The sequence below is a fragment of the Protobothrops mucrosquamatus genome, unplaced genomic scaffold (assembly GCF_001527695.2).
Source record: "Protobothrops mucrosquamatus isolate PMUCROS unplaced genomic scaffold, P.Mucros_1.0 scaffold623, whole genome shotgun sequence".
In the NCBI taxonomy this organism is placed as follows: domain Eukaryota; kingdom Metazoa; phylum Chordata; class Lepidosauria; order Squamata; family Viperidae; genus Protobothrops; species Protobothrops mucrosquamatus.
This window is the reverse complement of record NW_015386919.1, coordinates 378,609-450,697: the sequence shown is the minus strand read 5'-3', so window position 1 is coordinate 450,697 and position 72,089 is coordinate 378,609. Positions and strand designations below refer to the sequence as shown.

Here is a 72,089-nt window from a genome sequence, read left to right as displayed (position 1 = left end):
AAGAATCCACCAAGGCTGAACATATTCCACTTGGGAAACAACACCACTTGCTGTGCTTTCTCAGTCATGAAATACGTTCAGATGTGCTCAGTGTCATTCTCTTTTGGAGGCTGGCTTTTCCCTTTCAGCACTGAGTTTAAATATCTACCATGTAAAGTATTTTTGAAAAAAAAAATACAATGAGTGGCTGTTATAGACAATAAAAATGAAGTAGAAATTGTTTACAAATTGCTCTACATATCATGTTATAGACATTGAGAATGTAATCAAAATTACAGTCAGAGGAGTGTTCATTTTATACCTGTGAAATGCATGGTTTGTAGCTATGGTCATCCAAACCGTGAGCATATGTTTTTCTCTGATTTCTGTTGTGGAAATCCTGGCTTGCATCAAGCCAGATTTTTCCATTACACGTGAACAGAGGAATTCTAATTTAACAATGATTAAAAAAGTAAAAGTAAAATGTTCCAGTCTCTTAAACAAGATTAAGCCACAATTCCATAATTCCGTAGTAGAAAATTGTGATTAATTTAAAGTGGTTCTTGATCCTTGAACATAGCAACAAGAGAAGAGGGCCAAGAAAAAACATGCTTGCATGCAAATCTTCATTAAACAAGATTTATGGAATTATGTACAAAGTACAGAATTTAGGATATGTTTTTAGCCGTTGTGGAGAAACCTTGAAAGTATCAAGTCATTTAAAAAAAAGAAAAGAAAAAGTATATTTGCTTCAGTACAAATGTGTGGTTTTTTTTTCCAAAAGTAAACCCACCCAGGAGTTTGCCACCTTTCTCCACAGAACCAGTCCCTGGTGCCCAAATGTTTGGGGACCTCTGGTTTACAATATGCCTTCCCAATAAAGAACGGGTAAACCATGTTCCCACCAATTTCCATTCCATCCAGAGCTGCAGGAAAGGCAGCTGTGCCTCCATCTGGTAACCAGATGCAGTTGGTGAGTTTCTACCTGCTCTGCAGCTTCTGTCACCCCAGAGTTTCTGTCAAGAAAATCAGAAGCAAATGACATCTTTCTCCTTTGTATGGAGAGCCTTTGAAAAACTCCAGCACATCACTGAAGGAAGCAACTAATACGTGCCTTCCTACAGCAGGTTTTTTCACTGACTTTAAGTTATAAGAGAAAGCCTGAATCTTGCTGGGGACAGGAGCCAGTGGAGCAATACAGCAACCTCAGCTGGGATTTCAATGCAGTTCTGAAACATGCCACTCTACTAGCTGCCAACAACAGAGTTTCATTCTTCAGCATCACAGAATTGTAGAGTTGGAAGAGAGCAAAAGGAACATCTAGTCCAACTCTGAAATGTGCAGAAAAAGCAGTTAAATCATCCTTGTAGTGGCAGCTATCCATCCTCTTCTTAAAAATATCCAGAAATGGAGAATCCACAACCTTTGTGGGTTAGACTGTTTAAGTACTGAGGAGATATTACCAGCAGTTCTTCTTTATATTTAAATAAAATTTAAGTAGCTGTAATTTGTAGTCATTATTATTGTTCCTTTGTTTCTGTGGCAATGACCATCTTCCATATGACACTTTTTATGTCCCTGCACACTGATATCTCCCTATGGTCTTCTTTTCTCCAGACAGAACATCCCTGGTTCCTCTCAACTGTCCTCAGAAGGCATCTATGTCCTCAAGTCCCTGAGTTATCTTTGTTGCTTCGTTCTGAACTTGTCAACATTCTTCTGGAAATGTGGTGCTTAGATTTGTGTATAGCTCTCCAGATCTCATGGAGGGCAGAATAAACAGAAACAGAACAGAAACTTCATACACCTTTGGCATGTTTCTGATGTTTCCCAAAACTATGTTACCCCTTCTGGCAGCAATCTCCCACTGCTGATTCATGTGCAGATTGTTGTCAATGACCACACCCAAGGTCTTCTTTAATGTAGTGCTTCTGAGCTATATTGTGTATGTGTGTATGTGTCTGAAAGGAAGTGAAGCTGGAATTGCTATCTGTATTTAGGAAAAACAGGGGCAGCCAGGCAGAAATGCTTCTCGTCCCCACTTCCCCAAGACTTAGCATAGCTCATGTTTTTTAAAGTTATGTTTACATGGCAACATCAACTTGCAAAGCCTAGAAAGATGGAGTTAATGGACCTATTGTTACTTAAACTGTGTCCCACAATAAAGCATTGTATGCAGAACTGTTATGCTGTGTGTGTCCAGTCCTTCAGGAAAAAAACAATCCTCACAATAACCTACATTTATTTTTCACCCTAAAGGTATTTTATATTTTCCGTTGAAGGACATTCCTGTCAGCATCTTAAGCTCTTCTCATTTCATTACTTTCTTATGCTTCTGCATCCTTTTTAAAATATCAAATATCTGCTGGTTTAAAACAGTTTAGAACAGGAGTAAGCAACCTTGGCTCTTTTATGACTTGTGGACTTCAACTCCCAGAATTCCTAAATCAGCATGGCTGGTTCAGGAATTCTGGATATTGAAGTCCACAAGTCATAAAAGAGCCACGGTTGCCTACCCCTGGTTTAGAACAAGGCAGTTTTTATACAGTTCCTAACAGCAGTGTCAGTTGAAACAAACACTACTTAAAAGTTTGGTGTGTATGTAGGAATAAAAGCTCTGAATAGTGCTATTATATGGAGACAAAAGGAAAAAGAATGTTCTCTAAAAGGAAAAATGTAATCAAAGCCCCAACCACACCAACTTCTGTACATTAATGATGGAATCTTCTGAGAATGAAAATGGATGGTAGTTCTCACTAACCACAACTGGAACCAGAGTTTCCACTGCTAAGCAAGATGGTTGCTAACTGAGTTTTATCCAATTTTATGACTTTTTACGCCACAGTTGTTAATTGAATCAAACAGTCATTAAGCAAATCCACTTTCCCCCATTGACTTTGCTTGTCCATGGAGATGCTGTGAGAATCATGGAAAGTCTGGTCATAAGTTACTTTTTTCAATGCCACTGGAACGTCAAACTAAATGATTTATTGTAAACCCACGACCACCAGTACACAATCCCCACTTTGTCACATTCACTGGTAAACATTGACCAAGGTACACTTAGCCATTTTCCAAGCTGCTGCAAAGTGTTTGACATGTATGTAGCAAATATAGAGCTATAAAGGTATTTGGTTGAACATTTGCATTAGTAAATAGAAAAGCTTCTTTCAAATAATGTTGCAGAGAGCTCTCTGTAAAGTTATTATCTGTGACTTTTGTGATCCTTTTAAGAAGCAAACTGCATTATGTGTAATTGTAGCTGAAGGGTGGGATGTGATGTCAATAATTCCAGCTGTCGATATATTTTTTTTGTTTTTCTTAGGCTTGTCTATATTTGTTAACCGAAGCTTAAATAAGATAGCAACCACCCTGTGGCAATGATTAAGTTCATTTAAAACAAAACAAAAACCAGAAGATACCCATGACTGATACTTTGTGAAATTTCAACCCTGGCATAGGCATTCTGCTCAGGTCTCTTGTGATTTATCACAATGAATCAATAATGTCTTCTAGCAGAAATATTATTTGATTCCCACTGCGGTTAGCTTCCAAGTTCAAAACCACTTTTCCTGTATTAAAATTCAGCCATCTTGGTCCAAACAGATCTAATGGTATTTACAGACCATGCTGCTTGCAAAATTTCAACTCTATCCTGCCAATTTCCATATCCTGACCAGATTGCCTTCTTCACTGCCCTTAGCGTCCAGATGTATCATCTGCATTTGGACCAATAATCATTACCAGATTCTTGGATGCCATGGCAATAGCTTCCCCTGCCAGATAGGAAGACGGGAAGAGGTCCATCTAAAATCCAAATTCAGATAATGTAGAAAGAGACACCAGAAGGGCAGATCATTTTTCCACCAAAGCTGTTCTAGTAGTAGGATAGACATTTACTTAAAAGATTAATATTCACATCTGCAGATGATGAAGTTGTCATTATCACAAAGGTTCCTTGCCTGGGGCATCTCGTCTGTGTGCCCCAAAGTAATTTTCCATTCCTCAGCTGTTAGGTGTTTTTCTTACCTTGCAGCCAAGCACTTTCTTTCCCAGCAGTCTGTTAATCACAACTTCATGTGAATGGAGAGCATTAAGCTAATTTCCTGCTCATCATAAAACTCTTTCCTGTTTAATAGCCTTTCATATGTTTATATGCTATCAAGCCAATTGTGCACTTTAATCCGATGGGTTATTTTATAGAGTTGTGTCTTTAAAAGCAAGAGGAGCACAGATCAACTCTCGGTCATTATGACATCACAATAAAATCTCCCTTGTAATGCTATCTTTTAAAGACATTTTGTGAAGACATTTTTTGTTTGTTTGTTTGTTTTGGTGAAGGTTGAGAACACTCTCTATATAGCTTATTTTGGCCAACCTATTTGTACTGAATCCAAATAATAGAAATGGTTGTTATAGCCTTTTACAAGAAGATTAAGTCAACCTTTTGTGACCTACAACCACTATTTACTAGTATGGTGAATTCAGTTTGTATATGTATTTGTTGTTCTGAAAAGCTACAGGGCACATAGTAATGATGCAGTGATATTAACAGGGGCAAGGACAATTATTTTAACTCTTTCTGAATGTGGAATTGTTATTAAAAAGTCTGTTAAATCTACCAGTTGTTCAACACTCTTGTTCAATTTTGATGGTAAAAGCTACAGAATAAAATGTAATCTTAGAGGATCTCTAAGAGGGGAGAGCAGGGACATCCGTGGGAAGTTAAACGAAACATGGGGCTCTAGCGACACAATTGAAATTCCATCTCCATTTTACATGCAACACAATACAGGTAGGCCTCGACCTACGACCACAATTGAGCCCAAAATTTCTGTTGCTAAGCGAGACATTTGTTATGTGAATTTTGTCCCATTTTATAATCTTTCTTGCCACAGTTGTTAAGTGAATCTGGTTTCCCCATTGACTTTGCTTGTCAGAAGGTCGCAAAAGACGATGACATGACCCCGGGACACTGCAACCGTCATAAATACGAGTCAGTTGCCAAACATCTGAATTTTGTTCGCGTGACTGTAGAGATGCTGCAACGGTTGCAAGTATGAAAAATGGTCGTAAGTCACTTTTTTCAGTGCTGTTGTAACTTTGAACGGTCACTAAATGAACTGTTGCAAGTTGAGGACTACCTGTATGTGTAAAAAGGGGTAGAGCTTTAATTGCGCAACTGCAGCTGCCCTCTTCACTTTTTTGTTGCTGCTCTGCCTGCAGAGAAGCCTGTGGAGGAATTTTGGGTGGGCCTGAGGAAATACAAACTGAATAAATTAAATGTAGGTGGCCTCACCTATTCAACCTTGACATATCATGCAACTATTAAAAATATAAAAGCTTTATCAGAAGCAGGAAGCAAAACTATGAAGTGCAAGGCTTTTAGTGTATCTAAAGACAGGTAGTCCTTGACTCATGACCACTGTTGGGGTCAGAATTTTCGTTGCTAAGCAAGGCGCTTGTTAAGTAAGTTGGACCCAATTTTACAACTCTTTTGGTTGACCAGCTGGGAAGGTTGCAAATGGTGATCCAATTACCCTGGGACACTGCAACCATCATTAAATACAGGCTGGTTGCCAAACACCCAAATTTTGGTCATGCGAAGAAGCAACCAATTGCTTGTAAGTGCAAAGGCAGATCATAAGTCACTTTTTTTCAGTTCAACTTTAAAAAGTTGCTAAATGAACGATTGTAAGTTGAAGATATCTGTATTCCAAAAAAGGGACAATAAATCCTGCCTTTTAAGTTGTCCGACCCACAGCTAAAATTTATTTCACTGAAGCATGACAGCAATGGAGCTCTAGGCCTGAATATGGTCTAACTTTCAGAAGAAGCAAAGGCCTCAGCAGCATGACCATCTTTGGGAAGGGAATAGATTGCATGTGAACAGGACAGTGGTTCTTCAGCACCACTGCTGGTTCTAAGCTCTGTAGAGATGGCTGGACAGAATTAGTCAAGCCATTTTTTGAAAGCCCTTTCAAAGCAGGGCCATTTTACAACTCATTTTACCTGCTGAGCTATTTCTTGCAAGATTCAGCTTTCAGGTGCTGGTAAACTAATAATTCTGCACTAGAAAATAGAAGAGGTAGAGAAAAGCACTGCAGAGGCCTGATCTTGTTTCTAGTGATGGAAGATTAAAACATACATACACACACACACACACACACACACACACCCCAGATTGAAATGTAAGATTATTTCTGAAGTTGTTCTCCATAAATAAGCAAAGGATCAGGACCAATATTCAATTATCCTAGTCACAGGTACCCTGAGAAGGAGAAGGAGACAGATTCTGAGTTTCCTAGACTCACAGAATTTTTAAAAAGGACACAACGATCCACTCATAGTGGCTTCTCAGTCATTAGTTCTTTCAAGTGCCAGACTGCAGACATTTCTAGGACATAACATCAATCATTTGAAACCATGTTTTTCAATTAAATTTAACAGATCCAAACAATATTTGAGGTTCCCTAAGCTGTAGACATATGAGTTCCCAAGAAGGGGAGACAAAATGTTTGAATAATATCATTTATGACATGAGCCACCAAATACTTTTACTCTCTGGGCAGATTTGCTGCAGTGCAGCTTTACGTTCCTTTTGTTCGATGAGAACAAAATTCTGATCATGAACCTTAGTCAGTGTGACTGATGTTTAGAGAGAGAGGAAGGCATAGTCCAAAATTACCTGGAGGGCTGCTTGTTTACATCTGCACTTGAAATGGTACATGTTGTCTTCAGATGTCAAAGGAAATTTGTAGGTTTAGGTTTAAGGATTTTTCTTATGCTCACCAGAATAGGTTCCCCTGTTATTTCGATGAAGATGTTCAGTCATCCAGGTAAAATTGTCTAGAGGTTGAGTCATGGCAACAGGACTTATTTTCCATTTTTTAGCAGGCTCCTGTTATTGTTTTTAAAGAATAGCTCATTTTCTTCACCCATTCGTGAAATACAGAGATAACTGCAAGTTATATGTCTATGGAGATTCTCAGTCATCCAGGTCATGGTTGTCCCAAAGGTGCTTTTTCACGAGGCAACTGGACTTTCTTGTTTTTGTTTGAAGACGTTTTGCTTCTCATCGAAGAAGCTTCTTCAGCTCTGACTGGATGGTGGGGAATGGAAGGATTTATATTCCCTGCAGACAGCTGGTCATTTGCATACTTTTAGAGAGTCACTGCGGCCATTTGGAGGTTTACCTGGGTCCTCAGGGTCACCTGAGTAGTGCAAATGTGTGTGGAGTCTTCTTGGCTGCAGGGTGTTTTCAATGACTGTCTAAAAGAATGCAAAGGACCAGCTATCTGCAAGGAATATAAATCCTTCTATTCCCCACTATCCAGTCAGAGCCGAAGAAGCTTCTTGGATGAGAAGCAAAATGTCTTCAGAGAAAAACAAGGAAGTCCAGTTGCCTCCTGAAAAAGCACCTTTGGGACATCTGCAAGTTATGTTTTTTTTAAAAAGGACAAGGTGGTAGCAAAAGAGGTGCGATGACTGTCAAACCAATGCTTTGATGGCATCCTTGACTATTCCCCCCCCCCCATAGTCTGCAGATATCCCTGACTGAGAGACATTTCTCTTACCCTTTAAGTGAATGGTAATAGCTATATTTACCTTCCTGCCTGTTTACTGTACTTACCTTATAGGAGTAACATGGCTCTAAAAGAGAAAGATTTTTTAAAGCAGAAGTGTAGAAGACTTCTGGAATAAATATGTTGCAAATACTTGCTTTTAAATGAAAATTCATTTACCTAGCCTTCACCAACTGGCGGAAACAAATAACAAGTTGACTTCTCAGGGCCATGAAACTGAACATGCCAGAGTAGCATCTATGGATCTTGCCCAACTTGGCAGTAGATAGAAGAGAGAGAAAAAGAGAGAGAGAGATGAATGATTGTTTCCTTCTATTCAACTGTGTTTGATTCTTGGAAACTGCCTGGACAAATCCTTGCAGTTTTCTTGGCAAGGTTTTTTTTTTTTTTTTTACAAAAGTGGTTTGCCGTTGCTCCCTTTCCAGAACTGAGAAAAAGTGACTGGTCCAAGGTCACCTAGTTGGCTTTGTGCCTAAGGAGGACTAGAATTCACAATCTCCCAGTTTCTAACCTGATGCCTTAACCCAGACATGTCAAACTCGCGACGTCACGTGACGTCGCGCAACGTATCAGGACGGTTTTGCCATTGCCAGCAATGGGGTGGGCGCGGCTTCTGCATGATGTGTCCAGCCCGCAGGCCGGCAGTTTGACACCCCTGCCTTAACCACTGCACCAAATTGGCTCTCAGGCTTAAATTATGAAGTCCTAATACAACCACTCCAGTCTAGTTACAATTTCCTGGGAAGAGAATTTACAATACTTAGAGGGGGCAACAGAAGCCATCTGACCCATTGAGTAGGCAATGCCTTCCCTCCTTTTGTTTTCAACTCAGGTACTGTATAAAACATTGATGCAGTCATGCTTTCAGCTCCTGTATTTATCCATTTACCAGAGTAAGCAGTCCATTAGTCCCAATTTGGAAGACAGAAGCTAGATGTATTTTTTTAAAAAGAAATGTGGCAACCTGGTTCCAACCTGCTTCTACATTTGGGAGAGAAGAGAAGGTGCAACGTGTCAAAGTATGAAAGCCCCAAAACACCTACCACCATTTTTTCCTTTAGATTATAATTTATCTTTCTTGGCTTTTGTTTGTCTCTCTTTCTCTGCTTTTTGTCCTGTATTAAAAATAAATCCAAGCCAACATTGATAGCAGTGAAATTACTGCCCATGATGGAACAGGGTATAATTCAGTAATTGAAATCCAATACAGAGCAAAAGCCAGCCATTTTAGTCTGGCATAGTATTGCAAAATATCATATTCAATAACTGTGGCCAGCCAAGAAGAATTTCTATCTCCTCTCTTATCAAGGAAAAATTACTTTCAATATAGTATAACGCTGTCCTTCTTAAAGGCAAGCTAGCCTACATCCAAGTTTTATATTCCAGCTAGAAGAAATTTACTATAAGTTAGAATATATTGAATGGATCCAAAACTTTCCCAATTTTGATTTAGCTGGTCTTTTTCTTTCCTTATAGGTGAGGAAGCTATGTGCTATTTCAATATGAGAAAACTACACATGAAGAGTCAAAGACATCCTGGTTGCATAATGTAACACTTTGTAGAATTAAGAGAGATAGCTACAGTGATTGCATCCATCTTCTTTCATAATTCCACATGTTGCCATATTATGTATAGACACCCATCATATTTTATAAAAGGACTTCTACCACCTTTGCGACATGAAATACATGCCTACACTGACCAGAAGTCTTTTAAAGAGACAACACTCCTGATTTTCAATCATTCATTTGCCAATAAAGAGGTGAAATGATTGAAAGCAGAGGTTTTCTTCCCATTGATCTGGTGGAAATTTTAGAAAACCATAATCTGGCACTAAAGACAGAACTGAATGGAAACAAGTGCTTCTTTCACAATTCACACTTTCACTATCTGGCATTTGAACTAGCAGGAGAAAACACACAGTAACAGCAACCAACATGAACATGATCATTCTAGTTCACACTAAGGCTGTTATGATAACCCACAATTAGAGAACATTCACATTTCTGCGAATACTATATATTGCAAGGTATTTTGAGAAAGCAGTTTGCAACCACTACGTTTCATATTGTTCTATTTGGCTCTAGCGACCTCTAGTGTCTGGTTGCAAATTCTTTCTCCTTAAATTACGGTACTGCAATCTTCTCCTGGCTCTCATATTATAAAGTGAGAATTGTCATTTTTATAATATAAAAATATATAAATTTATTAGAAAGGCTATTTTTGAACCATTTTTGATTGATTGCTTGATCGTCCAGTTGACTTCTAATTGTTACTTGTTGTCAAAATTAGGTTTAGATACACAACTTGTCTAAAATTAGCTACACAAAGCTGGATTCACAGAAATGGCAAAAGAATTTTAAACAACATATGGGAGGTATTTGACTTGAACCTGCACTGCCCTTTGTGAAGACCTGTACTAAATTATATTATCCTTTGAGAACATTATTTCCAAGGAATCATGAAATTTCGGTAAGAAAGGTGGAGGATAGGTTCTATTCTACACATCACTTTTTCATTGAATATATTCTGATGTTTTTAAAATATTGTTGTCCATAAGTGTGTCTTAGCCCAGTGCTTTTCAAATTATCTGTGGTGAAGGACATTTTTTTTTTTATTTTAACCATAGTTTTTTTTAAATCCTTTAAAAATTGGATTATTAAAAAAAGGATTTGGATGGTGAATTTTATTCATAAGTGTGGGAGTCTTGGCATTTGGTCGTATCTTCAATTTTTCTGAAAGAACCACCTTCAGCTTAATCAACAGTGGAAACAGGATCGCTGTGAACAGGTGGACATTCCTCTGGATATTCTTTTGGGGGTAGTTTTGTGAGCCTCTCCCCAAAGAATATTGTGTAGTATACATATTGTCAATGAAACTGCTAATACAAGAAACAGCTATATAGAGTGAGATCACCTCAACTACTTCCTGACACGTTTTTTTCCACAACTGTGTACGTAGATTACAGCGCTATGCACATCTGAGCATAAGAACCATTGTGTGTATCAGTTATGAATAAATATATAAAATGCTTAATTCACACAATTGCTCTTCATTGCTATAGACAATTTAGTATGTACTCAAAAGGGAAGTCTGCAGATCAACTTCCACAAGCAGTGAAAGCTCTCCAGAGATTGGTTTGTAAACTTTCTCAGGCTGTTTGTATCCATGTTTCTCAACCATCAATTCCCATAGCAGTGCAGTTATAGCGTGCCACTTTCCATACAACTTTAAGCAGTTTCTCCTGAACATCTCTTGCAGGCAGAATTCACTTTTTCATTGCCTTTTCTTATTCATTCCAAGCAATGGGCACCTTACCAAAGCCTTTAATATAATCCCCCCCCCCAAATGTTTCTATTGGCCACCTGAACGAACAGAAAAGGCAGAGTTTTTAATCATAGAGCTAGCTACGTTATAAGGTGCACGTGTCGTAATTGCATGTATGCAGAAAGTGATAGTATTGAAACTTTATCATGGGGGGGAAAAATACACTTCCACACATTTTCTCTCACTGAAATCCTTGACAGGATCAGAAAAAATAAAACATCAGTTTCATTTGCTCAACTTTATTCAACCAAAATTCAATGTGCTAGAAAGTACATATAATTTCCTGTTGACAGGTTAACATGTTTTATGAAGTCTTGAAGCTGAAAGAAAGGCAAGTGGGGAAAATAGAATCGCACCAGCAACCAGTTCCTCCCACAGCAGTAATCAGGTATAAAGAGTCATCAAATCAATGTCATGTGCCAATGTGATTGAAGGGGACAACCCATTAAGCTAATTACAACTGCAATCTTGTGCAGGTCTATTTTGAATTAACTCCCATTGTTTAAAATGAAACCTGCTTCTGAGTAAACATGCAGAGGATTGGGCTATAAATAGCATAGGATCACAGCTACATTGTATCTCAGTCTAGTTTATTCTGTTTTTTTTTTAAAAAAAGCTTTGCCTTTATAATCTTCTGTTAATCTTAAACTGTATCTTAAACATTATATTTATAAATTAAACCTGTTAGCATTTATTTCTACCACACAGAAAAATAATTTTGGCTATTGGGAAGAAAGAGTGTTTTGGATTCTTATCTTTATGTACTTATCACATATTAAGCACATTCAGATGTCATCCTTAACCAAACCATTATAAGCACCAGCAGCATCTTACAGGCTGGCTCCCTCCTGATTTTGCATGGCAACATCATCTATCCATAATCCAGGATTAAACTCTAATTTGGAGTGATAATTTAGGAACAAACTATGGAATCCAGTTGGAAACTGGATTGCAAAAGACAATCTCTGAATGCCTGAAATTCAACAAAAAAAGTAATCATTTCGTGTTTTCAGAAACAAATATTGTGCAAGAGCTACTGGTGACCTGCCCCTTTATATTACCCCAATCTGTTAATTTGAGTTATGTTCCAAATGTGAATTCTTTTAAAAGGGTTTTTTTTTTAAATTATTTTTCAGTGCCTTCAAGTAAGTCTTGTTTCCTACCCATAAATAGGAAACAAGCTCATTAAAGTAGTGGACACGTGCATTCATTTTATTGAAAAGGTAAATAATATAATATCCCAAGTCTTCAGTATATATATAGTGCAAAAAAATAAAAATAATTCCCTTTTCACTGCTTAATCATGCAGTGTTATTCAGGGTCTACTGAATATCTATATAACAGAATCTGGCTAAAGCTAGTTACATACAAATGCAATTCACTTAACCTGTCTGAGATTTATCTAAGCCAGGGGTGTCAAACTCGTAGCGTCACGTGACGTGTCGTGACGTATCATGACTTTTTTGACATTGCCGGCAATGGGGTGGGCGTGGTTTCGCTATGATGCATCCGGCCCGCGGGCTGGCAGTTTGACACCCCTGATCTAAGCCAATTTATACCCAAATTCAAATAAAACTAGCAGCTAATTTGTAATACTAGGCCAGAGAAACTAGCTCCGTTTACAGATGCCACATAAATACAGCACTTGCTTCTGAATTCATTTTAAATACAGTAGTACTTTGTGCTTTAACATATAGACATAAGCTGGTCCAATGAGCTCACTGCTTGCAAACCTCTAAATTGCTGAATGTTCTTAAGTTTGAAACATCAGTGGAATTGGGCTGTTCATTGATCTCTGGTTAAAAAAAAAAATCCAGGCAGCAACTAGATGGCAACAGAGACACACAGAAAACTCTGGATTTTTGCACCCCATTTATGTATCACCTAATGAAACTAGAACAGCAACCAAAATGGAAAAACTAAAGAGGAAATAGTGTGTCCATGCCAATTAAGTTGGCATATACAGATTTCCTTTAAAGTACTGGGGGAGGGAAAATATATAGCAGAAGCTTCCAAAAAGGAAAATCTGCACTGTGTTTAGGAGCATATGTTGAGCACAGACGTAAAAACAGTCTTTTGCATTTGGCTTTTAAGTTTTTCATCTATAACCCAAGTTTTATGGAAGATCATTTCACAATCAAATGAGTCAGTTTTTGGACAGGAGATCATAAAACAGCTTCAGTCGGTAATATTTGAACAAGATTAGCTCTCTCAAAGCCCTCTTGGAAAGAAACTTTACTTCTAAATTTGTCTCTAGCATTTAACTGCAGAGCACATTGTTACTAGAGAACCAAAGAGAAAAATAAAGCAATCCTGACATACAAGATGAAGCCAACAAATTATGTCCATTTAAAAAAAAAAAGCCAATAAACAAGCAGGCATAGCTATGTGCCTTGGTTCAAAATCTTATTAATACAGAGGTAACAGTCCACTGTTAATTAACATTGAGGAGGATTGTGTCCTTTCCATAAGCCATCATAAATAAATGGCTGATGAGAATTGGGCCCATGGTGTAAGGATTAGACACTAATCATAATTGCCACCAACATCAAAAGAGATCCAAGAACTCATTAAGAATTATCTTACAAAAATAATTACATTTGAATTTGCCAGCTCTAAAACTGTATTTTCAAGCCCTATAAAAAGGCAATCTTTGAAAAGCTGCGGCTCAGAATTGGCATGGTGCAAATGAAAGTTATTTCAAACGCGCTTTGAAAGGGCAATTGCAGCTGGTTGTTGTGTCACAATTATTAATATTGCATAGCTGAGAAATGAGGTCACTTGACTTGCATTAACCCTGCAAGTTTACCCACAGAAGAGTGACACATACCATTTGCTAGTGATAAGTGGCTCTTAGTTGAAACCAATGCCATTTATGAACAGCCAGCATACGTGTTTCTAATTCCTCCCCACCACCACCAGCAGCAGCTTGTCACATGCAAACATAGGGGCCACTTTATAGACAGCAAAATACATTGCCTATCAGTGGTGGAATGTAGCATGCATATAGCTTTGATAAGAAATTGGATTTTAATGCATATACATTTGTAGAAATACTTGCATCATCAAATGAGGTAAATATGGCCTCTTACTACTGCACAAATGCCTCAATTAGCATCATAGAGCAAAAACAAAGAAAAAAAATCTCATTGTTATTTCAAAGATTTGACTGGTTTACATACTGTGGTCTTCACGTGCAGATTATTGGAAGCATTTTCCACCTGTTGAGTAATTCACATGTGCTACAGGCAGGATTAACAGAATCATACCCAGATGTTTGCCCAGTGGGGACGGCCGGATTTGTACTCAGACAACATCCTAGAGATTTTTGAGCAAAAATTATGATGTCCAATAGATCTTCTAGGGAGGTTTGTGTGGGCAGTGAGGGGAAAATATGAAGTTTAAATCCTGTTCCATGTCTATTTGTTTATAAAGCATTGAATGTTATTTACTACCATCACATGCAAAGTCCTAGTTCACATTTAATTTTCAGGTAGGATATAACTTATTTGCTTTCAGTTAACCTATGTCAACTCAACTCATTATTGCTCAGCAATAAACATCCAAGCCAGGCCTGGCTAAGCCCTGTCAAAATCTCCACAATATTCCCAAATCTTCCTCAGAAAGACTAGAGATTTGCCACAGGAGATCCATATTCAGTGACTCTGGATGGAACTCCTATGTGGAGAAAAGGAAGCTGTATTTCATTAACCCTCAAACTCTGTATAGAAAATGCAATTGATGCAATGTATTTGTTCCCAACTTCGGAAAAACAATTTCTTAGTGACAGGCTACCTTAGTAAAAAGGAAGAAAACTCAAATGAAGAAAATGCTATATATTCTACCTTAAAGTATGTGTTAAACAGACAATAATCAGTTTACTGCTCAAAGAGTTTTAAACAACAGCTAGGGTTGTTCTATGTGCATTCTTACCCTTTGATACTATACCCTTTCTTCCAATATACAAAAAGTAACTCTAAGATGTAGAGAGTTTTTTAAAAGAAGAAATACCTTATAAAAAATAATCCAGTCTTGCCTTTAGAAACACCTACTGAAAATTATGTTCAATTGCATTTTCTGCTTCACTAATGTTTCAGAGTTGCTTTAAGTGACAGAAAAACTGAAAGACAAATGAGTTAAATGCTTTTCTTAAATCAAAATAAAACAGAAAATGTATTCAAGAAAAATATAGTGGAAAATAGGGAAATAGTGCTTTGGGGAATATTAGCTGACTGAAAAATTGGAAGTAAATACCTAATATATTTTTAGTAACAGAATCATTTTCCATGTGATGATAATTTTGATTTTTTTTAAAAAAAATAGCTAGAATGGGATCGGATACAGATCAAGTTGTATAGCTGGATATTTTCCCTATTCTGAAAAGTCACTTACCTTTCCTTTTTAGAATAAATTAATTCCAAATAACTTTTTTTTACACATAGAACAGTAAAAGTATGGATAACATTTAGAAGGATAGCTCTAGCTGGAAGAATTAAATGATGAAGTGGAAGACATGTAAAAGTTCTAAATATCTTGGGCAATTGATGATGTATGGTCAAATGCATGAGAAGTATATGCAGGAATCCAGTTCCTTCTAATCAAAGCTTAGCTGGGATTTCCTAGATGAATGTTCCAGTCTTCTTGATATCCCATTTGGTCTTCTGAAGATGCATTTCCACAGAAAACCTCGCCCTAAATTCCCTCTGCCCTTGTACTTGGTAGTACCTTATCATCCTGGCACATTACTGCTTCTGTTCCTGAAGTGGCTTATGGTCCCACCTGAAATCCCCAAATCATCATAAAAGTTGCAAAGTTCGCTGGAATTTGGTGGCATATTTCCATCATTCTACACTGTTGAAGATGAAGCAATATCACAGTACCAAAAACAGACTGCAGGTCCAGCTTGCTTTTTCTGATTGCTTTTTCAGTTGTTGCCAACAAATATATTACATTCCCCCATCATTCCATTAAAAAGTCAACCTTGAAGAAAAATGTCTGTTCAAAAAGCAGTAGGTCTCTCTCAACATTTCAGTGGTGTCTCTGGTGTTTGGGCATTTGAACTTCAGAGAAACATACTATTTGGCTCATCAAGCCAATTTGATGAATTTGGGTTTTTCCTCAAGAGAAAAATCATACAGCGGATACTTCCAGCACCCAAAATTATACATTTACAGTAGTTAAGTAGGATATGTACACAGATTGGACACAATACAGCAAATAAACTTCGGGCCTGCTTCCCAGAGAGTTTTTATGGGTATTTTGAAATTTCTAGTTTCTGTGGGTGTAATTAAGTACTTATAACCAAGTAAAAAATTATATCTAATGCTCAATTCACTGTCAGTAGTAAAGAATTCTTTTAAAAAAGTTTCTCCCAGTCACAAGCTGTAGAGAAACATATCCTTTTTCTTGAGAAATTCACTTCAATCTCAATCCGGGCTGTACATAAAACAGCTCACACAATGACAGAACAGAACACCCACAAAATAAGCAACACCTTATTTCTGGAATTTGTTCCCAGCAGTGGCATGTTGAACAGAAAGGGATGTTCTTAGTATATATGCTTGTCAGGCTAGAAGTGTTAGTATGGCAATTAAAAATCCCCCGTTTCTTCTAAAACACCTCAAGCTAGATGGACATCATTTCTTGCGTTGCATTCACACAAATAGGTGTCACAATGGTTTATGGATCACAGCTACACCTGCAAGAGAGATAGGAAATTTGTATTCAATGCATTCCATTCAAGCTGATTAGAGACTAATTTTCACTTCAAGATCTCGACTCTTCAACTAGTGAGTCTTTCACAAATGAAGTCTCCTTTGCTTATCATTGTTGCAGAAAGATAGATTCCAAACAGACGTATTATTCTGCCACATGTATACCACTGATGGGAGCTATAGTATTATTGACTGAAAGCATAATATTGTACTGTCCTGAAGCAATTAACAAAAATTGTCACCGTTTTTAAATTAATCACTGAGTAATTGCTAGAAATTGCTAGCTCGCTTCCTTTAAGAAATAGATTGTTTGGTTATAAAAATGATAAATGAAAAACGACGAAAACAACCATATAAGTAGTCCTAGACATTTGTTCAATGATCTGTCAAAATTACGGCAGTGCTAACAAACCAGTCCCTGAAATTATGGCTGTTGCAGTGATCAAAATTCAGGTGCTTGGAAGCCCACCCACACTAATCCTATCCCTAACACTAACCCTTCACGAATTTGTATTCTTCAACTCCCTCTATCCCCCTCTCTCCCGCCATCTATGCCCTTTTGGCTGCTTGCACACCGCAGGCCCTGTTACCTTAGCCAATCTTCACCATCTTCTTGCTCGGCCTGGCCTTTCTGGCCACAGGAGGCTTTTTTCTCCAGATCATGCATGGTGTTTTCCTTATGAAACCTGGGAAAGATGGCCTCGTGTGGCCAGAGTTGCCTTGTGAAAGACCAGGCCAGGCATGCAGCAGCAGGAATAAAAAGACTCTGAAAGTCAGCTGGGGTGGCAGACTGTAGGGCAGCAGGGGCCTCCGAGTGCAGGGTGGCAATGTAGACTGCAGCTGGGCTGTGGCAGCTGTGGCTTCCCCGGGCCGGGTGCAGTTTTGAACTGGGCAGAACCAGCCTTTTCATTGCAGCTCGGGGGCTTCTGGCAGCCCCATAGCTATGGTGCACCACGAATCCCCTTTGGGCTATGCTGCTGGGTTGGGGCAGCCAAGGTCCCTGCCAACTCTATTATACTGTTACTGCTAAGAAAAAATACACTGTGTTTTAATTAAGAATTTGCATTTTAATAAAAATAGAAAAATATGATCTTTTGGGGTCATGGAGAAGTTCTAATTCCATTGTAAAGGCTTGAAAAACATCTCCACCATATGTTAGTGACAGACCTGAATGGTAAATTATTCTAGATACACTTTTCATTGTGTCTAAAGACATTAAGCAGGTGAGATGTTTTTAAAAATTGTGGGAGATATTTTTCAAGCCTCTATAATGAATTACACCTTCTCCGTGACCCCAAAGGCATCCCAGCAATTTTAGTGGATTGCAGGGAGAGAATTTTATTCCAGCTGCCATCAAATTATTATTCATTCCAATTGCTGTCATGTAATTACTGCATGGGGTACAATTAGAGCTTTATTTAACTTCATCCCCCTTGAAAAACTACAGTCTTTTTAAAGATCTCTTTTTTATTTATTTATTTATTTATTTATTATTTTAATTTGTATACCGCCCTTCTCCCATAGGACTCAGGGCGGTTCACAGCATATTAAAAACAAATAATAAACACAAAATACAAAAAATTACAAAATACAAAAATACAGAAAATAAACCCCGATAAAAGCCGAATTAAAACCAAATATTACAAGCTGTGTTTCCAATTAANAAGTAAGGAGATCCGGAATCATCCGGATCTCGGGGGGTAGTTCATTCCAGAGGGTGGGGGCACCCACAGAGTAGGCCCTCCCCCTGGGGGTCGCCAGCCTACATTGCTTGGCCGACGGCACCCTGAGGAGGCCCGCTCTGTGGGAGCGTACCGGTCTATGGGAGGGAATCTGTGGCAGAAGGCGGTCTCGGAGGTAGCCTTTAGGCCTTTATTCTAACTTCATTCCCTATGAAAAAGGGCAGTCTTTTTCTGATGTCTTTTATTTTACTCCTAGATGTGTCACTAATACATTCTGACACAAAAACTGAACTGTTGAAAGTCAAAGCTATAGTTTGGCTTGTCATTTTATTTAGTAGACTTCAACTGGGCTCTTCTTAATTAATATTACTGGATAATTATAGGTCAGATGGTATAGGCCATGTGCTCTGATAGGGCCTCTTCCATAAGGATTGCCATTAGGACTTGAAAAGTTAACAGATCCCTTATTTATCCCAAGTTTCTTATGCATTTTCCAAAGCCTGTCTTAATGGTCTCTCCCTTCTATCTATTTTGAGAGAGAGAGAGAATCTTCAAGATTTCCCATAAGAACCAGGTGAGACTGTGAAAGAACTAATATATTGTAAATTTATTCTGACTCTTACTAAAGGCTACTTCAATCTTTATTAAAACACTTAGGCAACCCATTTCCTGTTGGGCCATTGTTTCAGAGATATTTCCTTACTTAAACAGAGAAACAGAATGACCATGGGTGGGCAAAAATGCAGCAGGAATAGGAACGAATTCCAGCTTCCTGCCAACTTCCCCATTCCCTGTGGGAAGCTGGCAGCGTACAACATAAATCTCCTTCTCTCCCTCCCTCCAATTCCTGCCAACCTCACATTTATTTTACTTGTGGGAAGCTTGCAGGAAGAAAGCCTATGAGGAGGCCAGCAGGAAGTTGCAATTCCCAAGGCCAGCAAGCAGGAAAGTGGCTATTGCTCAATGAGGGGGGAGAGAGAGTATGTGGGGCGCATTCAAGTAAGACATGGTATGTGGGGGTGCACAAGAGATGTCATGTGAGTTGGGAAAGGTGTATGGGTGTACCCAAGAGGTGCTGCATACGTCAGGGAAGGCATATAGGACAGGCATGGGGGGGAGCGTTTGTGGGGATACATAAGAGGTGCCACATGGGTCTGGGGAGGTACATGGGGTCAGGGATAGTGTGTGGGGATGGCATGGATCAGGGCTGGCACAGGTTGGGGAAGTGCACAAGAAGGTGGCATGGGCTGGGAAGTGTGTGCAGGTGTTCCTTCCTCCCTGTTTCTCTCTCCTTCCTTTTCTAGTGGATTGGTAAATGCCTGCTGCTGTTTGGGGGAGGAAAGAGGGATTGAGGGACTGGCTGGGAAACTGCCACTTAATGTTGAAAATGAAGATCACATGACTGCAGCAGCCAGTAGAACTGAAGGAGCCACTACTTTCCCATATTTCATTCCCTCAAGAATCATGAGTCCCAGATTTTAGAGGCTGTAAATTAGCCTATCTGAAATACCTTGGTTCAAAAATTGGTGCCCTATGCGGTATCATTCTGCTCAGTTAAAGTTGTGAGTGCCATTGAAAGTTTAAGCATATAAATTCTAAGGCTACCCAGAACAATTTAATATTCAATATACCTGAAGTGGAGATTACATAGTTACGTATATGCCAATGGCACAATGCTAAATTGCCAATGGGTAAATCTAATGAAAACACAAACATGTAGCAAAGATCTGGGATTCTATCCGATTCAGTCAAGAAAATGATCAGCAATCATCAACAAGAGCCATAGCAGGAAGTTAAACAACATATAATCAATTTGTCTGTCATTCTATGCCAGTCTAAACCAATGCACTGCTTACCTGCATAACTTCTTCCAGTGCTCATGTTGTTTGGTAATAGTGTCCATTTGTCAGTGACAGGATTATAATATTCTACAGAGGCCAAATTGCAAGAGCCATCATCTCCCCCAACCACATAAAGAAGTCCATTCACTGCACACACACCTACAGAGAGAACAAAAACAGTACGGCAGAAGTCCTAATTTTTATAGCTGCTGTCATGGCAAGACAGAAAGGCAAATTTAATATTGATTTTTATTATTAACACCTTTTATTCCACAATTTACTGAAATTACACACATTCTGTCAGTCATACTAGTGGTTTCTGCTTGCATCTTTCTTTCTTTTTTTTGCTTTTTTTCTAATCATTAAGAAAACATTATTTGTGAAAAGCCAACCAACCCGCAGGCATAACAAATGATGACAACTAATAGTTGTGTTTGTAATCCATAATAAAAATGAAAATGAAAAATAATAAAAATGAAAAATGGATCTAAAAATTATTGTTAGCTATGAGACCTCAATAACAATTATAATTATTCATAAGTGGAACACTGAAATAAAATAACAAACTATTAACAAAAGCCTTTATATTTTTCCCTCTTCTAACTAAACTGCCCAGAGTTAGTAAGGAATAGGTTTGAAACAGTCTTGAAATTGAATTAAATAAACACAGAATGAAGCCCCACATATTACTCATTTGTTAATCATGGCATCCATGATGGCATTCTGCAATAAGTATGAATTGAACTATATACCCCTTAAGTTTAATATTTAATTAATTAAAAATAAATAAGTACACCCTATTTAAAATGCTTGTTCTTAGGCCTAGCAAATGATGAGCTTCACAGGACAAAAAGTGTCAAATTTCAGATATCTAGAAATCCTTTAAAATAAATTTATTAATTCTTATAGTTTTATCCCTTCTCTTACCAAACTCTGTACATGTGCTTTTAAATTACATTTTACTGTAAATTCCATAGTTCTATCACTATTTAAGTTGTACTTCTTGCAGACTATCCTAAGGTTTTTAAAGTGTGATATTTACATATTTTAATATTCTCTCTGTCTTTCTATTTTAACATATTTCTTTACAAATCCAAGATATAGAAACCTGTAATTAAAAATGTATTAAATGTCCTGCAAATCAGGTCTCTTGTTGGATTCCTAACCCCTTGGTTGCCCACTAAGTTACAGATGCATAGAAGACTCCCTTATTTGACACTGCTTTTACAAATATTTTCAAATCTGCTGGACTTAATGTAGACTTAATCAAACATTAATTTAAAATAAGACATTATGACCTTTTTATTGCTAAGGTCATTAAAAATGCTATACAGCTTTAAAGGCGCACACATTTATTATTGCATATCCTTGGTATTAATATTTCCCTTAATTGCTTTGTTTATACCTGAATAGTGATCTAGAAATTTTGGAGGGAAATACCTGCATTTCTTCTACACATATTCATATCTGCTACTTGTTTCCATGTATTTGTTCCAGGATCATATACTTCCACGCTTTTCCTCACCAAAGGACCATCATGCCCTCCAGTGGCAAATAGCTGGCCGCTAAGAACACCAACCCCTAAAAAGCCAAACAGGGAGCTTAAGGTCTATTGTAAATCAACTTCCTGTCAGGGATAATAAATTGTCATGCCAACAGCATAGCCCCGACAAGAGCACTAAACAGTACAGTATCGATTGGGGTAGCTATTACATAAAATTAAGAGTTTGTAAGAGGCAGAAACAATAACCATGAGGAACAGGAGGAAGAGCCACAATCAAACAATGGTCAGATAAAAAAAAAATCTGAGTGCACGGCAAAAATGTAATCTGAGAAAGCATCTGATTTAACGCTCTCTAGTTCTCATAAAGATAAGGGAGAGGCTGTTGATTATGCTTACCTATGACTGTTTTTTTATGATGGAAAAAATAAATAAAATTTTCTAAAAAAAAAAAAAAAAGATAAGGGAGAGGGGAGCACATATAGGCTTGCAAGATTCTGTAATTGTACCCTTATAATAAAAAATAGTGTTAGCATTCATAACTTTGGTTTTCTAGTCTAATCCATATTGAAAGGATGACAAAATTGGCCTGGAATGGGGAGGAAAATTGAGGCTACCTAGCACCCTTTTCCAGCCTCCAGGAATTGACATTTCTAGGCTCTTTTTTCTTTTATTTCTTTCTTTGGGGGCCATTTTAGGCATTTGAAAGGATGAGGTAGCAGCTTTAACCCTTGCCGAAACCCTCTCAAAAGTGGGCCAAAGTTTCCAATCTGGGAGGAACTAAGAGGCAAAACAGCGTGACAACCTGTCTTTTTTTAAAACTATTTTTAACTGTTAAGAGATGTTATAGCCAGTAACTGCTGTGCTTCTCACAGTGGCCAAACAAGAGGTTTCCCCTTAGTAATCCATTTCATTATGTATACCATGGAAAGTGAAGATAACATAAAAAAAATAAACTCTCTGGAAGCAGCCTTAGCCATGAGGCAAGTACCCAGTTGCTTCTATGTTCTAATCATGTTCATGATATCTGTAAGGGCATTTGTGAAAAGGAATTGCTGTAGCTGTAAATATTCCATATCTAATGTCAATATTTCAATCTTGGCTGCTACCGGAACCTAATACTGTCTAGACCAGACATGTCAAACTCGCGACGCAATGTATTGGAGCCTTTTCTCCATTGCCGGCAATGGGGTGGGTGCGGTTTCCTGATGACGCGTCCAGCCCACAGGCCGGCAGTTTGACACCCCTGGTCTAGACTGAATTGTCAATCTGAAGTAGACTTCAGGTTAGTCATCAATAATCATTATTATTATTATTAATTTGACAGAAGTTTATAGAACTATATCCACTGAACATCCCAACTTGTTAGTCAATACTTTTCTTTAGATGGTCCATATTTATCTACTCCAGCCCATTATGAGGCTATTTGCTTTGACCTGAATGCCTATCAACCTGATCATAAGGAGGCTGACATAAAGAACTGAGAAAAAAAACGTAAAAAGAAATATTGGCATATGCTGCAGAAGTCTAATACTTTAAATAAATAAATAATGATGATTTGGGATAGAATACCTGCACCACTGCGCCGAGTACTCATATCGGAAACATAAGACCATTCATTTGTAGCTGGATTATACTGCTCCACAGTACTAAGGCACTGACGTGATGCTCCATCGTATCCACCAACAGCGTACAGTTTACCTAGAATTTCAGCATCAGTCATCAACAGGATCAATTAAAGGAAAATATATGGTGAATATTTAATAACCAGTTTTTAATCACTGCTCATCTGATTATCACATAGTGGACATAAATTTGTTGAAGATCTACAAATTTGGTGGCAGTAGGTATAACAGACTTCTATTAGGCATTTCCAATGAAACATCAAAGCAATGAGAAACTCTTACAAAGCAAGAAGTTTTTTAAAAGCTCTAGCTACAAGCAGTAATCATTTCAGATATTTTTGTTATTATAAAATGGAGAATGGAAGTGTATTAGTTACTGACACTTTAAAATTGGCCGAAACTCAAGGACCTGTTTTAAGCTTCCCTCAGTGCTATTGTAACTTTAAATAGTTGTTGAATGAATGGTTTTCAATTGAGAACTACCTACATGAAACATATTAACCAGTTCAGAAACTCTTTCCTTCTCTAATTTATTAATTTCTATCCAGAACAGGGAATAAAAAAAAATATATGCCACTCTTAATAATAAGAAAATATGGGAACATGGAAAAAGTGACCAACTAAGCTTTCAGACACAGTTGTACTTATAGAACAGGCAGAGATGTATTTACAGAAAAAAACATCTAGCATCATCTGACTCATTTAATTGGTTGAATGTAATTTTGTGATATTGATAGTCGCAATGTTGCATGGCTGTAAATAAAATATGAGTGACTTCAAAACAGAGACTCCTTACCCTCTACAACTCCAACTCCAACACTGCTTCTTCTTGTGTTCATAGGCGCCACAAAAAACCATTCATTGATCTTGTAATTATAAGCCTCCACAGATGCCAGACCTAGTTTGAAAACATGAAAAGGGGAAACATATAACACTGGGTTTTCCTATCCACAGAATTCATCTCATAATGATCATTTCCCTTCCAGGCAAACAAAAGGAAGGAAAGAAGCCAGAGCTCCTTTGCTAATCAGGAAACTTCTTTTCCAAGCATTAACACTACCCTTACCTATTGCAATCATCATGAGTTTGCAGTGAGAAGCCACCCCTGAGAACAACATCCCAGTTCTTGTTATTGATCTATGCTTAATGGGGCATTCTAAAACCACCTCCTAACAGGGAAGGGAAGTTCAATGAGGGGTTTTGTAGAATCTGATTAACTACATTATGGTGGCAATTTGAAGCAATGAATTTTCTTAAGTAAACATTTAGTTTTTCTTCCCGTGGGCATGCCAAACTTAACCATCCTTAAAAATTAGGCTTCAGCTCCATCCATTTTCCTGAGAGATCATTATTAAAATAAATGGGGGCATAACATAAGTAGCTGTAGAATGCCAAAAGTTTGTATTTATGAACGGAGGAACTTTCTCCAGAAGAAAGTCTTAGGAATAAAGAGTTGAATATTCTTCCATTGGGGCTGCCTTTTGTGCATTAGCTTACCAGTGCTTCCGTCAAATCCGCCAACAGCGTACAGGAGCTCATTGAGCACAGCAGCTCCTAAAGTGCTTCGTCTTTCTTGCATGCTAGCTATAGATGTCCACTGATCTTTCACTGCATCATACACATCGACCGTCCGAACTCGCAAAGAGCCATTGAAACCTCCCACCGCATAGACTTTGCCTGTCATGAATACCACCCCTGTTAAAAATAAATTAAAAGAGAGCAAAGCTTTAAGCAAATTGTCATTTGCCTACCACAAAACTCCTATTCCAACTTCTTTACATTCAGGAAGCCACATAAGGATCATTAAAAATAATAATAATAACATTGATGGTGTTTGTTCATCTAACTGCTTCTGATTGCATGATTCACCATGTTAACCTGTGTGTTATCAATTTCTGGCAGCTTTTAGCAATGACATGATCTATATTCAGTAGGTATAATCCACCTGTCAACAGATACCTTTGATAATAACCCACATGAGTTATTTCAAATATTATACAAATAAGAATCTAGACTGGACCCCAAGTACTCTCAACAAGCACCTGTAAATTCTGATGAATTTTCCTTGAATAATGTACAAGCGTCTGCAATTGCATATTTGTTGGTTATGCTCAGCAAGATTTTAGCGCAGTGTGTTAAATAGCTTTTAGCAGCTGCTGTAATGTATTTAGAGAACTTGTTGGTAGAACTTAATTAAATTCTAATTATTATTAATGTTCATTACAGTGGTTCCCAAAATTGGGGGGGAGGGGGAGCAGCAGGCAAGTTTGGAAAGCATATCCTCACCAAATAGGTGATAATCCAGGACTAGTCCAGAATGCAGCAGCATGTACAATCTGGGGCTTAACACGGGAGTATGTGGATATGCCCACCTAATACCACTGCTAATGAGCTGCACTGGTCCCAAGTGCAATTCAAAATGCTGGTTCTCACCTTGAATGACCTGCATGGCTCAGGGGAAGGTTACTTGCAAGATCTCTCTTTTCCCTGGTTTCGGCCTGTCCCATCAGACCTGGCAGGGTCAGTGCCCATTCTAGGAAGCAATGTCATCCAGTGGGACCCAAATGGCTTGTCTTCTCTGTCAAAGCACCCATCCTATGGAACTGCCTTCCACCAAAGTCTGGACGGTCCTGAAGATCTGGCTTTCCTTCGGGCACTGAGGCCAGGAGGTTAGTGAAACCTGGTATGTGTTTTGTTGTGTTCTGTGCTATAAGGTTATTTTTAATTGTGTAATTATGTTAACAAGCCCTGGTGGCACAGTGGTTAGAATGCAGTATTGCAGGCAAAGTCTACCCACAGCCTGGAGTTCGATCCTGACAGGACTCAAGGTTGACTCAGCTTTCCATCCTTCCGAGGTCGGTAAAACGAGGACCCAGATTGTTGGGGGCAATAAGCTGATTCTCTAAACTGCTTAGAGAGGGCTGTAAAGCATGTGAAGCCGTATATAAGTCTAAGTGCTATTGCTATTGCTTTGTATTGTTTCACATAATGTATGATTTATGAACTTGTTACTTGTCCAAAGTTATTTGGTTAATAAGGTGAGTAGTCACGTACATTCTTTGAATAAATAGATAAAGCACCACTTGTTTTATTTTTTAACAATGGTCTGGAACCTCTGAGCCTGGCTTTACAACTTGACTTTTTGTAAAATGAAACTATTAAAGGTGGATGTGATAAGAAGCCTGGACTCCATGAGCAGCTTTTTCAGCCAGCCCCCAGAGATAACAAGGAAGCCCCTTGACTCTGGGGCTGACTGAAATAACTCCCTACTGAAATCCAAGGAGGATTTTCAGCCACGGACGATTTTGAATGGACGATTTTGAACTCCAGAACAGAGACGCTTCCCTCCACTCTAGGGCTGACTGATAAATCTCAAAAATTAAGATACTAAATGTCAAGATAGCTCAACAGAGAACATGAAGTCAAAAATAAAACATTACAGTAAGTAAATGAATCTGAGTACCTTGCATGCTAATTATGGGGAAATGGATAGAGACATTTTAAGATGTGTAAATGCTAGTGGGAAGGTGTAAGTACTATGCAGATGGTTGATAAAACCAATAATTGCTATCTGTAAGAGCAAATTGTTTTGTTATAAAGAAACAATGGCTAGATGTGTCACGAACAACACAGAAGTTAAATGCACTGAGAATTGGTTATTTAAGAAGTCTGTGTGTAAAACAACATTGATTGAAGGCAGACTAAGTATAAAAGTGAGTAACCACAAAAAATTAATTAGGTTAAAGTGGTTCAGTTGCAGGAAAGAATGAATAAACTCTGTTTCTTATTGTCTTGTGTCCAATTTCTTTCCTTACAAAATTTACTATTTTCTGTACTTTGCATAATACTGCTTACTCAGAAAAGCAGAAAGGTGACGGATATATTACATAACTACCTATAGGTGGCAGAATATATAAATAATGGAACAAATAATATTTAAATAGTGATTGAGACCATCATAAAGAAAAAAAACTTACCCGCTCTGCATCTCCGAGAGGGAAGTTCAGCAATCTGATCCCATCGCTCCTCCTCAAAGTCATAACACTCTACACTTCGAATGGCTTTTGGTGCCTGCCCACCCACTACAATCATTATCTTGGTGAGAAAGAAAAGGTAATTATTGTAAAAAAAAAAAATCCTCACAGAATCATGGCCTTTTCAATAGAAATACACATTAAAAAATAGGATTCTTAAACTGCTTTGTCTCCCAAAATAGCTGAGTGCATTAAACGGAGTAAAAAATAATTGCTCCAGAAAAAATCTTTTATAATAGAAGCATAGGACTTTGACATCTGCCAAATATTAAAATTAAAAGTACAGCCAGAAAGTTGCTGCTGTTATCTTTGGATTAAGGCCTCTGCGCTTTGACTTAATAAACTATATTGCTTTTAAAATGATCAGTAATTTAGAATCCAAAACACAGGTTTTTATTAACAGCCCGGAAACATATGACAATTCTATGAATGCCTGGCCATGGAGATTAACATCTGAAGAGAGTACTTTTAACACAGAGGAACTTAGAATGTGAAAAAAAGTCAGAATGAAATCATGCTAATAAAAAGCAATATTTCCACATTTTAAATCTATGTTTAATATTTGTTTGCATTCTTATGTAAGTCACTTGTTAAGATAGGCACTATAGAAATCAAATAAATAAATAATACACCTATCTAAAAAAGATCCAAAACTCACATTTGCCCAAAACTAAACTGTTCGTCCACAAATTGGCTAATCTGAACTGATATTCATGGTCACCCAAATACATGCCAACATTTAACGTCTACAGCAGGCATGTCAAACTCACGACACCACGTGACATCGCACGACGTATCGAAGCTTTTTCCCCATTGCCAGGAAAAAGGGGTGGGCGCGGTTTCGTGACACGTCTGGCCCACGGGCCAGCAGTTTGACACCCCTGATCTACAGGAAGGCTATATGTAATCCTCCCCTTTGTGCTTTCTTTGCACTGTACATATTCTATACTAGAGTAAATATATCCTAAATTCCTTAGGGTAATTTAAGACCGAATCAATACTAAATAGAAAAACATTTGAATAGGAAAAGTGTTAATTAGTGGAATACAATGCCAACATATTTTTATGCTTGGGCTGAAATCAGTGCCAGTGTTTGTTGTATATACTAGAATTCTTGACTAAAAATTTACCATTTTCAACAAGGTAGGATTGTTTACCTTTGGCAGACTGACTGGTGTCCTTGGTTTGGTTCTAGGATTTTTTATCAGCTGTCTCTGATCCAGAGGAAGTAAGTGATATTTCATGGCTTCAATGAGGAAGTCTTTACATGTATTATTATTCTTGATTAAAGCTTCTTCTTCAACTGTCTAAATGTCAAAACAGGTTAGTGCAGTGGCTGCATTTCACTGATGAACATAGGTGGTAAACATTAAAAAATATGTGCCAAGAGACGTTTGCTGGATCTGTTCTGAAAGATTTAGATGTATGAAGCTATAGGCCATTTTGCCTATTCAACATGTAGTTCATTAAGTGATTCCCATGTTTCATTCCTTCCAATACTACTTCTATTTTCAAGTTATTACTGATGGATATTCTATGCATGAAATTGTGCTAGTCTTATTTCATTAAGTGTTTGCCAACCTCAACAACTTTTAAGATGTGTGGACTTCACAGGCCAGGGGAATTCTAGGAGTTGACATCCATACATCTTAAAAGTTGTTAAGGGTGGCAAACACTGAAATGGGATACACAAGAGTTTTTGGAGATAGATGTACGGTAGGAAATATTTGAATTATCTTCAAAAGACTACCTAAATAAACTGTGCAAAGACTATTTACATAAATTGTAAACTGCAACCAGATAGCAGGCACAAGGGAAAGGATTTTTTTTTTTACAGTGCTCCTATATTGGAAGTTTCTCAAACAGTACCTCTACAGGTCTTTATAAAGATATAAAAGTTTAATTTGTAATCTATAATCTTAATTTTTGTAAAAGCATTTGCTTGGTGTTTCAAATTTTGGGAAAAGATTAACTTGCTCTTTATTAACATTGAAATCTGTATTATCTTATTCTATATATTGCCATGGAAAAAAAATTTCTCTGAAAAGCAACTAACAGCAGCAAGAACAATAGTAACATATTGTACATTCATACATGCATAGAGGTATTTGAGTTATAGGGCATTGCACACCAAAACAACTAGACACAAGGAGTTTTTTCTCCAATGCTGTCACTCTGCTAAACAACTACAACACTGTCAAACTACTTAGTAAAGCTGTATTATTATTATTCTCCTTATCTTTCCTATTACCTATCCTTATCTTCTTATGACTATAACTTTGTTGCTTGTATCTTATGATTTATATTGTTTATTTAGTATCCTAGTATGATTTATGTTGTTTGCTTAGCTAGTATCCTATGACTATCACTAAGTGTTGCATCTTGTTATTTATGATGGTGTTGTATCTTATGATTTATGATGAATGTATTTTTATGTTGATTAGGATCATGATTTATCACTATGGCTTGTATGTACACTGAGAGCATATGCACCAGAGACAAATTCCTTGTGTGTCCAACCACACTTGGCCAATAAATAATTCTATCTATTACACCACTAAAAACACCTATACAATGTGAAGTTGGTTTTAAAAATTCCAAATTCATGTGTCATTAGAATATAAAATGGCAGCCTTTCTTGCATCATTTATTGTAGATAAATGTAATCCCTGTTCCATCCAACTGAGTTTTTCATGTGAAAAAAGCATTGGGCTCACCTAGCAAGAAGGCTGCAAAGATTATGATTCCTAAGGGAGATAAATGAATGGATGTCAAGTCATAAAGAAGCATCTGGGGCTTGTATTATTTTTAACTGTGCAAAGATCTGATGACTACTAACCTGTACAAGGTAATCTCTGGGCAAGAGAGGAAGGCGAACATGCTCCATCAGCTTTGCCATGTGTTCCAAGCGAGATTCTTTGTCATAATTTATCCACGAAATGACAGCTTCAAAGACCTGCAAACAGCAAAAGTTGTTTGGGGACATAATTTGTCATTACAAAATCCAAATTTGAAAGCAGTGATTTCATAAGTTATGTAATAGTAAGTCTGCAGAAACTAGTTAAACATTTTTTTAAAGGCAGAAGATGGTAACAGAATAAGACTTGGGGAAAAAAGTCAGAAGTTCTATGAAATGAACAAATATGTATACCACTAAAAATTTTACTTTTTAGTTTAGAATAGATTTTGAGAGTCAGGGAAAGAAAATCAAATACAGTTTAGGTTGCAAATGTGGTCACATAACTATAACAACTGTACACCCCAAATCTTGTATGTTTTGTTTTGAAATCATCCAATCACCAGCAACTGCAAATTTCTTTCAGTACAGGAGTTATGCCTGACAGGGAACTTCCAGGCTGGAAACCTAAATACTATCTGACAGGATCAGAAAGAATGTTGATGAAAAAAGGAGCTTCAATTAATGAAAGTGCAGTAAGAAGAAGTCACCAATGAGATGTCCAGATTAAAGAGCCGATGGCTCTTGTGCACATTTGTACGCTTGTGCTGCTTAAAAAACCGAATCCTTCAGCCAGTGTAAATTAGAGATGGGACATTAAATTGCAAGTGGCACTAATTGCATTCCATCCAGCTTGTTATACTTTCTACAAAAGGTTAATCAAATACTCATTTAGCAATGTTTTAAATTGTGAGTCTTGATCTGTATGCCTCCTCATCCTTTCAGCTTCATTAGTGACCATTTTGATCTATCCCTTTCCTGATCATAGAAGTCTTCTGCTTTTAGGTACATTGAATTTTTTTAGGTTAGAGAATTGCAAAGCCTGCTGGAGTTTATTCCACTTCCGTCTTAGTTCTGGACAGCACCATGCAGACATTTTAGAACAGGGGTCCCCAACCTCCGGTCCGTGGACCGGTACTGGGCTGCGGCATGCCAGCAACCGGGCCTCACAAACAAGCAAAGCCCCATCTGTGGGATGCTGGCAACACACAAAACCACGCCCCCTCCAGTCCACGGAAAAATCTCTCTCCACATAACTGGTCCCTGGTGCCCAAAAGGTTGAGGATCTCTGCTTTGGAACACAATTGTGCCAATCTTTAAAGTCCTCATTAGCTTGAGATCCAAATACCTATGGAAGCATTGCTCCTTATGGCAGCATATCTGTGCCTTGCAAACTTTAGGGGAGGCTCTTCTCAAAGAAGAGCATTTATTTCATATCCATGTGACAGCCAGCGAAAGCTGTCATTTCTCTGAAAGATCTTTCTCTTCTGTCTTACATAGTGAAGCAGGTTTTGCTCTAGTTTCATAAATACAGAAGACACAAATCAAGAATACCTTTTCCTCTGATGACACTGTGAGCTTGTCACTTGATATCAAGCTGCAAACTTGGTCCAAGCTTAAGCTAAGAAATTCTTCGCCAAGCATCACTTCAGGAAAATGCTGCTCTGTTCCAAAGAATTGGAAATTAAGAAAAGGAAGATCATAATGAAAATCCAAGTTTTCACTCAACCCAAAGGACTAGCAACAATAGCTGAACAATGGCATTGGAGGGCATAAAGAACAACAGACTGATTGATGCTGAGGAGTGACACCAATAAAGGAAAACGAGTTCCACTATCACATCAGGAAATGTATATATAGCCTGCTGCTATGAGTGTGTGAAACTCTGAACTTCACAGTCGTACTGCAGAAGAGCCACAGCTTAGAACATGCTTGACATGCAAGGGGTTTCAGGTTCAATCATGTACAGAAAACAACAAGAAGGAACATCTAACTGAAACCCTGCAGGAAGCATCTGTCAACCAATGTACAACCTGTTACATTGACTGTAACAGGTTGTACATTGTGGACCCTGGCTGGCTGAGGAATTCTGGGAGTTGAAGTCCACAAGTCTTAAACTTGCCAAGTTTGAAGACCCCTGCTGTAGGTAACAGAACTGTTGTCCAGCACATTTGGGAAGTGCTTGGCTCGAAACAGCCTATAAAGCCTATAATTGTAAATACTGTTTACACATATAAAATAATAACTGTACATTGGTAGAATAATGTAGGGCAGATCCAAGAAAGACAGCTTCTGATACTAGTGTGAAAAACTGCACAAAGAAACTGAATTTCTCTTCAGACAAGTACTTCATAATAGATTGGGATCTAGCTTGTTTTTCAAGATGAAAAGCAATGTGATAATGAAGTTGTTGCTATCATATTAATACATATATAAACAGAGAATGATTGCAATACAGATATTACCTTCAGCTCTTTTCATTTACAGTATCAGCTCTGAGTGTTATTACTGAGTATTTCTTTAAAGTGGCTTTGTAAACACTTCTGTTTGCCAGCAGGTGGCTCTTGAGAACACAAATCTCAACCCAACTTTAATAATTATAATGAACTATCCCACTTATTCAATATTATAGGAAGCAATATTTAAAATGAGAATATAACGTTCTGAAGAAATATTTAAAACTGTATAAAGGCAAACGTTTACACTCTAGTGGTAACTAGACTATAGACCACACAACACACTAAACCAAAATCAAATAAATCATAGTGTTAACACAAGTTATCGGCTTTAGGCATTTCTCAAAGAAGGTTTTCAATCAGCTCATTGGTTGCTTTCTGCTGCTTTAAAATGCAAATTATTTCAATGTACACAGTTAATGTATAGCCAAAGGAATCTTGAATGCATTTCTGGAATATTTTCATTAACATTTCACAGGGGGATGTTAAAGTAATATGTTCTTCATGAAGGGCAACAAAAACCTCAAGAACAGTTCTTGCACTTAAACCAGATTTAAATTAAACGTTGTTCAGTGCTGGTCTGGTTAAAGATTAAATGGTTCTAAAAAAAATCAAACATTTAAAGGTAATTATTTGTCCCAGATATAAGAAAGTAAGCAAAGCTCTGAACGTCCTACGTTCAAGAAGTTCAGAAATGTGGATAAGAGAGCAACAGGTTTCATTTAGCAGCTGATTTTCAAGGCAGGCCAGTTATAACAAACACCTTTGTTGACCATGACAACCCATAATTTCTCTGGAATCTTTTACAGGTAGCCCTCAACTTACAATCATTCATTTGGTGATCCTTCAAAGTTACAGCCCTGTAAAAGACTTACAACCAGTTCTCTCTCTTACAAGTGACATAGCACCCCCACCAGTGATGTGATCAAAATTCAAATGCTTCGCAACTGGCATATATTTGCAACCCTTGCAGGATCCTAGGATCACCATCTGCAACCTTCCCAACCAGCTTCCAACAAGCAAAGTCAATGGGGAAAATTGGATTTGCTTAAACAGCAGCATGGTTAACAACTACAGTGATTGGTACTTTGCAAACATGGACACTACTCACTTAACAACCGCCTGGCTTAACGATAGAGATTCTGGTCTCAATTATGGTTGTAAGTCAAGGACTGCCTTACAGGCACCCAAACTGACAGCCATCGTCACCGGTCCCAAGGTTTAAGGAGCAGTGGTGGCACAGGGGTTAGAGTGTAGTATATTTGCAGACTGACTCTGCATTCCCACTGCCAGGAGTTCGATTCTCACCGGCTCGAGGTTGACTCAGCCTTCCGTCCTTCCGAGGTTGGTAAAATGAGGACCCAGGTTGTTTGGGGGCAATATGCTGACTCTGTAAACCGCCTAGAGGGCTGTAAAGCACTATGAAGTGGTATAATAAGGTGCTATTGCTGGTGCAATTAAGCAAGTGCTTTCTTTACAGGTCCTAAATCTCTCCACTTAGGTTGAATCTTACTATATTAAATGACCCCCAGTTCTGTCAGCCTAGCTAAAGTTCAGATATGTGAACAACTCCCAGAATTCTCTGCAATGACCTTGCTGGCTAGGGAATTCTGAGAGTTGAAAGTCTACAGATCTGGATTTGCTCAGGTTGTAAACACTACTTTAACAAGTCTCCTTTTAACTTCCTTTGCTGCAAGCTAACCAATCTAAACACTGTAGCTTTTTTCATAAGACTGCTGCTCTAGCCCCATAATCATATTGACTGCCCTTGTTTATATCTTTCCCGGCTTTCAAATTAGCCGAGGTTTGATGAATACCTGTATGCGTACTCTAAGTGCAGTATCACCAAAGATATATTATGAAGTGGTACATTGGTTGAACTGCTTATCAATAGGGCTTCTGTTCTTGTTTCATTACATCAGTAACAAGACCTTAAAAAATGTATTTTATGCACGTGAAAAAGGCTGTCTGCACTTAAGTAAAGGAACAAAATACAAGATCAACATTGCAGATATGCAAAACCTTTAGATCTGGTTTGTTTAGTGACCATGTCAATACAAAAGTGCAGATAAATTGTGCTAATAAGAGATGCCTGTATGAGTTGTTTCATTTTCAATTCTTCCTTTCCTAATTCCTCCAAGCCTGAAATACGCCTTTTCTTTTCTACACATATCACAGAATGCATCCATGTTTGCCGCCCTAGCCCTATCTGTCATGTTTCAAAAATCCCTCTTTTTAGTCAGTCTTCAAGATATCCTGGCATATGAAAATTGTCTCTATTTTCTGTTAGTTTAGCCAGATACCATTATGTCAGAGCATCTGTCCCCTTAGCACATGCCTGCTGCATTTCATTAATTAAAAACATGCAGAAAAGATTTGTATCTGGATTTGCAAATTAATTTGATTCACACTTAAAATGTCCTATTTACCAGTCAAGTCCAGTTTATTTGGACAAGGAGGATAGAAATAGAGCTGCAGCTATATAGAATCATCCTATTATCCTACTGTGTTATCATCATCATCATCATCATCATCATCATCATCATCATCATCATCATCATCATCATCATAAGCCATGGTAGCGCAGTGGTTAAAATGCAGTACTGCAGGTTACTTCTGCTGACTGCCAGCTGCCTGCAGTTTGGCAGTTCGTTCCTGACTGACTCAGCCTTCCATCCTTCCAAGGTCGATAAAATGAGGACATGGGGGCAATACGCTGACTCTATAAACTGCTTAGAGAGGACTGTAAAGGGGTATATAAGTCTAAGTGCTATTGCTATTACTATCAAGAAAGAATATCGTTGATATGGACACCACTTCCATTCCTTTAGGAAAGGCTCCATCCAGTAAGGCACTTCATGGTAAGGACAATTATGACGAAGGCTACAATGGGACTAGGGAATAGATCTGAAATCTCTGGAGAAAAACAATTTGCTTCAGTGGTCAGGCATTTTCTGCAGATCTGTTGAAGTATTTGACTTCAGAGCCTATAAATAACAATAGTGGGAGGATATTTTAAGATTCACTACTGTATTCTTGGCTATTTTACCCATAACTTTCTATAATTGTTTATCCTTCTGAGAGCATGAAACAAGACCATGTGGTTTAAGTACTCCCCATATCAGAAACCTGCCAATTGGAAATTGGACAAGACTACATTTTTACAACTTCTCTCAAATACTGTATATTCACTTCCAGCGAATAGAGTACAAAGTCTTTAATGTTATAGCTGTATACTACATTTTAATCATATAACAGGCCAATAGCAGGCTACCAGTTGGCTTCAAGAGTTGTAAGTTCAACTAAGAGGCACCCTAATGGCTCAAAAACACTTCCCCTCCCTATTCTCCCACTACCTTCTCAATTCTGAAATAGCTTGCAGCAGAAAGAGAACAGTACATTTTCACTAAAAACATGTCCTTCAACCTGACCTTATATTTTCCTAATACTCCTTCTATTCAAACAACCAATTACACATGATAAAAACCTCTTTTTTGTAACTCCTTCAACTCAAAAGCTCTTCATTGTAGCTTGCTCTCTCTACTTACATCTGGTCTTTCTGTTACTTCTCTTTCTTTATATTTTGTGTACTTTTCTTCTTCCAAATGGTTCTAATCTTACATTAGAACCTGACTATAAATTTGTTTTCCTCCATAGCTCTCTTAACATTCTCTGGTTTTTCCCTAAAAACCCATCATGGTGTTTCTTTCCTATGCAAACTTGACTCCACAACCTTCTGCTCAAAAGATAAAATGTTCTTTGACTTTTAAAGACATGCACCCAAGTAGAACCTCAACGTTCTACCTAGCCACGTATCTTTTTTCTAACTTCCCCCATATCCTTTTCCAGTTAATGATGTATTAACTTAGAGTTGACTAGGGAGCAGACAATTACTATTAGGAAGGATAAGGCTGATTGTTGTTTCAGTATATCTTAAATATGCAATGGTCATTTTACTCAACACTGCCATTTCAAAACATCGGTATAATTTTTTTTGTAAAAAATTCTGTAAAATTGCCTGCTTGTAAGTTGAAAGTATTTTGTAATTCTCATGTCTGTTTGGAACATCTAGGATGAAAAGGTGTATTTAAAGTACCAGATGTATATTTAAATGAGATAGTATCTTAATGGCGGCTTTTTCCAATGTTTGTCCCTCCAGACATGAAGATCATGTAGGCAAGGAATTTGGAGAGCTGAAATCCATTCTTCTGAAGGACACCTAGGTTGGGGTGGCTGTTCTAACTTAAGAGTATGAAACATACTGACCTCCAAACTACAACTTTTGATATACTTCATCCAACATGATCATTATTCAAGAATTATGAAAATTCATCCTGAAATATCTATGAGATGCCATGCTGCCTTCCTCTACTTGAGGGATTTAGATTATATAAAATGCTAATTCTAACCGGTAAAATTCAACTGAAAATATATAAATATATTACCACCTGCAAGATTAGCAAAAATGTTTAAAAATGTGTCTAGCAATTGTTGGAAATGCAGACAAAATCCAAGCACATATTAGCATCTTTGGTGGACATGCCCCAAAGCAAAGAACTATTGGTCAAAAATATATAGGTGGCTAGAAAAGATGATAGGAGCACATGTAGACTATAAACCAGAATTATTTTTTAGGCATAATTTCAGAAAATTATGATAAGAAATGTGTATACTTAATATTACATATATTAACAGCAGTGAGAATTATATTTGCTCAATACTGGAAAAATGAAGAAATACCATCTGAAAATGAAGGGGAAGCAAGATTCAGAATACTTTCAAACATGGGAAAAATTTTATAAATGGTTAGAAAAATGAAATAAAGGGTAGGAATGGAAACTGTATTGCTATTAATGTTAAACACATAAACCCAGACAATGTGTTGCTTATTAAATACTAAAGACTGTTACTGTAAAAAAATAATAAAATATACATTAAAAATGAAAATATATAAATATTTAGTTGAAGTTTACTGGTTAGAATTAGCATTTTATATATTAAAAGTTCTCTTATTATGCAAGAGGATCACCTACAAGCTTAAGCTGCAAATTAGTTCTCCCCCCCCCCCCTTTGTTTTGTTTTATATTGAAGGATGAGTACTAGTATTCAAGGTGTCAATATTTTCATATTTTAAAACCAGGAACATCATGAGGTTGTTACAATCACCTGCATAGGCATTGGCCTGTTGCAATAATTCTGTGCAGGTGTGCACATCTGCAAAGGCGCGAATTCCAAGGCAATTTGTGGGGTGGAGCTGAGACTGAAGAAAGTCACAACAGTTCTGTCGAACATCCATCAGCTGTAACAAGCTGGCAGCTGGCAGTAAAACCTGAAATTCGAAAAAGAAAAGCAATTAACAATTGAAGTCCCATGTTAGGTCCTCCAAAAAATACCACATTGAAACACAATTCTAAAAAGTATTAAAGACTAACCAAACTACAACACACCTGAGCAAGAAAAGAACTATATTTCTCTACTTCTTCAACATACTTCAGCCAAACAGAACAATAAAATTGCAGTATGCCCCGAGGTGCATTCATTCTATTATTCCAGCAAGAACAATCCAACCCAGCTGGATCACACGGGAATATCACAAATCAGTAACTTTTTTAGAGAGCACTAACCCCAACAGGCATCAATAAAATTAAACAATCAGTCTCTAGGCCTCAATACCTTGATTCTTAGAATAGCTTAGCCCTCGCCTAGTAAAGAGAAACTAATAATAATTGTTTTTTTTTAGCTAACATCAGTTTTTCAGGATTTTAATATTCTCAAACAATGAAGGACAAAATGAAAAGATAATTAACAGCATGCTTCCCAGGAAGGGGAACATCCACATCTATGTTGTGAACATCCACATCTATGTTGTATTTCAATGGTTAAATTATTGGAATATCATAGAACAAGAGCCAGCACTTTCAAAATTGGCAAACTAGACTCTCAAAATTGGCAAATTGGACTCTCAAGATTCTATCCCAGAGGTCATCAACCTTTTGGGCACCAGGGACCGGTTCCGTGGAGAGAAGTTTTTCCATGGACCGGAGGGGGCGTGGTTTTGTGTGCTACCTGCATCCCAGAGATGGGGCTTTTCTTGTTTGTGCGGCCCAGTTGCTGGCATGCCGTGGCCCGGTAAAGGTCACGGACCGGGGGTTGGGGACCCCTGCTCTATCCTTTAGAAACCCCTTCACAGATCTTCTCAGACTGAGAGGAAAAGTTTAAAAGTGTTTCATCTCTTGTTCATCGTTTTCCATGGAACTGGAAACCCTAAGCTGCAAATTCCTGACTCTCTGGAGAATAATGACTCCGAGAAGGTGAAGATAGTTACAGCTCAATGCAGATTTTCCCTGACAATTCAAGCGATCAGGAAGAGCTGGAGATGGGTTGTTACCATGTTCATATCCATATTTCCTATTTTATAATACCTGGAGAGGGCCTCAAAGTGATCTCAACTAGAATGTAACACCAGGAGTTGGGATGTACAAAAACAGATAAATATGAACTGAATGCTAACCTTTGAGCATCCAAACTCACACTGCAATGGACTGTAAATTTCATTTAAAATCTTTAGATCTCAACTTTCATTATCCTCATTAAACTCTGCCTGAACTGAAACAACAAATAACACACTAGACCAAGCTATTGTATTTTCATTGTCATGTCAAATGTAGTGTTCCAAGTGTACATTCTGTATTTTTAATCTCTTCAGAGATGCTCAATTTCGAAAAGACAGTACCAATTTTGTGTGTGAACATTCATGCACACATGAGTATAATAAATAAAATGACAATAGTTCATTTTAAATTTCAACCCAAAACGTATTCTGTACTTTTACTATTTTTTTACAGCTAACATTAAAAAATGAAAACTTTCCAAAGTGACTTACATAAAAAAAGCAATAATCCTTTTTCTCTACTTTTGATAAACCCTCCTGTGATTAGTGGATCTTTTGACTGAGATGTGTACAAGATAATGCTGTAAATGGTACTAACAGCAAGAAAATAATGAGAAGAAACAAAATATAATAAGTATATCTGCTAATAAATTCTACCATAGGTTTGTTGACCACCGTTCCCAATAATTTACACATAGTATTTTCTAATGCAAAATTTTACAAAACTAAAATACACATATATTCAGGAATGAAGGTGAATATACGTGTCCCAGCATAATGTTGCAGGATCCAATCTGGTCCTCTGGGGCCGTTGACCAACCCAAATTGGATCCTGCAACATGTATTCAGATCAATGATTTGAACAACACAAGAAACACCACTGGCTGAAGGAGTTTTTTTTCAAGAGTAAACAAAGAGGACTCAAACATTCTTTAAATGTTGCTTGAGGCGTCCTTGGTACTCTCTGATGAAGTTACCTAGTTTGGGCAATGAAACATCTGCAAGAAAACAACCAAGTTCAGAGTGCACCAAGGACCCTCATTTCAATCCTAGCTATCGATAAATACTGCTTGTTCAAAATTAATCTCTGTGTTTTACTTATATCAGTACGATTGAAAATATATTACCTCTTAAGATTCCTGCTATTTCGCATAGTTATATTGAATATGGATGCTTAAAATGGCTCTATTTCTTAAGATTTCAAATTTATATACTTTTAAACATTTAACTGTTTTCTTACATTGTCATATTTCATACTCGAGGAAATATGATACATTGGTTTGTTTTAATTAAATAATACAATTAAGAACCAGCAGAAAATCATCATCAAAAGCCTTGTAAGATGGAAAGTATTCTACAGCCGATTGAAAAATAATTTGCAGGCCAGGAAGCTTCAATGATCTGCCAATGCCACAGAGGAACCAAGAGGTTCTTTCCCAGCTTCCCCTCACCTGGACATTCTCTTCTGTGACCTCTACCTCTGCTGTGTAGATATAATCAATTAGCTTGCTTAAGGTTAGTCCATCAACATCTTTGATCTCTATCTTCTTTGCTTTGCTTTCCGTCATATCTCCTGAAATGCAATTTTAGAAATTATTTTAAGCGGCAGTCACGAGTCTGAGCTGGGAGAGTTGCCATTAGGTTCCCTTTTATTTTAAAAACAACCTTTTGCATAGCCAAAAATACATTTGGGAAAGTGAACAAATCTCTTTTTGAACCAATTATTAGGGACCTATTGTTTTGAGGATGATGGAATGGTCAGTTGTTAGGACTAGACAATCTCCCAAGTCCCTTCCATCTCTTACAATCTGTAGTGTTCTACATAATTTTGTACAAAAACAAAAAGCCAAAACCAACATGTTTTTGATTATTTTCTAAAATGATAAATTGAGTATTTTTATGCCTACAAAACTAGGTAACTGTGCTTATCCTCTGATTAAGAACACAATGATTGTGACTGTCATAGTGAAAAGTTCTTCAGTTTCTGTATTCCTTTATAGCCAAACCTCAGAATAGATAGTCTGAGTAAAACCAGAGTGGACAAGAATACAGCATTTGGGGATATATTCCATATATCTTTGGAGATGGGTTTTAATTAGGGGGAAAATTAGGGGGGGGGGACTGAAGATAGTATGATCAGGGCTTTTTTTCTCATAGAACGCCCAGAACGAAGTTCCGGCACCTTTTTTGGATGGAACCTTGTAGGGTAGGCAAGGCGGGTAGTATGACGTGTGTGAGTTCCAGCACTTTTTTTTTTTTAGAAAAAAAAACACTGAGTATGATTATATCTGAAAATCCAAACTTCATCTTTCTATTATACATTCTTATTGCTATATGTGAACATTGCCAAGTTTTGTAATTTCTGTTTCATAAATGAAGAGTTTTATTATTTACAGTCCTCATCTCAAATTTAACTGACTTGAAAAAGAAGACAGGACACTTATCCATTACTTAAATTATTTCCTTTTTCTCCCAAATATATTTCTGCTTGATGTTCCTGGGAAGGAGAAAAATATTTTCTTGCCTTTTCTTCACAAAAAGTGATTCTGCCTATTACTAAAAATGAGGACAAATCCCTGCATTCCTGACAGTAGATAATTCCTTTGGATTTATCACTAGTGAGTTTTAATCATGGAGGACAACATAATTCTAGTAGCCTATCATTCATTGGCAATGGATTTACTCAGCAAATATTCTACCAAATCACTTAAATATGATGTGTGAACTTTATTCTTTTTCTGTCACACATTCAGATATGTAGCAAATCTTTCACTAAGTAGTAAAATATTTGCCCATGCAGTTGAATAATCTGCATTATCATACAGTACTTTGTCACAGCAAAGCATTTCAGCACAGAAACTATCCCTGTTGTTCGCTATTTTTTTAGTAATAGTTTATTCGTTTATCAAAATATAAAATACAAAGAGAAATTCAAAAAAAGTAATAGAAAACTAGGAAGAGGGGGAGGGGGGAAATGGTGTAAAGAGAGAAAAGGAAAAGGCACCAACTTCTGACTCTCTTTAGCACAGTAGAAGATAAGTTTACAACTGCAACTTTTACTTTTACACAACAGTATGTACAAGCCATTTCTATAATAATAAACCTGTCTAATTAGCAAAAACAAAATCAAAGTTTCATTTTTTTTTCATTGCAAGCACAAAATCCGGAAGCAACTTTAAAATAGAAATAAGGTTAGATATATTCTCTTCTTTAGATAAAAGAATCAATTTGACCATCTCTGCTTCTCTTTGCTGTGGGGAATAATATATACTTCAGTTAACTCATTAATCTTTATCATAATTCATATTAAGAGAATCCTCCATATTATTTCAATTTTTTTAACCCTAAAGGGAGAAAACACTTTTTCTAGTTTGGATATTTTACTATTTTACTATTTACTGTTGTTCACTATTGTGTTCCATGGCTGATGTCACCTGTAATATGTGGCAACATCTAGCAACATTACCTGATCTGGGGGGAAAAAACCAACTGAAGATTGGCAATTTATTATCTAATGTAATTATCTGGGGAGGATTTTTCATTTTCAAAGGATGGTACACAGTAGATTTCAGAAAAGGCAATAGGGAATATACATGGGCGGGAGGGAAAAGACACACCTGCTTTAAAGACTTGCTGACAAACTGAACAAGAGCACCAAACATGCTTCAGAGCTTTTTTCCCTTTGAATCTGCACAGTCTTTATGGGCATATGCACAAAAAAAGAGGAACTAGGGTTTTTGGTTTTTTTAAAGGCCTTATAAAATTGGCACATACTGTTTGGAAAGAACTACAAGCATTATCAGTGAGAATATTTCTTAAATAGCAAAAATATAATCTTTCATATACATCCCCCCCATTGATAGCAAAATACTGTAACAATTTATAGGACAGGTATGATTAATTTGCAGTAGATCAATTAACACTTCTAATATTCATGAACAACGAACAACGAAGAAATGGAGATTGGTTTCTTATTTAGCGCTTTGCAGGCAACCGAGTCAGTCTGTACAATTGCAATGTTACAGCCATTAAAAAATACTTAAGTGTTTTAAAGATCACTTCATACAAGTAAAATGTTTTAAAAAATACCTGGATTGTATCTATCAAATGTCATACACATGCACACGTACATTTCTACTTCTTCATTTGCTCAAGCAAAAAGAAACCATGGGTTTTTAATGACTGTGATCAAAAAGTCAAAAGAGCTCATTATTAATTGTAAAATATTATGCTGATGAAACATAGTAACACAAGTAAGATACTTAGTGAATTGTGGTCTGCAGAGGATTCACCCCAAGGGTGATATTACACTCCAAACAATTTTTTTCTATTTTTGAGGTAAAAATCATAACCCCAATTGCCATAAACAAGTGATAAAGTAAGGCAAAAAAAAATGAAGAAGGGAAGAGAGACAAAAGATCACAGAGCTTGTGTTTGTTTTAAATGGATAAGTACCGGTTGTCACCTTTGTGCTCAAATAAGGATCTTACTCTCTACCACAGGTCTGTCCAATCCGTAGCCCTAGACATCTAGTAATGTGGTCCCACAAGATTGTAAACTTTTAATATTATGTGATTTATATACATTAACTACAGGTAGTCCTTGACTTACAATCACAATTGAGCCCAATTTTTCTGTTGTTAAGTGAGACATTTGTTAAAGTGAGTTTTGCCCCATTTTACAACCTTTCTTGCCACAGTTGTTAAGTGGATCACTGCAGTTGACTAGTAAGTAACCCGGCTGTTAAGTCAATCTGGCTTCCCCATTGACTGTGCTTGTCAGATCGCAAAAGGTGATCCCATGACCTTGGGACACTGCAACTGTCATAAATATGAACCAGCTGCTAAGCATCTGAATTTTGTTGACATGATCATGGATGGGGCTTCTGCAAAGGTCGTAACTGTGAAAACCAGTCATAAGTCACTTTTTTCAGTTCCACTGTAACTTTGAACAATCACTAAACAAACTGTTGTAAGTCAAGGACTATTTATTCCTCTTCAGTCAATGCAGCTCAGGCAAGCCAAAATGCTGGACACCTATGCTCTACTATCAAAGCCAGTCCAAGGACAGCCTTTATGCAAAGGACAAAAAAACCTACACTAAGAAGAGTATATTGATTTTAACTTACACTATCTCCACAATCAAATCCACAATGTGAAACTCCACAGCCATGAGACATTCACTAAAAATGAGGAATATTGGCTTATACTGTACACAATGTACTTTATGCCCCCTTTTCCTTCTTTTTAATAAAGGCCGTGCCTCCATTTCTCATCACACATCCATATAACAGCATCCCATGTAACATCACCAAGTAACATTCTCTCTTTACTCTTCCCAAAATAACAATAGTTATTTGTTTGGAAAACAAAGTTACCTGTAAACATTGCGCAGAAATATGGACTGCAAGCTGCTAGGACAATACGGTGGGCTTCAATTTCAACGTCCTCAGCAACAATTACCACATCACAAAGAAGCCGCTTGCTGTGAACATATCAACAGTGATGGTTTCAGAACCAATCTGGCAAATACAGAACTATTAAATAAATAGTAAGTAAATGTAGGCTACAGTTGCTATGCTTGTTTACCTTTTTATTAGGATCTACAGTATATGCCACCTATTAGAATAAATCTTCCCAAATAATAAAAATTACAAAAATATAACAACACTGTAATAAGAAAAACAATTATACAATAACCCACCAATCCCCAATTCAAACGAGTCAGTGCCATATATGCAGTGTTGTTGACCCGGAATTAGGAGACAGCATAGGAAGTATCAATTGTGAATATGTGCAGATGGCCCTGCTGTCTTTGGGCACTTGCAGAGTCATGGATGCAGGGTCATGAAAGGAAGCAAGGAAAACACCCAATGTCCTAACCCACGCGGGAACATACGATATCTTTAGAGAAACACCCAAAAGGGAACATTTTTACCTACTTTTGCTTTCTCCCTTCTTATCTACAGTGTGCCAGACTTACTGGGTGAAATCTTTATCTTATGTGTGTCAGCTTTGCTGGGTGGATTGTTTATGTAATCAGAAACAATAAATACAAGGATTTCTTGTCATTCGGGGCTTCTCTCTTTTAGAGGAGCCCGTCTTTGTTCAGCTGAATAAAAACGTAAAGGTTAAAGGCAACTTCTGGTTTCCTGTATTTTTTTATCAAGCAAAACCTCAGAACCTGCACAACAGTGTCCTTCACCAAATTCAGTTTCAATTACAGACTAAGATGGTCATGTAAGCTTTAAGAGGACTAGAGAGATAAGGTCAAACAAACATCACATGGAAAGCAATGCCACAAGCAAGTCACAACTGAGAAATAGCAATCCCTTGTTCAATAATGAGCACAAAAGCAGGCTTCCAGTGCCAACTACAGTGTTTCCCCGAAAGTAAGACCCGGTCTTACTTTCTTTTGGGCTCTGAAATAAGCATAGAAATTACTTTCAGGGACAGCTTACTTTTTGCCGATACCAGTAGGCAGCGAGCATGCAGGGGTTGGGCGGGGCCTGTGCATGGGGTGAAGAAGCAACGCAGCAGTGAGAATGTGGTGGCGGACCAGTTATGGTACCGGTACGGGCAGGGCGCATGCCCTTCCCATGCCAGGCCAGCCCCTACAACTTCCAACTTCTTGCAAAAAAGATCTCGTGAAGTTGGAATTGATTGACTGACCTTTTTTTCCTAAAAAACTTCTTTTGTTTTCCTGCACGCGGCAGTGGAGAATCGCGAAGGAGAAATGGAATGGGGCTGGAAGTCAGGTAAGGAAAGAAATGCAATTCCTGGGGGAAGCGAGGGCATCTGGGTAGTGGTGTGGCAAACTCTCCGGCTCCACGGGGAAGGGGCAGCCGGCATGGGTGCTCCCTCCCCAAGCCTCCAGCCCTCCACCTGCTGCTCTGGTCAGCCTGGCCACTGCCCAGTACGGCCACCCCGGGGCTGCAGGGGCTGGACTGGCTTGAGAAGGGCACGCACACCGCCTGCCTGCCAAGGCGGCCTCCCCAGATCCCCAGGGCAAAGGGCCCCCGCTCCAGCTGGAGAAGCGTCGACCTGGCCACCCCCACCTTGGTATCCTTCCCGTCGTCACCCAGCATGGCTGCCCCGGGGTTGCAGTGGCTGGATTGGCATGGGAAGGACACACAGCACCTGCCGATAGGACCACCTTACCGATAGGACCACCAGGCCTCCCGCACTGTTGCCTTTGCTTGCGGCAGGACACCGCGCTTCACGCTATTGCCATTGCTCGGCTCGAAGCACCACGCAGCATCCTGCCTCAAGCAACGGCAATGGTGTGGGAGACCTGGCTGTGACGGTCCTACCGGTAAGGTAAGCAGGTGTGGGGCACGTGGGGCAGCTTCACCCCCACCCCCACCCCAAACTAAGGCTTACTTTTGGGGGGGCTTATATTAGGCCCACCCTTGAAAATCAAGCAGGGGCTTACTTTCAGGGGGGATTACTTTCGGGGAAACGTGGTATTTATCATGCAGATTGGACAAACTGCTTCTCTCTTGACAAAATATGGCAACTTAATGTGGTCTGGAGAGTAGTTGCGCACAATCTGAAAGTGATACAGTGTGACACAATGTGATTGCATTGCATTAGCAAGTAACATTTACACCATTTGAATTTTCTGACTACTCAAGTTGGTACTTTCCACAGTTATTAGAACAATTCCTAAAATGTGCAGATTCTAGTTTTTCAACAAAGAATTTGAGATGCAGCAGTTCCAATTCAACGAAAGCAATTCAAGTTTGGAGAAGGCTGCACTACAAAGCATGGACAGCTAAAATCAATCTCAGCTGGTAAAAAGCATACCTAACTTTCACTTCCCAGTTAGTATTGAATCTAGAACTCAATATTTGGCCCATCAGAAGTGCAATCCAGATTAAAATCTCATATAAAACTCAATCCAAAATAGGTAGTTTCCCAATCCCTACAATCTCTATCTTTCTCGATTAATTTTTCACAATTGAGCCCCAAATTTCTGTTTAACATCCACTTTTATATTATTTTTAATTTGAATTGCATATGTGCTGCGAGCTAAAATGGATGACCCCAAGGACACTGTTACTCAACCTACAAAACTTGAGTAGCATCAGTTTCTTCATTTAAAACGCAATTAATATTGTTCCTATTTCGATTGCCCATTTACCCATATGCTGGACTTTTAAGATATAAAGATCAAGTTTCTTATTTATCTACATAAAGGCTCAAAGGTATAGATTTCATTTTAAAAAACTTGTTTCACCTACATTGCATTTGCATGGACTCATCTGGGGATAAACAAACATTACCAGATCAGGATAATCAATAAGTAAACATAATTTAATGGTGTCTGAATTTTCTATCTCCAGCACTAATAAACAGGCAGGTCAACCATCCATTCTTGGACTAGCTTGTTTCAAATGGAAGACTCAAGAGTGCAGCTGACTTTTAATGTCACCAGCACTAAGGAATCCCAAGTTATATGGGCAGATGGCAGCATCAAGGCTCACCAGCTAAGACTCTTCCTCCTTTTATGGGTACAGTATATCCCTTTCTTAAAGAATGTTACCAGAGGCAGATGGGCTTTTCTCGCTTTCCTGTCCCCACACTGATTCATTGGCCCGTCAACATCGTTCTACATAACCCTGCTATGGCAATCAGCTGTCACCTACCACTTTAAAGTATTCAACAGGTGCCCTATTTTAGTTTTGCAATGTCTCAGCAGCAGAAGCAATAGTAGTGAGAATAAATCAGTAGTAAGCAGGAAAGAGAAGAGATGAGAGGAGTTTCAGGACAGCTGCAGTGTAGCTTGCTTAGAAGGACGTCATAGGTAACATATATTATTAGTGCTTCTAAGAGGAAAGCTGTCAGTCTTCTCCCGTTATTCCCCACAGCATTAAATTACAAATAGAATAATCTAGTATTTTATCATACTAATCTGCCTTGCACCAAACAATCCACAGTCCTCCAGTCTTTCATGTTCTATGCCATCAAAGAAGGGGCAAAAGCAAGTTGACACCAAAACCAAGGGATACAGGCAAAATAATTCACTCAGGACTGGTGCCTTCCTAGACAGGGCATACAAATGCTTTTCCATGTGTTCATCCCATGGCATGGCTGTTGTGTTATAAAGCAAGGACTGTGTATTATTAAGCAATGATTGGTGATGAGCTGGGGGGAGAAAAAAAAAGGAGCCCGGTAGTACCTTTTCCAACTAACAAGGTTTATTAAAAGACATATTAAAAAGTATGGAAGCTAGATTCCTGATTTTTATTGAACTCATCAGACAGTTGTTTCATGGATGGAGATTCTCAGTCATCCAGGTCATGGTTGTCCCAAAGGTGCTTTTTCACAAGGCAACTGGACTTTCTTTTTTCTCTTTGAAGACGTTTCAAAGAAGCTTCTTCAGCTCTGACTGGATCCTTCCATTCCCCACCATCCAGTCAGAACTGAAGAAACTTCTTGGATGAGAAGCAAAACATCTTCAAAGAGAAAAAAGAAAGTCCAGTTGCCTTGTGAAAGCACCTTTGGGACGAATGCAACAGAGGTATCTCTGGAAAGGACTAGGTCTATGTCCTGGCCATTTTCTTGGACCAGAATGGGACAACTCACTGCAGCCAACTCGCTACGGCCAATTTGCTGCGGCCAACTCACCACATGGGACAACTCGCTGCAGGACAATTCAACAATTCAATTTAAGTATTTAAAATAATTTTAAAAATATTTTAATTTTTCCCATTCACATTTCATTTTGTCCCTGCTTTGGCATCCTTTCTTTAATGATTCTATTCCACTATTTCTTCAATATTAGTATTAACTCTTGTCCTGTAGCAAGTTGTCCCACAATGTCTGGCCATGAAGAGTTGTCCCGTGGCAACTTTGCCGGAGTAAGATGTCATAGACCTTTCTTGGACAGTATGTGGTAATTCAGCTAGTACCATTCTACAATATTGTACTTTACTATAAAGGCAGCCACCTGTGATTGCTGCAGAGTAACCACCTTGGCATTATTGGCCAATTGTCTTGCCTGCTCCATTCAATTGTACACTATTGAAGTTTATCTGCACTATCTCGGAATGGAAAGTAGTGCTGTAGAGTTCCTGTCTTTTGTCACACTACTGTTTGAATGTTCCCAGTCAGACACAAGATCCTCTTGAGCCAAGTCAGTGCTTGCTGCTGTCCACACACCCTCAGCACCTGTTCCTGCCATCATGTTACATTCTAGATGAACATCACCCTGCCCCTTTTGCTAGATGCAACCAACATCAAACTAGCTATAGAGAAGGGAGAGAAGAAGCAAATATGTGGCTAGCAAGGAGGAAGTAGGGAAGGAAGGAAATCCAGTAGCAGAGACGGAAGGCAAACAAGGCTACCAAGGCCCCTGTAAAAACTAGAGAAGTCCTGGTTTGCAGATTCCCAAAGTTATGTTGGTGACTCAGGCAGCATACAAAATCTACTGTATATAATAAAAAAGTATATCAATATTACTAAGGTACAATGTCCAACAAACTGCTTAAACAATCCTGTTATTTTGTATAACAGCACTAGCAAATGTGAAAACCATATGATTTGGGGGCTCCAAAGAGGAACTTCATACAAAGTACAGCAACTGATTTGAAGATCATGCTTGAATTAACTTTTTCCCCCATTACAAAAACAAAGTGTTCTACAAGTTAGATGCCTCCAACTCCAGCCAGGAAGTGTCTAATAAATTGCACAGAGATACAAAACTGAACATGAAGAAGTACCTCCTTAATTCATTCATGACTTTGAATGCCTTTCCCGTGTGACAAGGATTGATGGTCACTGTCCGCTGATCCTTATCTCCATCTGCCTCAGGTGGTTGGGGCCACCTCTTGATGCTAAAGACAAGAAAGAAAAGCAAGTAAACATTCCCTTTTAATTTACAAGATCTAAGATAAAATACAACCTAAAAATTTAACATGAAATCGTCATCTCATTTGTTGTCACATATTGTAAGTGATCACAAGTGTTTAGCTTATACAACCAGCTGTCCCTACTGTGGCTGCCTAGTATAACTGGAATCCTATTTTAATATCACAACTATGCCAAAGTGAATGCTTTTGATGTAACTATGTGAAATATGTGCTCAGAACACATGCACAAATTCTTTGCTTAACCAGCACAAGCATTTGTGGATAGCATACATAAAGTTTTAAAGAAGTATACATATATATGTGTAATTCTTTTTTTTAAGTATTCACATGGAAAGTAATGTGTCTAACCCTCTGACTCCTTAGATTTACTAAGAATAAGGTAATGCAGGCAGATCAGTTTTTCTGTCTAAATCTTCCTGAGGAAAATGCAGTCATCATCCTTTTTGGTAAATACAGTACGTCATCTGGATTAAAAAGTAGAAAGTCAGAGTCATTGGAATTACAACTGATCTATTTATTGAACCTGAAAAAAAGACACTATTAGGAAATGTTTTTGTTTTCCCTCATGAAATACCCACATCCAGTGTTTGGAACCACTCACAGGACTCACAAATCTGAACGGCAATACAATTAACAACAATCACTCTGTAGCCACAAACTGAAGTAAAATATTCAGTACTTCATTCACTGATATAAAAAAGCAGTCCATACATTTTCTCCCAATATTTTAGTGCACTCTCAAGGTCAAATGGAGAGGACTAGTGGCATGAATGTACTACCTAATTCAAAAGCATCTGTTAATAGCTCTAAAGCAAGGCCATTTCTACTTACACTCTGGCCAGAAACAAACACAGGATCTTGCCAAACCAGTTCCATCAAAACAAAACAAAAAACACATTCATTGACAGCGCTGGCGATTTCAGCTCTAGGTAAACACTCCCTGAAAAGACAGAAGGCTAATTGAACCATTCCCTAAAGAGAGATGCCGCCTCACGAGGCTGGGGAAGCAGCAAACCTACCCCTATGGCATTCTCACAAATCCAACTTTCACTTTTAAACTGGGCACCATCAATAAAGACTGAGAACTGGGAAGACTGGGTGATTTTGCTTATGTATGCAAGGTACTGGAACCCTTCCTGCTGCTCCTCTGGGATTTTTAAGGAAAGAAACTGCTCCTTGCCCTCATTCCTATCCAGCCTACCTTTCAGACACATTTTCATATGTTAGCTCTCCAATACTTTTCTTCCCTGGAAATAATCCACTGGTTGTCTCCCTCTTCTAATACAGGTAGTCCTCAACTTATGACCACAATTAAGCCCAAAATTTCTGTTGCTCAATGAAACATTCCTTAAGTGAATTTTGCCCCATTTTACGACTTTTCTTGCCACAGTTGTTAAGCGAGTCCCTGCAATTATTATTAAAATGTTAAGTGAATCTGTCTTCCCTGTTGACTTTGGTTGTAAGAAGGTCGCAAAAGGGGATCACATGGCCCTGGGACACTACAACCAGGATGAATATGTGCCAGTTGCCAAGCACCCAAATTTTGATCACGTGACCACGTGCTGCAACGGTTTTGATCACGTGATCACGTGCTGCAACGGTTGTATGAAAGAACGATCAGGAGTCACTTTTTTCAATGCCGTTGTAACTTTGAACTGTCACTAAATGAACTGTTGTAAGTCGAGGACTACCTGTATTCAATTCCCCCTGGCTCCAAAGAAAATCAGGCATTTCCTTCAAGGCTTCTCCTTAACAGGAGAAAAGAGTCTGGCATTCAGGTAACTTCTACAGCATCTTCCAAATCTCACCCTTCACCCTTCCTAGGCTTGTGCAACGTACTACCATAGCCTACCAGGCAAAATGTCCCTTCAGTGGATGGAGAAAAAAGCAATCAAGGTGGTTTTTATATACTTTGGCTGGTGGGACTAGAATGATAGTCTTGGATTGGAGAAAAAAGAGATGGCAACAATGGCAAATAAAAGTGATGGTTACTAGGACTTCTGGTTTGCCATCGCGGCCACTGCGGCCGCTGGAAGGCGAGCTCCATCTTCCGCGTTCAGTTTCGCTCCCCTGAGGGACCCTGGAAAGGGTTGAGAGTCACCCTGTAGGGGTGACAAGCAAGGAGGGGACCCCCGCTTGATCACAGGAGGGCGGTAGCCCTTCCGCTCAATCCAGGGCAGCCGTTCAAACCGGCGGACGAAAGACCAGCCATAGAAATATGGTTCATCACTAGGCTGCAGACAGCCGAAGTCAAACTTACCACCAGGCACTTCTAAAGCAGCGCGGATGAGACTGGGTGAGACCTGAACTCTCTTCAATCCTAAGTATTTTCTTTTCCTGTAAAAGCTGCCCAAAGTATCTTCCCCCTGTGAGGAGAGAGGGAAGGGAACTTCTATCCCACCCTCTAAGAATAGCGACAACTGACTATCCAGGGGAGTTAAAACACTAAAAGAAAAACCTTAATCTAACTTGATTTATATGCTTCTAAAATTTGGGGACCAAAAGATTTCTTATCTTTACTAAAGACTTTGGTTTTTATTTACAAAAAAGAAATAAAATTGGAAAAAGGATTATAAAAATTTTGGACTTAAAAAACCTTAAACGGCATTGGTGACATCTTGTGGCCAAGTTTGATATTACAACTAGTTATTGTCTAAAGGAGACTTGGCTTGAAGCCCAGACTACAGATAAGACTTTTTCAACCTTGACAAATATCAGCTGTGAGAAGCTGTCTTTAAAGCCCTCAATTTAACATATCATTAAGAGAATATGATGAAGACTAGGAACAGATTCTTTTTATGTTGAAAGCAATACATGAAACCATTCTTTCAGCTTGTGATGAAATAAGATGCTACAGAAAAGAACAAGATGTCAGCCTAAATATACGAACCCAAATTTTGACTACAATTAAAGAATCAACTATGCAGAAGATAATAGAAGAAGTGGAACAATTAAATACTATGATAGAGGATTCAACTGACCAACAAATACAGTCAATGGAAAATCCAGAAAAGGGACTGACAACACTGAAAATGGAAAAGACTTTCTATATAAACCAGAAGAAACTTGAGGAGCAAGAAGAAGAACAAACCGAAGGGAAGACAAACATATCATGACAACTATGGGGATCTGGAATAATAGAGAGACGATTCACTAGCCCTTCCAAAAAAATGGCAACTGGATGGTCTCTTTTATTTCAATATATCTAACAACAGAGATCTATTTGATGACTTAAAACAGACATGTCAAACTCGCGACGTCATTGCGCGACATATCGTAGCTTTTTTCCCATTGTTGCCAATGGGCTGGGTGTGGTTTCCTGGTGATGCGTCAGGCACGCGGGCCGGCAGTTTGACATCCCTGACTTAAAAGCACTGACATGGAAGGCGAGCTGGCAAAGGAAGAAAGCCAGAATAAGGCTGAAGAAAATTGGGGTTTTGATTTATTAGAGAAGATTTTATATTACTAATTAAAATAGAATATACTCAAATAGACAAGATATGTATTTTGAATACTAGATTTTGTTATGAATTGAGATAAAGAAAATGTTGGTCACTTAAAACTTGGAAGTATAAATATTAAAAGTTAAATTTGAATATTGATGGGAAATTAAAAATTGGGGAAAATAAATAAATAGGATATTGATTGTCTATAAAGATTGAATGTAAAAGTAATTAAGATATGTATAAGCTAAAAATTTATTGATAAATGTAATAAACATGTTTTTACTTAGTTGATATAATAAGAACTGTATTAGCTTAAATATGAGACAGTAGATATTAAGGGAAAAAGAGGAAATATTTGATGTTGAAATAGGGGAAATTTTGGTCATTAAATTTAAGACATTTGGAAATTAGTTGAAAATAAGGGTGTTATACTATATTATTAACTAGATGGTGTAAGATGGTGGGAAATAGAATATACTAAAATAGATAAGATGTGTATCTTGAATATTAGACTTTGTTATGGATTGTGATAAAGAAAACTTTGAAATTATAAATATCAAATGTTAAATTTAAATATTGATGGGAAACTAAACACTGGGAAAAACTAATTACAGGACATTGATTATCTATAAAGATTGAATGTTAAAATAACTAGGATATGTATAACCTAAAAGTTTATTGATAAATGTAATAATAAGAACTATATTAGTTCAAATATGAGACAGTAGATATTAAGGGGAAAAAAGAGGAAATATTTGATGTGGTAGCTTGAGATTTGTACTAAAGATTTTTGTATGTTATTGAATTATCGATTAACCCAGCCACCACGTTGCTTTTTAAATACTTAAATGTAAAATTAGAAAATCAATAAAATATTACAAAAAAAAGTGATGGTTACTAGAGGGAAAAAGAAAGTGCAGCTGGACATTCAGGCCCTTAGAAAATAGGCATTCATATATTTGTTTGCTTGTTTGTTTATTTCCCATCTTTATTATTTTTATAAGTAACTCAAGGTGGCAAAATTACCTAATATTCCTTCCTCTTCTTATTTTTCCCACAACAACCACCCTGTGGAGTGGATTGGGCTGAGACAGTGACTGGCCTAAGGTCATCCTGCCAATTTTTCACGCCTAAGGCGGGGACTAGAACTCACAGCCTTGTGGCTTCTAGGCCAGCACTTTAACCAGTAGATCAATCTGGGTCTTATTTGCTGGTGAGGCAACACCAATAACAAAAGCAGACAAGATGTTCAAAGCAGATTATCAGACCTGAGTGCGAAATTTCAGTGGAATTTTAACAGCAAAACCATAGCTATTGACCCGAAAGCAACTGATACACAGGACCTAAGCATGAGAAGGAATGGGATATATTTCAGTAGGGCCTAACCCAGTGGTGGCGAACCTATGGCACGGGTGCCAGAGGCGGCACTCAGAGCCCTCTCTGTGGGCACACATGCTGTCGCCCCAGTCCTAGGCCTTCAGCTGGGTTTTATAAAACCTTTTCGCTTTAGGCCTCCGCTGCCGTGTGCAAAAAAAAAATATCAGTCAATTTCAACTCGCGGGGAAAAAAAAGATCTTGCAAAGTTGGAATTGATTGAACTTTTTAGTCCCACCCAGTCTGCCGTTACAACCGCAGCCACACCCAGCCAATGGGCTACATCCAGCAATGGGCCACACCCAGCCAATGGGCCACACCCATCCGGCACCCGACAATGCATAAGTGGGTTTGGGGTTGCAGTTTGGGCACTCGGTCTCTAAAAGGTTCGCCATCACTGGCCTAACCCATGAAACATTTTGAACACTTTGTTTGTTGTGGAAGAAAAGTGGGGAAGAAACGTTACCACTTAGCCAAGAGGTAGAAAAACAGCTCTTTTCCCCACATTTGTGTTTTGAAAGCTTTAAAGTTACATTTATGTGCTTTCAGGTTATTTATAGCACTTTCCTGAAAGGCAAGTAAAACACCCTTCCAATTAGATCAAAAGTTTTACTAAAGCTAACATACAAAGCCCTTTTCTTCCAACTGATCTCCCTAACAGGGTTTGCTCATTACAGGTAGTCCTCGGCTTCCATAGTTCATTTAGTGACTGTTCAAAGTTACAACAGCACTGAAAAAAGTGACTTATGACTGTTTTTCACACTTATGACCGTTGCAGCATCCTCATGTCACATGATCAAAATTCAGACATTTGGCAACCGACGTGTAATTAGGACAGTTCCATTATCCTGGGGTCCTGTGGTCTCATTTTGCAACTTTTTGACAAGCAAAGTCAATGGGGAAGTCAGATTCACTTAACAACCATGTTGCTAACTTAACAACTGCGGTGATTCACTTAACAACTGTGGCAAGAAAAGTCAAAACACGGGGCAAAACTTAAGAACTTGTCTTGCTTAGGAACAGAAATTTGGGGCTCAATTGTAGTCGTAAGTCAAGGATTACCTGCAATTAATTGTGATGATTTCAATGCTAGGAACTTAGATTCAGTTTACATGATGCAAATTTAAACATATTTTAAAAGTGTGCTGCTTTGTCCATAACAAACCCAACAGCTTCCATCTTGGGCCAAGAATAAAATGCAAGAGAACTGAACAGATGAACTAATTGGAAGGAAGCAAATGAGGATGAGTTCTAAAATAAGAAATGCCAAGTACAATATGAACATTATATTTTTAATTTTTGGAACACTAACTGAGAAGCAATTTGTTCTACCTTGGAAAGAAACATATTTTCTGAGCCCATAATTCTCATAATTCCCTATCAGACTGTAGCCCCTAATGAGTAAAAAGGAAATGATTTATAGAGTATAATCATTTCCTAGCAAAGCAAGGAGATTTTTTTGGTGGGATTCAAATTCAAACCTTGACCCTATATGTCCACGATCTACACAGCAGGAATCCAGGACATACAAAAATAAGAAGAAAACACACAAAAAAACAATGGAAAAAATAAATTATGCTTTACTATTTATAATCTCAGGAATGGAGACAGCCCTAATGTATATACTGCCGAATTCATAATGGATGCTCAACTCCATTGCCGACTGCAGTAACAATTCACTTTTTCACCCCAAGGCTTATTTGAAGCAATGCTACAAAGGGTAATAAATAGAAATATGCCTCTTTGGAGTGGAAGCATTTAATCTCAATCAATCTGCAGCTCACAAACACTACTGAAATGCAACTAGAAAATATTGAAAATTGGCAGTGTGGTGGTCCATCATTTGAATATTATTCCAATATTTTAAGATTTAAGCTTCAACTGTTGAAAAACAAGAACCAAGACACACCATATAAAAAGTTGGGGGAAAAATCAGCTTCACACTCTTTTATGATATACTCCACCATAACATGATGTAAGCAGAAAAATACTAACTAAAAGAATAGCTCATGACTGCCACAAAATAGTTGTCAATCCTTTCCGTATCTTATACTAGCAGTCAGACATTTTTCTGCTAACAAGTACCAATCCTCCTATAACCCAATTTTAAAATAGTCCAGATCTTCCAGGATTCTGACAATCTCATCGCCCCATATACTGTGAGATTATAGGCACCTAGACTTAATTAGGATTAATTTTTTTCTCAATATGTTTTAGGGAAATGTAAAAATGATAGCAACAAGTAAATCAAAATACTGCCCATGTGAATTTCAAATAAAAGTAAAACAAAGAACCAAAACACTTTAAATACCTTTCTAACAGTGCATTCAAGGCTCACAGCAAGAAATGAAGTAGAATAAAATCATAACTTGATTTTAAAAAATATAGTTAGTGTACCAAAACCACTGCTGATTTAGAAATGGACTTAAAAAGCAAGAAGCATTCAGTTCCCAAACTCAGAAATAAATAAATAATATAATGAACTCATAGAAAGAAACTAAAAGCTGTTAAACACCAAAAACATACTCTTACCTTAAAAAGCATATTTTACTGATAACTAATAACCTTTTGAAAGTAAACAGACAACTCTATTTATACCAATCCTCCAAGCAAAAGATTTTATCCATTGTTTGAATAGTATTACAGACCTAAAATTTGGACAAAATTCCGATGTAGCATTTTTCTCCCTCTCCTTCCACGTGTGCTTCTGAAGAACTTGAAAAGTTTCTTCGTATTGTAGAACAGCTCTAATAGAAATACCATCTTACAACAATTTTTCAGATCTCCTCCTCCTGAACAAGCTAACATGACTAAAAGACAATGGAATACATGCGTTTTTTGGAAATATCGTAACATAGGATGACAATAAACATATCCCAGACAGCAGATAATCATAGACTGGAATGCTTTAGCAAACAAATCCTAACAATCAAAGGAAATTAACAATTATGAGTACTCTGTTGTGTTATTTGGATATGTAGAAAAAGCAGTACGTGCTTAGATCAGATAGATCAGGAGGTGCTTTGCATTCTCTAAAGAGATTCTTCCAATAGGCTAGGGTCCTAAATCTTGCTAAAATCATAGAAATAATTTATAAATGGTAAATTACGTTATATTAATGACTTTGCTTTTAATAAGAATATATAACTGATTAACTGGGATAATTCAGTAAATCATTTGCTAATCAAGAAACAGAAAAAGATTGTTAGGGAAAACTGATTGCAAAACAAAACAAAAAGCTATTAGAAAGGTAGATTAAAAGCTGAGAGAAGACATTATTTTTTTAAAATATCTGAATCTGAAGGACTTTCATCCAGTGCTACTTTACCACTCTCAGCTGCTGAATAAAAGGCAGATAACACATCTAACATAGTTTAAAAAATGTTTTCATTACAAATGAGGAGACTATGGTAGTTGCCTCTTTTTTCCTGCGTTCACTAATTGTGACAATATATTATTAATTACCAGAAAAGGAGAAATCTCAGCTTTAGGTCAGTTTTCCAAATTGCTAGAAGCAAAATTAACTAGCTTTCGACACTGAAAAGCAGGGAACCTGCCAATATTTTTGGCAACATTAAAATATACTTTGGACTACAAAATGCATAATCAACAGAAAATCCATTTCAATGAAGGGTAGAATCCATGTATGCATAGCTATTAAACACATTCCAAGGATAGCAGATGTGTTAAAACAATCTACATGCCGTGCATACCTTCTACTGGAATAAACCATGTACAGAGACACTCCACTGGAATGTCAGTTCAGAGTAACATGAAATGGTGGTAGAAGCCAAAGTGGATTATCCTTCTACAAGTTTAGGATTCTTGCCATGAACTGATTAACTGTAGATTTATATCTATATCATATATCTATAATGGAAACTGTTCCCCTCCAGAATGAGAGCAGCATAGTCGCATACATGTCTATTTACTAAAAAAGGAGTTATGCGTAACGGGCAAGGGAGAAAAAAACAGATAAACAAAAGTGTGTTCTTCCTTCTCTAACCAAGCTTCTTTCAGCTCCTCCAAAACATTTTAGAAAAACGCCCATTTGGAATTACCTAAATGCTATAGAAGTAGCTTCACTAAAAGTGGCTTCATTTCTCAAGTGGTAAATATACTGAGGCCATATAAGACACTCAGAACAAGATGCATTAATAATGTGATAGCACAGAGTTGTTAATGTGAGAAATAAACAAAAAACAAAAAGACTCCTCACCCACCCTGGTCATCCTGGAAGAAAGCAATGGCAAGCCATTCCCTATCTTGCCATGACAACTGCATGGATTTATCCATTCTAGGTCACCAGGAATCAAGCTATATTGGAGGGCAACCTTTTTTTTCTATCCAAATAATGCTTTCTTTATTACAAAATATGCTATTTTAATTTTAAAATGTGAATTCTAGAGGACAAGTCATCCATCTCTACCTGCAGGCTAATATAAAATTAGGTGTAACGTGCTACAGTAACTGTTGTCAACAGTCAGTAGAGTAATTGCCAGAACAAGAAAGCAATTCCACCAAAACCAGAAAATCCAGTTGAAGATGAACTGCAGGCTCTTGAGGCAAGGGATTATCATAGTAATTATATATGTATGTATGTATGTATGTATGTATGTACTGTATGTATGTATGTATGTATACATGCCCTGGATGAAGGAATGCCTCCCCCTCCCGACGAACGAACAAGGCAGGGAAAGAAAAGGGGTGGGAAGGAGGGAGTCAGGAGCGTGGCAGCTCGCGAAAGGACAATCAAGAACCCAACGCAGGAGGACTATTTGGGCCCGGTCACGAGATCTAGGAGCCGGGTGCAAAAGGCACCGCTCCTATAAAAACAGCCATCCCACTAATGGCCAGTCACCCTGATGAAGCCGGCAGGAGGCCGGCGAAAGCTAGGTGTTTTAATGTTTTAATGGTAATAAACTTTTTGCAGTTTTTAATCTCCTGGTGGTCTCACAGCCTGTGATTCTTTGAACATATATATATATACATATATATACATATATATATATATATATTCGGAAATAAAAACAAATATATATATATGGGGGAGGACAGTTCCAATACACTCTAATCTTTACCCCATCGATGAGGGAATTAAAATCCAACAGAAGAGAATATCTGTAGCTCAGGGTGAAACTGTGGAGTTCTTGGTGCTCTCTCAGCTTGGTTATTGCTTGCAGAGGTTTCATTACCCAACTAGGTAACACCATCAGTGTATATGAGTAAGGGTTTTTCTGACTGTTTATATAGTTTTATCTTGCCAGTCATAGAAAATGGCACCCTGATAACGAAACATTTTAATTCCAAATGAGTATGGGATTCGCTGCCCATTTATATACAGTAGCATCAGTTTTGGAGGGGATAGGTTCAAAGTGCCACCAGCTAGAAAAAAAATGAGTGGACAACAATAAGATTCTTCCCCCTCTCCAGTTCTCATACCCAAAGTATGGATTTCCTTTCATAGCAGAATCTGACAGGAATCTGTTTTTTAATTATCAGATTAAAACACAATTATCCTCTATTGTACTTTCAAGGAAATGAATGTTACCATTCTAATGCAAAAGGTTATTTTAATCACTGAAATGAGCAATCCATTTAGTTATTTGAATTTGAATTTATGGGGATTAGTAAACAATTGCTTTTTATTCACGTGCCCATATGCCTATTGTTCCATGTTAATTATGTAATTAGTTAACTATGGTACATCTGTAAAATCACTGCTTGTTCTAAAATACTTATGTTGGTTTTTATTGATTTATTCGATTTATACCTGCCACTATTTCAACTTTCAGCAGTTAACAAAAGCCATATGAAATCAATAATACAATAAACTTACAATAACAAAATCACAACATAAAATTTAAAATTATAAAATAAAATCAATTAAGGAACAAATCACTGAGATAATTTCTTCCTCCTTAGGATCTCCAAAACAATTTGATTTTTAAAAGCTTAGAGAAAGCCAATGTATGTGGTCAATCTGATTTCCAGGGAAGACTATTCCATAAATATAAACACCCTTCCCCACTCAGAAGCAGGATCTGAAATCCTGAACCTGTCATTTCACAAAAGCTTTTAGGGGGGTTTAGGCATGGATCGATCGATCGATCGATCGATCGATCTATCATCTATCTATCTATCTATCTATCTATCTATCTATCTATCTATCTTTCTTTCCTTTCTTTCTTTCTTTTTTTCTTTCTTTCTTTCTTTCGTTCGTTCGTTGTTCATTTTAATGTTTAATTGTCCTCTAGGAGTGATCTCTCTGGGAAGCCAGTTTTCCTTCTGTATATGAGCGCACACCCTTGAGTCAGTTTTGGCTTCTAGCAATTGCCTAAACAAGTCCATGCCATTTTCTTGGCAAGATGTTTTGTAAGTGTCTTGTCGCTGCCTCCTTTCTAGGATTGAGAGCGAGGGACTACACAAGGTCACCCAGATAGTTTTGCGCCTAAGGCAGGACTAGCACTGTTTCCTATTCTCTATTCTGGTGCTTTAACCAATATACCCCATTGGCTCTTCTGGTAAGTGGGAATTTTGTGATGGACTACATGTGTTATGACAGCAGTCTCACGAGTACAGGTAATCCTCAACTTAAGACCATAACTGAGCCCAAAATTTCTGTTCTAAACAAGATAGTTGTTAAGTGAGTTGTGCCCCATTTTACCTTCTTGTCATAGTTGTTAAGTGAATGACTGCAGTTGTTCAGTGAATCATGCGGTTGTTAGGCGAATCTGGCTTCCCATTAACTTTGCTTGTCGGAAGCCAGCTGAGAAAGTTACAAATGGTGATCACATGATCCCGGGACAGTGTAACTAACACAAATACATGCCAGTTGCCAAGCACCTGAATTTTGATCATGTGACCAAGGAGATGCTGCAATGCTTGCAAGTGTGAAAACTAGTCACAAGTCACTTTCAGTGCTGTTGTAACTTCAAACTGTCACTAAATGAATGGTTGTAAGTAGAGAACTATCCTAATTACATGCTTTTGAAATTGTTTAAATATTGCCTACTCCACTGTCAAACTATAGATCACAATTTGCCAAATAAACCACAACTGATTGGGTTCTCACACTGTACCTTGTCACAAACTATATCAGTCAAAAGGTTTGCAAAATATACTACACCCAAAACATTTTTACCCTCCCTTAGTGAACCAGGCCATGGAAAGAGATAAAAAGAGGGTGCATTTTACCAACTTTAATAGTTGTTGTTCTGCCTTACTGTACAGCAGTCTCTGTGTGTTATTTTTTCCTAAACAAGTCCAAGTTAACAATGTAAAAAGGAAGTGCTTGACATATCCTGTTTTTTTCCAAGAGAGGCAAGCTTTGAGTTCGCATTGGATAGTAATGGCCACTGCTTCATCAATCTGAATTCTCCCATAGTGAGAAAAATCACTTTTCTAATTTGACTACTGGGAAATAACAATATAACTTCCCATCATATTTCATACATTACATCTTGAGCATTTAATAGCACTGTAACATAAGTTCCCACAATTGCATACTGACCCAAAAGTTTTAAATGGATCCTTCAGACTCCCTCCAAAGGTGCAACGTGACAGGGCACGTTAAATGCAGGGGGAATCATCATAAGAACAACACTTTCATTAAATTTAATTGTAATTAAACATAAACATAAATTACATCAAATTTAGTCATTGTTCTGGCCCTAGCAACCTTTTAGATTTAGCTCTGAGTTCATAACTCATGGCCTTGGGCCCAAAACTCATGCCTTCTGGTATAGATTAGTCATCTTTTTATTAGATGTTAATGCTTCTTCATGTGGCATCTTACAAGTCATAGCTAGTGTTGGCTTTGTGTTTGCAATAATATCTTTGTAAACACACTGTACTTTTCTTAGATTTCTCAAAACGTGCAGGTTAAGAAGATCCAAAATAAACATCAAAGAAATGCCAAACATCAAAAAAGTAGAAAAATTACAATGTTTTGGAAGGCATCATTTGGCACACAGCTGGAAACAAGAGTTCAGCTCTTTACTTATGTAACGAATTGCATAATTTACTGTCGTTGAGTAGTGTGCAAAGCAAAAACACTCACTGTGATGCACAGTGTATTTAAGTCATACCTTAGGATTATGGTTAAATATTAGGGAGTCTCCAATGGATGATATGGAGGCTTCTCTTGGAAATCCCTAATAGGAAACTGCTCCCCACTTCGGAGCTACTATTCAGTCAGCAACTACCATGATAAAACTCTTAAAAGAACAACAGCCACTAGCATCCCACACTAAGAAAGCAGATTGTGTGAATCTCCCCGGTGTAGCTGCCCAAGAATGTTCCCATAGCAACGGCAAAGGCACCCACTCACACATATTTCCTGCAGCTTGAGATTCATTAAACCCAAACAATTTAACCTTTCACCTAGGTAATTGCCGTGCCAAGCCGCTAAGCAGGCATATATATGTGGATTAAAAAGTGAATTGCAGAACAGTGGAAAGAAGGGAGGAGAGGGGGAACAGAGGCAAAAGGGAAAGCCGAATTCATGCACGAATCGGCAGGACTGAATCTAATCACTGCTCTTGTATCTTAATGCCTAGGATGTTCACTCACAGGTCAAACACACCCATACACGTACGCACTCCTCACCTCACCATCTTTCCGACGAGCGTTATTAAAACTCGGAGCACGAAGTTAAACGCTTTGCCCCGCCGAAAAGGAATCGGCTTCCCAATCGGCTACCGCTTTCGAAGGTCTCCTAGAAATTGAGGCTCTCCAGAGGAACGGAAGGAGAGAGGGAGACACTTTCAAAGGGCCACCGGAGACAGGAAGTGTGTGTGCGTGTGTTTGTGTGTGTGTGTGTAAGGGGATTTGTAAAACTGATGAAAGAGACTCGCGATGAATGAACCCTTGATTCAAATAAAATAAAATAAAAAAGTCACCCGGGGCAAACGCCACCGCCTCCCCTAAAAAGGGGGGAAGGTTCACCAGAGCTACCGTCTCCCAACGAGGGGCGGCGGCGGGGCAACCTCCGCGGCCGCGACCCAGAAAGAGACGCAAATAAACGGCGTCGCTTGGAGGTTACCGCAGCCAACTTTCGGGGGATGCTACCGAATCCGGCTGAGACATCTTCCGCCAGGCTTCCGCGCCCACGCGCCCACCCCTACCGCCCGACGCAAGCAAAAAGGCGCCTGCCCTCTTCGCCGAGCCACGCCGAAGCGAGCCGCACCAACCTTTCGTCGTCCATTGTGCGCCGCCGGAGCGGAGCTGGAGCCCTGCTGCATGCGCCCTTCGCCTCCTGCCCGCTCGCTTCTCCAGCGCTGCCGCAGCGAACCGCTCGGCGCCCTGATTTGGCTGCGCTCAGCTGGACGCCTTCCTTCTCGCCCCTGCGCCGCTTCCTCTCCACGCCTAAAGCAACAGCGGCAGGTTAACTTTGCAGCAGCCAGAACACTCCCTTCCCAGAGGTCCCCGCTGCCGCTGCTACTCTGCCTCCAGCCTCGGCAGCCCACTCCCTTCTGCCTTTCTTTCTCCCGCTCCGAGCATGCGACTCGGTCTCCTGGCAACACCAGCTGTGCGGATAGGTACATTGCACCGCCCCGGCTGCTGCATTTGCCCGAGGCATCTTTTTGGCGGGGTTCTGCGCGTTTAAAAAAACCGACAAAGGGGACGAAGTAAATGCAGCCAGGGCGGAAAAGGAAGGGAGCGATTTTTGTCTTGGTCCCGTGGTTTATATCTAGGAAGGGGACGCGTGCTTCGGAACGCACGCTCCTTACATCGCACTTGTTTGGATTTGGTTCTCGCCCTATTCCAAAACTCTAGGGTAGCCTATAAAATCCATACGTTTAAAAGATGTGTTTAAAAGAGGGGGGGGGGAAATTCCAGCATTCTTTGGAACAAATCTAGTTTTAAAAACCGGCAGGGTTGTTGCCGGTATTTGTTAAGGCAAAATGTGCTCTATTGTGAGTGTAACGATTAGCTTCGCACATCCATTTTCCCTCGCTAGGGTCAGTTTTCAGCTTAAGTGAAAGCAGGTAAATCATTTTTGGCAACCCAGATAAAGGCATTCGTGTTTGTAAGTGTCAGCACTGTATACAGATTGTTAAATGTAGATCACGGATTCGAGGGAGGGGACTTCCTTCACAACTGAAATAATAGCATATGTTTTTTTTAAAGTACCAACTATCTTTTTTATTCTCCGTGCTCTTCCATACACATACTGTAACTTACATTTCAGATAGCAGTCTATCTGAAATGTAAGTTACAGTATGTGTATGGAAGAGCACGGAGAATAAAAGAAAATAGATGTGTGCATTTTAAGCTCAACTAAATCACAGGCCCAAGACACAGACTCAAAATGGGGTTTATAGGCTATTTAATACCTTTTTTCTCCAAGTGACATGACATAGCAGGGATTAAATGCCACATGTTCAGCTGAAATTATATAGATGCCTTGCTATACTTCAGGCTGGTTTAAAGCAATAGAATGGAGACTGAAAAACATCTTGCTTAAATATTTACTGAATGCTTTGATCATACAAATACAAATGATAAACCAGAATGCTAGTTGGTATATGCCAGTGGTGGCGGACCTATGGCACGGGTGCCAGACATGGCACTCGGAGCCCTCTCTGTGGGCACACGTGCCGTTGCCCCAGCCTCGCCTCCCCCTGCAACCCCCTCCTCTTCAGCAGCCCCCCTGAAGGAGAGTTGCCCCTGAGGGTGGCCCACGCGGAGCAGCGCAGCCAAGGACATGGCAGCCAGGCAGTGTAGACAAGACTGCCCTCACACACCATTGTGCACAGTTGATGCTGCAGGGCGCGGGCAGAGGGCGTGACCACCATAGCGCTGCTGGGCTGCCTGGGCGATCTGCGGTGGGCCCTAGAGGCAGTGAGTGGCCCTGCGGGCAGGCGGGGTGGGAGATGGGGTGGAATGGGGGTGGGGTGGGGGTGGGGCGGGGGCGGGGCCAGTTTTTGGGCACTCGGTCTCTAAAAGGTTCACCATCATTGATATATGCTTTTCATATTGGAAACTATACTTTAAAAATGTTACAATTCTTACATCTTGGTATTTACTTGACACACTCAAACCAGGTGCTTTTAAAAAAAAACCCTTATTTTTCTGGATTAGCACATAGTGAGTTATAATCACTCATAATCCCATCTCATGCAGTTCTTATATATTAGTGTATTTATTAGCTGAACAGTTATAAAACTAGAAAAGATACACTAATTACCAGCTCAAATATGGATGCATTCATTCAGTGACCATTCAGTTACAGTGCTGCTGAAAAAGGATGAGTTATGATGGCTCCTTGAAACTGCAGTCACATGACAGTGATTCAGGCACTTGACAACCAGTGCACATTTACAATGATTGCAGCATCCCAATCATGTGATCGCCATTTACAACCTTCACAGCTGGTTTCCAACAGGCAAAATCAGTGCAGAAGCTGACAGGAAGTCACAAGTTGTGGTCATGTAACATTGCACTTAACACTGATTTGATTAATGACACCTGAAAGTGACAATGTAAGTCAGGCATGGTCACATGATGCTTCATTTTACAACTGCATTGTCTACGGTAGCAATGAAGCTGCCAATCCCAGTTGCAGTCTGTTAAGTGAAGACTACCTGTACACAAATGTGACCTTTACGTGCCTAATGTCTTCTCCTGTTGCTCTTGCCAATAAATGCAATCCATACCACTTGGGGCTGCTTACTCACTAGTTTTTGAAGGAATTTATACTTTATGTCTCCCAGGCAAATTAACTAATTTGTATTTCTGCAACCTTTTGCTTTCTAGCCTTCTAACAATTACATGTATACGTATATGGATCATGCCATTCTGGCAACATAGCAAGTGAATTAACCAAAATTGGTATTTATATATAATTGAGTACAGAGATAAATATGAACCTTAGTACTTGCTAGGTTCTGTCCTATTATTCTTTTACTAAGGAAAGGTGACATACTGCAATCAAGCATCTGCTCTCTGGCGTCTTCATTTGCAATTATGCCACAGAGCACATGTACTCTACAGATACCCTTTAAAATTAACAGAAGATGAGCACAACCCAGTGTTTTGTGTGTTCAACTGCCTAGAAAACAAAGGGAATGTGGGCTGGCAGGAAGCAATCTCACCAACTTTCTGGTTCACGACAACCAGATACTATCCACAAACAGGTCACATATATATCTACCAGTATAAAATGTTTATCTACCCTGGTTTAAGTTTACAGATTATTCATTCAATTTCATTCAGTATGTGATCCTGACCTATGTGTTCAATCTTTTTAAATCTTCATTAACATGTTTGACATGGGCAGAGGGGTTCATTATAGTGAAACTCAGCAATAGAATTATCAATAGCCCAGATCTTCGGAAAATAAAAGCTTAGTACACATATGCCCTACTTTTACCATACTGGTTCCCAGGGCTTTTTTTCTCATAGAACGCCCAGAACGGAGTTCCGGCACCTTTTTTGGATGGAACCTTGTAGGGTAGGCAAGGCGGGTTGTATGATGTGTGTGAGTTCTGGCACCTTTTTTTTTTTTTTTTTAGAAAAAAAGCACTGCTGGTTCCTATGGGAATCTTTAGATAAAATAAACCTGTCTTAGGATCCTAAAAATTTCACATTTTTAAGTTAAATTAAAATGTAAATTAAAACATTTTTTTCTAATGAGGTAGGTAGATTTGTTCTTCTGTAAATTGTCAGATATTACAAAAATATTCTATTCCCTGCAGAAGCATCTTTAAGATATTTTTTTGTTACCTGCCCAACAGATTACAGATGTAGTAATACTGAGCTGCCAGTAGAGTTTGCTCCATACACGCATATACTGTAATAAAATCTATAAAGCAGAGCAAGGCTATAGGTCATGTTGATTTGCTCTATTTTTCTGTATAATATTGCATTTTTAAAATAGATCATTACTACTAATGGACAACTGAAATAAAGGTTTACTGAATTGTCTTCATATACAGCCAGTTTGGTCTACTAGATAAGGAACCAGGCTAAAAAGCAGGAGACTGTGAGTTCAAGTTCCACCTTAGCTATGAAAGCCAGCTGCGTAGGCTTGGGCCAGTCACTCTCTCTCAGCCCAACCTATCTCACAGGGCTGTTATAGGAAGAAGGTGGAGGAAAAAGATGTGTTGGATATGTTCACTGCCTTGAGTTACTTATAAAAATAATAAAGGCGGGATATAAATAAATATTGTCTGGTTATATTAAGTTCTAGCATTAGAATATGGTTAAATTATGTAGCACTAAAAATAATTGTTATAAAAGCACAGCAGAAGACTTAACAGTAACTATCCTGTGTAATGAGTTGCTTTTGTATAGTCTAATAAATTTTACAATACATTTACATTTTTAGTAAAACAACTTAATTCCTTTACAGGAACCTGATTGACCATATTGCTTCCTTTTAAAAAATGTCCACTACCTGCAGATTTAGAATCCATATAAATCACTTTGATAGTGAATCAAATGACTTTAAACTATTTCATATGTAGTTGCAGGCAAAATTAGGCACCATAATATAATTGTTTTAGTGAATCCTTAGAATAGAAGCTGATACCTCTATGAAGTAGAGTTAAACAAATCATTCTGTAAATTTGAAGGCATTAATACTGTTATTTAGATGAATTTTTCATTCAATCAATAGTATGTCCGGTGCAAAGGTTTGGACATCCTTTTAGATAGTAGTCTCTAACACCTTCTTTTGGCAGAAATAACTTCAAGAATACAGGAGACTAAGTTCTAATCCCACTTTAGGCATGAAAGCCAGGTGGGGTGACTTTGGGCCAATCACTTTGTCCGACCAATCAATCTCTCGGGGTTGTTGTAGGAAAATAGGAGGAAGGAGTATTAAGTATGCTCACCATCTTGAGTTACTTATAAAGTAAAAAGAAAAAACTCATAAAAATGTCTTTGGTAGCCAGTTAAGATGCAGTGTCTGATGGAGAGAATATAAAACAAATAAAAGTCCAGGTGAAAGTCACAAAACAAATGCTTTACCACAACACTTAACAGTATTTTATACTGGGCTTTGATGGGCCTACTGCAATCATCTTGACTTTTGTTAAACACTCTTCACACAACCAGATGTCACTGCATTTAAGTCTCTCTGTAATTGCTTTTGGAATTTTTCACTCTTCCTTGCAGAAGCATTCTCCCTTAGAAATATTAAGAGCATGAGATCTCCCCGCTGAATTTTAGTAATATCCAAGGGCCACTTTTCTTATATTTCATGGTTATTTGCATGTATACTTCAAATAATTTATTACTAAACTTTTTTGGCTTCAATTTTCTTCACTGATATTTGTGTTCACGTTTACAGAAATTTGTTGTTTGTACTATTTAACTGTGTCACTTTTCACTTAGGGATTAACTGAAACATACAATGTAACCAAAGGGTGCCTGAATTTTAGAATACAACTTTATGAACAAGCACCAGACTATTTCTCCAAGCCTGAGAAGCATATAAATAATAACGACATATACATATACACATAGGATTTTGAGCAATGAAACTTGCCAATCTTGTGAATGCTCTCTGAGGCTATCAGGTTATGTTAGATCTGAAATCAAAACGTTTAAAAATACTAAAAGCTAATAATCACACATAATAAATAGTTCAAAGATACAACTTCACATAATGCATACATAGGTTTTAAGTAGGATTTTTCACTTAATTTCTGAACTCAAACTGTACCTTTCTTTCAGGATGCCATGACAGGATGTTGAAATTACATCATCTTGTATGAAATGTGTCACAATGAACTGTTAATAAAACCTTTTTCTGCATAACTCATTGGGTAGGAAATTTAAGTGCACTTTCTCTCTTTCTCTGTCTCTCTCCCAGTCGTGCAGATTACAAATTTGGGGTTTCAAGCTAGAAGAAAATATATGGCTGATCAGTCTGCCAATATAGACAAGTGTCCAAAACTGCAGAAATATTATGGTCAGAGTAAAGGCCCATAGAATTTAGACACATAAGACATTTCAATCTGGTATCTTTATAGTTTAATTATGCTTGCCATCCAGACTACCTAACCTGCCTTCAGATATGTTGGACTTTGACACTGGGAAATCACTGGAGCTTAAGTCCACAACATCTGGAGAGTACAAAATTGTGAAAAAATCTGCATATTCTTTCAACATAGCTTTAAAATAAAATACAGAGAAAGCAAACATAATTCTATTAATTCACCAGGTAGACATTAACAGTCACGGGCCTAAAAATAGAATTATTAAGGTTGATTTGGCAAATTTATTTCAACATCACCAGGCTTATTTTCCAAAACGACAACAGTTCAAATTTATGAGCAATAAAGACACAGCCCCTCATTTCAGTGAACACTCAATACATGATGAACAGCCTACAGCTTATCCTGAAACACTTGCAAAAAAAATTAAGCGAAGTGTCACTGGATTCTATGATACTGTTCACATACTAAAAAGTTTCAGGTTAGCTACAGTTCTTAGATTTGCCATTATTAATGCCAAATGGTGGTCTTCAATGTTCTATGTTAACTGATTCTTTCATAAAATACAAAATATTAGGATAAGCTTCTTGCATCCTATATAAAACAAGGTAGGCTTATAGAATTAGAATAATATATGCAATAAAATACATCATTGAAGCTTCAGATAGTGGAATTTAAATTTATGATTTGTTAAAACGTTTTAGCCTTTGTTAATTTTTGTAATACTCAAGAGCAAGTTATAATGTATAAAAGTTGGCAAATACTGCCTCTGTCATACAAAAACTAGACCAAACCAGATATTCTGACCTAACCAAACAGTAATGAACAGTATGATTGAATCATGTACACATTTCCACATACATAGATTTTATACATTCAGGATTCAAAAAAATATTTCCTGCTAGTAATCAACCTCAGTGTGGGTGTATAGCACCTGTTATTTAAGAATCACTATGTATTAAAAGTTTATAGTTCATTATATGAGATTATTACCTCACAAGAGATTTGAAAGATCATAATATGAGAGGACATCAGGCAATATGCAACTGTTTTTACTATTATAACAGTGTTTTATCACCATGATGTGCTTTTCAAAAACAGAAAAGCATTATAAGCAGCAATTAAATTTTACTTTCCAAAAAAAAGTATCTTGCAAAAGTCTACACATAACAATTTTTAAGAACATCACTGCATATCTTTACCAAATCTGTTAATACAGCTTTATTTACTCCTTATGGTGGGAGTATTCACATATATCATTGAGAGCTATGTGTAGTCCTGGTTCTTTTAGGCAAACATACTCAGGTGCAAAAAAAATGTAAACTCTAATGCTGAAGCTAAAGAAAATGATGCAACCAACCACACAGGTATTTCAAAAAGACAATGTCATTTTTTCACTGGATTTTTTTTTGCATTTAATTTTAGCATAATCAGTCTACGTTTGTATCAAGCCTAGAATAAAGCATTTTTAAGGTCCTGAAAAGTCAGAAATAAGGTTAAGTTACTATACAAGTTATAGCTACAAGGCAAATGGAAGCCAGTTTTTGTTCCAGGGAATGGTAACAGTCCCAGAGATCTGACTTAAGGAGTACCTTATCTTCCCCCAAAAGATAAAGGCACCAGTAAATTACTTAAGTTTAATGAAATTAAAGAATCAGAATAGTTTTTATTCAACATGGTTAAGCCACTTGCTCCAAGTTCCAATTTGTTTCAAACTGTTTTCACCCAAGATTTTGGACAGCATAACTTTTCAAGCCGATAAAAAATTTTCATTTTGTTAAATCTAGAAAAATTGAACATATTGATGGGTAAAATATGTGCACAGTTCTAGCTCAATTAGAACTTTGCTAATGTTTATGTAGAACAAAGCCACAGATAATTTAATGAATGTCCATATCACACTGAATATTTGCTGTGGAAGTCAAGTGGATAATTGTACACATAAAAAGTGTAGGCATCAAATAAAAAGAAAGCCAATTTATTGTTGTTTCAATTTAATATAACTGACCTTGAAGAGTAAATGACAAAATGTGTGTTCAAAGACACATCAGGACATTCATTCAGTAGCTAGCTCCTATCTTCAACCATAACTATAATCTATTAAAAATTACCAATCCTTATTTAACAAAATCTACTGGGTCAAATAAACTTTTAAATATAACCTAGTTTAACTTTAACACATTAGTGCTATGTAAAATTTTGATTTAGCAAATGTTGAAATATAAAGCAGCTCAAGTAAAATACTTTGGTTGAAATCTAAATAGTTAAAAAAATCAATATTTTAGTCATTTCATACATACTCACTGAAGCATGTGAAGAATTCAATTTTTTATTTGCAATATTCATAACCTATATTTCTATTCAGGAAGTCAGTTTCTCTCTAGAACATTGTTAATAGAACAAACGTTAATTCTACTGTGTGAAAGGGCTACAAATACATCAAGCAGACTACAGAAATTTTGATTTACAATTGGCCTAAGTTACTGGCTTATGTATTGTTCACCGAGCACAAATTTTAAAAATTGAATACTTAAATTGCTCAATCAATAATTTTACTTTCTTGTATTT

General features: G+C 37.9%; 2 protein-coding genes across 2 annotated transcripts in view; both read right to left on the bottom strand.

Annotated features, from left to right (window-relative positions):
* Window positions 1-16,562: 16,562 nt before the first annotated feature.
* Window positions 16,563-40,447, bottom strand: KLHL3 (kelch like family member 3). Its single transcript, XM_015817698.1, has 12 exons — window positions 40,326-40,447; window positions 37,650-37,812; window positions 31,582-31,691; window positions 30,130-30,246; window positions 28,448-28,597; window positions 27,234-27,351; window positions 24,754-24,951; window positions 24,053-24,154; window positions 23,204-23,332; window positions 21,571-21,711; window positions 20,146-20,289; window positions 16,563-16,591 (listed from the first exon to the last, which is right to left on the bottom strand). Exons 1-12 carry the CDS (start codon window positions 40,440-40,442, stop codon window positions 16,563-16,565), a joined length of 1,518 nt encoding a protein of 505 aa, XP_015673184.1. The 5' UTR covers window positions 40,443-40,447.
* Window positions 40,448-69,551: 29,104 nt separating this feature from the next.
* Window positions 69,552-72,089, bottom strand: part of HNRNPA0 (heterogeneous nuclear ribonucleoprotein A0) — a 4,623-nt gene continuing 2,085 nt past the window's right edge. Inside the window, exon 1 of the mRNA XM_015817697.1 lies at window positions 69,552-72,089. This exon is cut by the window's right edge and continues 2,085 nt beyond it. The gene's annotated coding sequence lies outside the window, so the exon portion shown is untranslated.

Excerpts from the sequence above, each read along its gene's own strand:
- KLHL3 (XM_015817698.1), bottom strand. The coding sequence starts at position 40,442 with ATGACGGAAAGCAAAGCAAAGAAGATAGAGATCAAAGATGTTGATGGA. Across the intron at positions 30,247-31,581 it reads CAGTGTCATCAGAGGAAAAG|GTCTTTGAAGCTGTCATTTC; the intron begins GTATTCTTGATT and ends TGCTGTTTGCAG. Across the intron at positions 21,712-23,203 it reads TACTCGGCGCAGTGGTGCAG|GGGTTGGTGTTCTTAGCGGC; the intron begins GTATTCTATCCC and ends TTGGCTTTTTAG.